General features: G+C 42.3%; 2 long non-coding RNA genes across 2 annotated transcripts; both read left to right on the top strand.

Annotated features, from left to right (window-relative positions):
• The first annotated feature begins 25,173 nt into the window (after positions 1-25,173).
• Positions 25,174-47,584, top strand: LOC146701802 (uncharacterized). The gene is made up of 3 exons (XR_014922391.1): positions 25,174-25,543; positions 28,621-28,702; positions 46,872-47,584. It is a non-coding gene; the product is annotated as an uncharacterized LOC146701802 (long non-coding RNA).
• Positions 47,585-59,224: 11,640 nt separating this feature from the next.
• On the top strand, positions 59,225-66,601 carry LOC146701801 (uncharacterized). Its single transcript, XR_014922237.1, has 4 exons — positions 59,225-59,686; positions 60,489-60,517; positions 64,842-65,087; positions 65,717-66,601. It is a non-coding gene; the product is annotated as an uncharacterized LOC146701801 (long non-coding RNA).
• The last annotated feature ends 5,488 nt before the right edge of the window (positions 66,602-72,089 follow it).

Genomic DNA, 72,089 nt, shown 5'->3' with positions numbered 1-72,089 from the left:
CGGCTTCAGCCGTGCTTCAGAGAAATGTGGGAGTGGTGCTGGTGGTGTGGGTGTTGTGGGTGTAGGAGGGGAGGGGGGGGGGGGCTCTTTGAGTGCTGTGAGTGCTGCTGTTGCAGCTGCTGAATTTCTCACAGTAGCAATTTCAAGGACGCCAAAATGAATTACACATAGGGAGACCACGCAGGGTAAAATCTCTAATCCACACAATCCTGGCCTCCTCAGCTAATTCCATATCTGCAGCAACCCCCCCCCCCCCCCAAAAAAAAGTGCAACACACCCGTGCATGCCGCTCGCCTGCATTCCCTTATCCTCTCGCCCTCTCAAAATATCTGTTGAGCCCCTGGTCTGCGATTTGCATGAGCAGTAATTAGGAGGTTTGGGATTAAAGGCACTACATTATGCTTGACTGAGAAGGCAGCACAGTGGGAGGCGTTATTTAGTCAACAAGTGCCATTCAGATAATAAAGCAATGAATAACAATTGCTCCACTACGCATTTTCCTGACACTTCGGAGAGGATATTTTACAAGCCAATAAAGGTGGGAACCACAAGACAAAAGGGGACGAGGCTTCTGCAGTTATCAGGGAGCCGGTTGGCACTGCGGCGGGATTTTTGATGTGTGTGAGGAGGCTGATACCAGAGCTCGACTGTTACGTGTGTGTGAACCAGCAGCCTGTCTGTATTTGCTCCATCCTTCACCCTCGCTCCTATCCCACAAGGCCTCGGCGCCTTTCCCTCGCGCTGGCGTCTTATCAGGGGACAGCTCGTCAGGGACACACGTGTCATCGTTCTGACACTGACCGTGGGTCATTGAAATGCAAACAGAGAACACAGTAAACCAAATGGGGTCGAAGAGCAGCAAATATTTGGCCAAGACTTTTTTTTTTCTTTCGCTGATGGAGCCGGTCTGTTTATGGTCGATGAAACAAGGTTAGAGCAGATGGCCATTCGGTGCGCCGAGCCTTCATTTGAACTGTCCGCAAATCAAATAAAAGCCGGCAGCGATACCTGTGGAAAGAAGAAAGGAAGGGCTGAGGCTGACTGTTCAATCTCCTCTCATTAAAAAAGTGAACAAAGGGAAGGCCAGAAGAAGAACGAGCACATGATTACTCATCTTCAAACCAATACAGTGAGAAATGAGTGAGTTTACAGGATAGCTTTCCACCGGTGAAGCCACATATTACTCAGTGAAACTCAGTGATGAGTGGAAGTGTGAGTGTGACTGACCCACTGAGAGTCGCTCAAGCTGAGCCAGGTTAACTACAGGGGAGTAGCTCCATCTACCTACCAAAACCAAAAGAGAAGCAGGAGTTCTCAGATTTATGTATTTATTCATTTGTTTCTGTTTAGACACGTTTCTCTGATGCAGCAAAGGCCACTTACTCGAGCTGCTAGTAGAGATTTTACAGTTCCTGTATCCAGCGATCTCAGTACAGTCTCAAATAACCTCTAAACAAATATTTGAATATGCCAATCTGTAGACGCGGGAAGCGCTCCGGCTTACGTTTGAATCCGAGCTCAGGTGACCAGTTGTGTCTAAGTACGGTTTGATGACATGCAGGTAAACAGTCTGTGTGGCGAGGAAAAGAGGGAACACGCTTGTCGAAACACAATCTCAGAACCATGGGCAGATATCTGCCAGCCGCACCAGAAACCTGAAAATGCTGGCAGTTGCGGGCGCAGGTTAAATCAGCAGACGTAGAGGCAGAGCTCCAGGATCAGTCAGCAAATAATTATGTCACCCGCGTTACACAAGCTGTACAATTATCTGCACATTTCACAGAAAACATCAAACAAACATTTTCAGGCATGCTTTCACAACACAGATCACCTGATCTTACTTCACACAGGATATAAAAATAGAGCAGCAGCTTTTGTAGGGTGGAGACAGTGTGCACATTATCCTTTGAAGTTGTAGCGCAAAAGGTGCAAAAGGCCTTTGTGCTGATACGTGGGGATACTGTATGTAAGCTAACCCAATCTCACTGTTAGCCTTCAGCTACGTGGCTGTAGCGCTGCTGAGGAACAAAAAGTAATCTGAGTACTGGTCACAATTCACTTTTTACATGCAGCACAGAAACGTACCGTCACAACTAACAACCTCTATGTTCCAGCTTCTGCAGAGTGAGAGAAAAATGAAAGAAGAACATGAACAATATAGCTCACTGGCCACTTTATTAGGTACACCTCTTTAACTCAAAAAACTAGTCAATCTCATAATGGAAATTCATTAAAGTGCGTTAAAGTATGTAGTCAAACCGAGCATCAGAACAGGGAAGAAAGTTGATTAAAGTGACTTTGAATGTCGCATAGTATTTCAGAAACTGCTTATCTGCATGGATTTTCCCACACAAGAAACATATATACTAGGGGTGCAACGATACACAAAATTCACGGTTCGGTTCGGTTCGATACTTTGGTGTCACGGTTCGATATTTTTTCAATACAAAAAAAATGTTCATGCCTTTTTAATTTGTCATTTATTAAAATTCTAAATATATATTTTAACTCAAAAGTACAGTTTTTAAATTTAATGTTGCTGAAACAACAAAGTAATAAAAAAAATAAATCTATCTGATCGAGAAATCACTCATCTTTGGAAAAGAGAGTTTATTACAGAGAAATGGCTCTTTCCAAAATAAAAGCTATACTATACGCTTCTTCTGGGGTATACTCCAGCCTGTTCTCACTCCCGAGGCGTAACATGTCGACGTTTTGTCACGTCCCGCGGCGTTCCTGAGGAACGCGAAAGGAGACCTTCGGCGTTCTTATGGTACGCGGCGGGTTATGGCTGGAATCCAGTGCAATGACGCTCCCGCGGTAATAGACGTTCCAGCCCTGTATTCCAGCCCTAAACCTAACCTTATCCCTAGCCCTAACCATAACCTTATTCCTGATGTTAACCAGGACTATAATGATGTTAAATAGCGTGTTTCTAAGCGATTTGAAGAAAAAGAGCGAACATGTGTAGATGGAGTCCAGGCGGTTCTCATATTTCCTCTTTTTTCCGAGGTCGTCATTTAGGAACGTGGTGGGTAGCCGAAAACGTAATATGTTGACGATTTGTCACCTAGCGTAAAATGTTACGCTTTGGGAGTGAGAACGTGTTGCATACTCTCAGCAGCATATTAAACCCCATAAGGAGAATCATGTGCTAACGGCTGCGGGTAAAGTTTGTAGCATGCGTGCTTGTTTGTCTGCTTCCACTGGTCTTTGCACTAGGATGATGTCCGGGTAAATGTGCAGTCATATTCATTGTGTTCCCACTAGTGCTGTCAGCGTTAATCTGAAATGATGTTAACGCCACAACACGGCAAATCTCCGTTAACGAGCTACCGCGGATCGCCCCGTGCGTGGGGCTGGACGGCCAACACGTTAACGAGCTAACTGCGCTAACGCACTAGTTCCCACCCATGTAATTGAGCATTGCGTGGCACATCCAACATACTGTTTTACTTTTGTCCATGACGCGCTTACCTTCAGGGTCATACTTCACATGAAAACCAAAATAGTTCCAAAGGCCAGATCTGAATGAGGGTGGGGGAGGTTCAGTTTGCCATGTTGCAAGGAGAGCTTAACTTCTGTCTGGCTAGCTTGCCCTGCGCTCAGTGAATCTGCGTTCGACTACTCCGCCTAGGCTGCACTGTCGAGCGCAGATCCACTGAGCGCTCAACACAGACAGCATCGTCAGAAGGAAAGTTGATAAAATAAATAAAAAAATTTGTATTGTTCGATACATATGCGTACCGAACCGAAAGCACTGTATCGAACGGTTCAATATCAATACGAATATCGTTGCACCCCTAATATATACATATATAAATAAATCCTGTGATATTCTTGAGCTAATGTTTGAGAAGCAGGATTAGATTTCAGGGTGAAATAGGGGGGATTTGTCCCTTTCCAAGTATTTAGAACACACGTGTTTAAGCGATGGCCTTTCTAACTCTCAAAACATGTACTGAAATTATGACTTCATACAAATCTCTGCACCTTTTGTAGTTAATATAAAATTCCCTTCCACACACAAGCACAGCAGCACAGCGTCTTCTCCTCACTGGAGCCAAAAGAAAAAGAGAGGATGAGAAGAGGATTAGGGCCAAAAATAAATATTTTGTGTTTTTATTTGTTTGTTTGTTTTATTCTGAATTTTGATTTAAAGAAAAAAAAACCTCCCCCCCCCCCTTTTTTTTTTTTAGTGGTCCTAATCCTCTTCTGTACAATAGGACAAAACTAAGCGAGTTACTCCCTGTCTAACAAATCCACATGATTCCTGAAAATCATGCCCAAACAAGGGTATAACTGTGTGACATCTCCTGACAGTAAGGCTAGTTATTTTTATTTTTTTTTTATTTAAATGGCTGATAAATTAAAATGTTTCATCCTGAAACAGCTGAACAGGTAACAGATTCACATTTGAGCAGGTTACCTCCTCGACTCTCTCATCTGGATCCAGGCAAACATTAGAGGACAGAAGGGTAAATTAGTTTTATATATGTGAGCTGACTCAACTGGGATAAAAAATAAATGAAGACAAGTTAATAATTATGTGAAAGAAGTTCAGAATTCCTTACTGATCCCTACTAAATAAAGACGTCTGTCTTAAACTGTTGCAGAAAAGGTAAAAATGGTACTTTTAATTCTCTAGAATGCAGGATATTGTCCTTATATAACACATTCATATTCTAATGAAGTCAGGGATCAAACCTCCAATCTTCCCATTAGTAGGTGACCTGACCCAGCCAAGCCTGTGACTGCCCCCAGTGGATGAGACTGAATGGTCTACAAGTCATAGTAAGTAAGCTTTAGTTATAACATTAAAGTCAGCTGGAGTACTTAACAGTGAATCAAACAGGCAGCTCATGCAAAGGAAGCACAAACAGCCCTTCTTCCTCCACTCACGTGTTTCCTTTGATTTAAACAACAAAGACTGTTTATATTTGTCTTATGATGCTTTTTACATACATCATTCTTGAAATTTCCCACATAAATAAATCACCGAGTATCATCATGGGGATTTTTTTTCTCTCTCTCTCTTTACGCCCACTGACTCCATCCTCCCACTGACTGATGCTACGTCGCTGTTTTCAGGAGAGACTGAATTCAGCTCCATTAACCGCGGAGATTTCTCTGCTATAGAAACTCACGGTTGAAGCGTGACTGCGGGCTGCTGTGGGGGGAAGAAAATGACATGAATGAACACAGGGTTTAAGATCGTTTCAGCGACGCTTCAACATCCACGTTTAAAAAACAGTACTTCAGATGAGGATCAAGGTGTGTTTTATGTAGTGCTGACAAAATGTAAGGTTATTCTGTTGATGTTTATTATTTTTTAAGCAGATGTTCAGGAAAACAAAAACAAAATCATCTGTGTAACACTTTTTAGATCAAACAAAATGCTCTTCCTAAGAATAAAAAATGCATAAACGCACGAAACACAGGCTACAGAAATAAAGAAAAAATATTAAACCTGTTCTTTTATTTCATTGAATCTTTAAATTATAGCATCTACATCACTGGCAGTGCATCTCAGCCCCCTCTGTAGACCTGTAATCAGCCGGTGTGCACAATTCCCCGGGCTGAGTTATTATGCTTTCTCTTATTTTCTATTCAAACAATACACACTGCTACAACGGTTGATGCTTCAACTCAGGGTCTCCTGTAGTGGTGGTGGGGCTGGAGTCTATCCCAGCTGTCAATAATCCCCGTGAGCCAAAGGCTCAGGCTTCAGACTGCTTTACATCACTGACAGTGAGAGGTTTTTTTTGTTTTTTCCCCTCATGGCTCTATGTGATGTCAGAGAGCTGGGATGTGGTCATCTCAAGAGAAGTTTATGGCTCAGTGATGGTAGCATGCTGGCAGTCTGTGCAGAGAGTGTCTGTGATTAGATCAGGGCATTGTCAAAAATATGCCAGCTTCTCTTGTTCTGTTGTTGGACGGGTGATGTGAAACCGAGAGTTAAAAACAATGAAAAGTAAACGTTTGAATGTTTTCACCCGTTTCGGACTCATTTGTGAGCCAATCAGCATTCAACTGCCACGCAGTGTCAAGCAATGTGTACGAGAGCACATTTGTGTAGGTTGACAACCTCTCTACACAATGAGCTCGGAAGCCCCGCCCAGCTGCTGTTGAAGTCTTCTGCTTGTGAGGGGCAGCCAATCAGAACTTGCCACAAAGGTAAAGGGGTTGAATTGGTGAATTGAGCTGCTGCACAGGAAAAGTTGAGTATAATATAAAAAAAGGAGTATTCTGAACTGTGAGTCATGCAAAGTCCAAGAATAAATTCTGAAGCTGGAAATGAGGGGAACGAGTTCTCTTTAAATTGCTCAGGAAACACTTTTCCATAAACAGTGGTCAAACTTCACCTGCTGAGGCGGGCAGTGTTTTGAATGAAAGCTCTGGGGCAGCTACTGAATGGACCTTATGCTTAGGTTTCCCATTAACTGTAACTTTCACCCCATAAACCTTTCTGTTTGTGGGCTATGCACATACAAACTGAAACCAGCCTGTTTTGTTTGTTTTAGGCAGGGAAAATGACCATGAGGTCATCGGGCTGTAACATATTCTCTGTCATAACATCCCGCCTGGAGAGATCTGCTGTGATTCGACTCCGCTCTCCTCGGGAAATGATGCTTTTGACATTTATAGCTGTGGCACATCCGTCCCTGACGCACTTGTTGTTTGCTCTTTGTTTTATTGAGCGTGATGAGTCAGTCTTTCCCATGTGCTGTCCGGCATGGCAGACTCTGTTACCACGGCGATTTATCCTCCAGACAGCACCCGCAGCACGATTGATCAAGCGGTCGATGTGACCTGACGGGGGCACAGACAACGGCACAGATTTTACAATTATTTTTTTATTTCACAGATCTGGATGAGGCGCTGCAGCAGAGTGAACGAGATGTGCAGAGACAAACGTTAGCGCTGCTTTTGACAGCGGCGCATCACCTGTGTCACGTTTTGTAAAGTGATGTCTCGACAAAGATCAGCATGGCTAAAAAGCGCATGACCTTTTCATACTTTAGACCGCAACAAATACAGGAAGTTAAAAGGCTTCCTCTTGACCTGACCTTTTAAATTCAGTAGAAACATTTACACTTAACCTCGATTGACCTCCACTTCTTTCCTTTCTGCGCCCAGTCAAACTTCTTGCTGTAATTTTCTTGAACAAACACGTCTGCATCACTAAGGAAATTTTCAGCCACTTGATTTCTGATTAGAAATCCAGCAAGTGCCTTCGTTGACGTGAAATTGTGACTAAGCCAAGCATGTAGGAGCTGCGACACTGATGTTAAATCACCGTAAGGTCATTTGTGATCCGCGCTCTGCTTCTTTCGAAGGTGCAAATCACTTCATAAATCTATCAGTTTGGTTTTTACATCAAAGCTGTTGTGAAATGTTATTTAACGCAGTTGCAAAGAAACTCAGTTCAGAGGGACAACCACGCTGTGTGGTGTCTTTCACACTACATGCCTGACTCTCCTCACATCACAGAGATTTGTACTCTCTGCTAATGCTGCCTCTGCCAGCCCTTGAGCAGCTTCCACCTGCACGCTGCAGTCCGATACCCCTTCATCACTCAGTTTCTTCATGTTTGTTTCTTCATGGAACATATTTGTGGGGCGTGACGAGCTCAGAGCCTAGCTGCCAAAGTCTAACTGTAGTCTGCTAATGAAGGAAATCATTTCAAATCTCAGGTGTCCTGCCGAGCTCACACGGTGATCGGAGTCCTGCTAAAAGTCACAAGGGGGAATCTCAGGAGTCCGGAGATGATTGATAAGAACAGAAAAGGGAAAACCGGTGCTTGTGCACATGTGTGTCTTATGACATTGCAGATATTTTAATGCATCAAGCCTCTAAAACTTAAGTAGTGAAACAATGAATCATGGCTACTAAGAACATCCGTTATGCTCAGCATGTGTTTGTTTTCCAGAATATGATTCATTAGCTGAACTGAGGTTTACTACGCAAACCTTAACCTTTACATGTCAGTTTGTAACTGTTTTGAAAGGCATTGCTTTTGCAAAATATTACAAAAAACCTCCAAAAAAGACAAACTTGCTGTTGTGCTGCCAGTAGAGGTGCATGAAGAAGTGGTAAATTTTCATTTTGCAGCGCAGTGCCAGAGTTTGGCAGGCATGTTTGTGGCAGCAGACAGCACTTCATTTTAAACCTGAGTTTTTGGCCACTTTGGAGGCGAATCTGCTGCGAACGTTACACTTGACTTTGCCGTTACTTTATAAAGTTGACGTCTGGTAGATATGGAGCAGCCCTGGTTTCCATTTGGATTCGTTTATCCTTTTATCCCTGCCCTCGGTTTGGACCACATGCAGAGGGAAATATCTGGCTTTTTGGCTGCTAAATGCACCATTTGGTTCACCATTTACTGTGTCTGTCTGGTAATTGCTGCTGAGCCTGCAGTGTACAGCTGTTTTTTAGAGCTTTTCGGCTGGAAACAGCTGTCTGGTGCAGGCATTACTTTGAAAGAAACAGTAAAGTAACAGGATGTGAAATCAAAACAACCACAGTGTGTATAAGATCGACATGGCCACCATGATTCATCTCTTACTCAGTTACGGACTACGGTTTTGAAGCCTGAAATTGGAATTTTGGTTTTTGAACTAAAACTGGGATATTTGCACAAGAGGGTCGAGCTGGGAGATCCATCATTCACTGTAATAATGAATGGCTCCCAAACTATCGGTCACAAAAAAAGGTTTAAAATAAAATGTCATGAACACTATAGTCAAAAGAAGATTGTTATTTCCATCTGTGGTTATTTTTATATGGTGGTGTGGCTCTATTCTGGGACCTCCCTACCCTTTCATACACATAACTGTAAAGCATGAGGCAGGGAAAGCATCAGCAAGGCCTGCTGAGGGTATCAGTCACAACCTGTGTTGGGTAAGTTACTTTAAATTAGTACTTAGTTACATTACTAGTTACTAGTAACTCAGTTACTTCAAGTTACTCGTTACTTTCAAAGTAACTAGTTACTAGGGAAATTTACTTTGGTTTTACTCAGAATTAACTGGACACCCAGCAAGATTGCCAGTCTTCTAGCTTGCTTACTTGCCACAAGTGCACTGTGCCACCTACCAGTAGAAAGGAAAAAATAATCTGCATATTTCCACGAGAGAAATCCAACGCCTAGACCGTCATTGACCGCCGCCATGATTCTAGCCTACGTCACAGCGTCGTGTGCGCTTTTTACATCCAACACAAAAACTGCGGTCATGGTGCTTTTGATTGTACTCAGAACTCGGAAATTCTGCCTTCTGAATAGGAAGATGTAGGCAACACCAGACTGCAGATGAGCTGCATACAGGGCTGGACTGGGACAAAAAATCGGCCCAGGCATTTTGACTGACCGGCCCACCATTATAGGAAAAATCATAAAGCCTTTGAATGAAAACATGTGATGTACACAGTCTTGATGGTATATATGTATCAATCTATCAATTATTTGTTGTAAGATTCAGATAATTATTTTTTAAAAGCTAGACATTTTAAATGAGAATAAGAAAGAAAAGTAAAAGTAAGTTACTTTGTGCCCCCCTCTCCCTGTTAATGCCCTACCTGGCCCCCTGGCAACACTTTGCTAGATCCGCCCCTGCACAGTTACCAGCTGTCAGCTACCTAAAAAAGGATCCTGGTGTTATTTGTCTCTCAGAAACAGTTCATAACTTCCCTTCAACTCATTCATGTCACCTTAAAGGTAAACCTGTTTCTCCATCACCTGTTCAGCTCTGATGATTCAGTAAGGACATCTCCTGGTTTCATCTTCATGTTTCCCTCTCACCAGATAACCAAATCATATCATGACCAGCAGCTTTTATGGCTGTGGCTCCAGCAAACATCAGCTGATATTAGAAATTAATATTAAATAAATTCTAACAACAGTTTATCATTCTTAAACGTGCTGCTGTTGTTTAACGCGACATCCGGCGGTTTCTTCTTTCTGGCGCAAAGTGGGCGATAAACAAACAAGAGGGAAAAGCCGATCAGCTGATCATTGATCAGTTTTATGATTGAAATAGCAACAGGAGAGGGAGGGGGAGAATGAGAGGAGAAGAGGCAGCTGTGCAGCTCCAGCTTGGTGTCTTTTTCATTGTACCTGAAATACGGGACAAACTGAGAAAATATTACGAAACCATAATATTTTCTCTGAATACGAGACGATTCTGTTTTTTATGGGATGGTTGGCAACTCTAATAATTAACCTTATGAACAAAATAAAGTTCAACATCAGTAACATCATAGCACCCACCCAGCTGTATAGAAACTCTGTAATGCTAGCTAGTACGCAGTACGGAAAAAGTCAGCATAACGAAAATAAACTCCACCTAAACTTGGTTTATATCTGACCCAGAGAGACTGCAGGTTATAACTTCTTACCTGAAGTTCAATTCACACTTGGACCGGCGGCCGCCTCAGCTCTCTCTTCCTCTTGCGTCCCTTTTCCCTCATCCACCTGCTGTGGAAGCTCCGCGATAGCCACCACACGAAGTAACGAATAACGAGCCTATCTAAACCCCAGTAACGACTAACGCGTTCCTGATTTTGACATAATAACTAGTTACTGTGCTCGTGCTTATCACAATAATAATGTAGTTACTGTAACGCGTTACTTAATAGCGCGTTAGTCCCAACACTGGTCACAACAGACATGACACTGAGTAAGTCCCTGCATGAGAAAAGGAGCTGCGGTGGAGCTGGGTTGCAAAGCAGCTTGCAAATGTAAAAGAAATGCTGCTTAGTTATATCAGATTTGCCAACTGGTCGTGTAGAAGGGTACCAACACAGGCATCAGCTGATGTGGGCTGGCACTAAGATCAGGCGATCTGCCAGGATTGTGGCATTGTCCATTTGCACCTGCTGTTGTCGCCCTCATAAAAATGTCATGCATGCTGGCGCGAGCCAACGGATCATGCACCTTTCAATTTTTGTGCACATGAGGTAGCCGACACAGCCAGGTAGAAGACACCGGAGTTTAGAGAGCACTGATGTGAAGGTTTTATCTGAGTGGTGACACCTCAGGAGAGTTCAGTAAAGTCTGTCTGGCCTTTTAAAATCAGACTGTGGGCATAGATTTGCTTTTGGATCCAGCTCAATGCACCGGTCACCACTCACATTAACCGTGATGTCAACATTGCCCAGTAAGCATTTATACTGGCACTTGAGACGTGTGCGACTTACTTGTCTCCTCCTAAATGATTGATAGTTTCTTTTTGTTGAGTTTTTGCTTTTTTTAAGTTTTTTGCAGAACATTTTATCGTTTTTAGCTGTTACTGCACGACCCTCCATATAATTTGGGGATTTCTTTGCTCCAGCATTGATGTATCATTGAATGTATCCACCTACACAGGCTGAGCTGCTTATGGCTGTCTACAAAAAAATCGCAAGGAGCTCAAACACCAAAGCGTATTCACAGGAGCGGCAATAATGGGGATAAACTGCCTGTCAAGCGTCCAGCTGAGGAGCTGTTTTTGGTATTTCTGTGATGATCTCATGTGTAACCTGTTGAGGATGCTGCTTGACTCTGATGCTGCCTGTTTGCCTAGCTATCAAATACACACTGAAAAGCATTGATTTTTGATCCTGATTTAAGTAATTAAGTAATTAAAGCTTATTATTATTTCAAAAAACAAAAGTCACAAAGTGCTGTACAATAGAACATGAGACACAGGCTCCTACTGTACGCTATCCTCCAATAAACCAGCTGTGGCTTTTGCTTGGCAATGATTCTGTGTGTAGGTCAAATGCTGATTGGTTGAAGAGAAAGAAGTGAGAACAAAGAAGGGAGCAAAAAATAAAACAGTATGCCACGATGGAGGACCAACAACAGCACAAACACAATCAACAGTAGCAGATGATAGATGAGAATGCAGCAGGTGTTTTTTGGATTCTGGATTCATCAGTAGTCTGTATGTAAAAACAATAACTAGTGGAACTTCAAAGTATTTATTTTGATGATCCAGCTGTAATTTCCCAAGCTCTAATTATAGTTTCTTTTTATACCGCCCAAAACAAGAGGGTCCTTTTCTTCCTGTCGTTCTTTGCTGTCTGTCTCCCTTTTTCTTTTTCTTTTTTGGCTGAAACATAGCGGTCTGAACTGACAAAAAGGAATCTGGCCTTTGTTTGGTTATCATCTGTAGCTTTAATGAGGATACCACACACGGGCAGCATTTTAACAGGCTGTTTTAAGGCCTAATGAAGGGAATGGTGGGTCAGACTGAACTTTAATGAGGCAGGCTGCTTAGGGACGCTGCCTTCGATCGCCCATTAATCAGCACATTCCTCTCAGCTTTCTATTTTGTCCCTATCTCGAGCTGTCTCTCTCATTTTCTCTCCTCTGTAATTACACAGCAAATTCTCCCCACAGGCAGCTGAGCTGTGGATGTTCGCCGGTTGCACACTCCCACACACATGCACGCTAACCGCACGTTTATGCACTTTCCCTCATCCTGTCAAGGTACATCAGGAAGAGGCCATTTCCTCATCAGTCTTTAAGTAGCGGTGCTGAGTGAGACGAGAAGGCAGCAGAGGCGGAGACGTTCAGAGAGACAGAAAAGGGAGCAGAGGTTGCCATTAGTGAAACATCTCAGGAGTAAGAGTGTCTCCACAAAGCAGAGGGGTGGTGGTGGTGTTTGAGTTTCCGTTTCACTCTAATCTCGCTTGTGGTTTGAGCGAGTGCCGGATGATAAGTGGCATCCATCCCTCCTGCATGGATGAAATTGTTATTTGTGCTTTGGTCATTTCACAGTTTATCCTGCACAAACAGAGCAACCGCTGAAACGACTGAAACAAAAGCGGGTGCATTTTGTGGTTGCAGAGCGATGAAAACTTGTGGCTCTGTTGTTAATAAGAAGTGAGGACATAACGTATAAGGAAAGAAGGAGAGATGTTTGCAGCTTGTAATGGAGTTATCTTATTATAGTGAAATTATTGCATATTTTAATCTGTTACAATTACAATTAGACATCAGTCTAACTACGTCTGTCTTTATGAAGGTCAAAGAAGATTCATAATGCATTCATTATTTTACATTTAAAAAAATCTCCTTCGCCCACATGAAGGGGTGGTTTCTGTGTGTTCCTCAAGTTCAGGTCCTCTATCTGTCTATCTATCCTTCCATCCATCCATCCTTCATGTGCCTGGGTGGGGTCTCTCTTGGTGCTCTGGCCCCTCCCACAGGTAAAGGCACACCTATTTGTGGCAGATGCATGTGCGTTATATTCAGCTAGTTTCCCTAGACAAAAAAAGTTAAACAGCTTCTCTAAGATGGCAATATTTGCCGTCTTCCTCTGGAAGACACTGATGTCCCAGATGAAGCTGAAACCATAAGACCAGGAGCCATCGCAGTTCTGTCAGATGATGAGAAATAAGTGATTAATTCCCTCTTTTATTAACCACTTTGCTCATAAGGAGTCTTAAAACTCTTCCCTTTCAACAACTTCACAAACTGAGGCAATAGACAGATTTCTCTGAAGGGTTTTAAATATTTTTATGTAATGTTTTTATTCAATGCGCTAAATTAGTTGGGTGCTTTGTAATGTTTTAGTGTTGTTCTACGTTTGCTTGTACCAGCCGACAGCAGTTCTTCAGTCTGATGCAATAGTAAATAACACATCAATAAAGGCTGACAGCACACATGCCGCAGAGAGACGCCTGCAGCACAAATCAATCGAACACACCGAGCTGTTAACAGCAAGCAGGTAGCACTCTTCTTACACCCCGATCTGACAGATGCACTACATAAAATTCAAACTTTAGACCCCCCTCCACCATCCTCGGCCCTTAAACCTGTCACAGCGGCCAGTTACGCAGCCATTCAGCTCCAGCACATAATTAGCCTGGACATCAAATCAATACCCCTCTGCTCAATTACCCCGTAACTAATGCTCAGACATGTATGGAGAAAATAATAAAGTCATGTTGGTAGCGACATCTGACCCCGCAGTTGATACTGTCTCGTTTTCTTCTTTCTTTGAGCCCGGCTGCTGCTTCTTCCGCGCGTGATAAAATGAAGATGAGCGGTGACAGCTTCCGAAGATCCAACTCTAATTTGACATTGTTCTCCCCATGGTGAGCCTTAGCAGTTTAATTGATTCTTTTCTGTGTGTCTTTTGCAGATAATAGGCGACTTTCTTGCCTGTTTAACCCACCGAGACTAAAGGGTTTTCTTTCAATGCCTTTATTACACTGAAAAAAAAGAGGACGGAAGATAATTTCACTTCATTTCATAGTTTAGGCTTTGAATTTTTCTATTTTGTGCTCCATTTATCTTTCTTTAAGTCAAAGAAAAGTAATCTGCCAAGGTTATTCTACATGTTATCGCAACACTTTTTTTTCCCCACATTGTTTTAGCTACGTGGTGTCGACAAAGCACACTTGAAGAATTTCACACATTATTCAACATAAAGCTGAAAAAGGAAACTGAAATGCAAAACGTGCTGAAAGCAATATGTTATTTTCACCAGATTCCATGACATCATGTTATTAAAGCCTTAATTTAAAAGGATAAATTACAATAAACAGGGGGACCACAACACATGGCCACTGAGGCCACTACACTTTACTCTTTAAGTTTAAAATTGTGCTGTATGAAGTCCACAGACACACATGGTGACCATTTACACCAGTAAAACAAGACGACTTTTTATGTTTTCTGAATTTCTTTAATTCAGAAATAAAAACCAAACCAGCTGAAAAGGGTTGAAAATATTAAGTTGTATAGGAGTATTATATAGAATTTATATCAATTTCATACACTCCCCTGCTGTTTCTACATCTGTAAATGCCTTCCTGCCCTGCGGGTTTGTTCTTGTTCCTGTGCCCCACCCTCCATCACTCTTTCTTGGTTCTCGCCTCCCCTTGGATGTTTCAGTGGATCTTCCAGGCCTGGGAGTCTTCGCTCTTCCTCAGTTTTTCTCACTGACTGCAGTTTGAGTTCTTCCACAGGCCGCAGTCTCCGCCTAGATCTGTGCTCTCTCCATACAGTAAACATCATCTAATCATATTTGAGGTGTGGTCTCTGTGTTCACATATCTCCTGCCTCCATAAAACCTCCATTAGTTAATGCGGCTGCCATGTAACAATATGGGGCAACACTGATGGTCGTTAAACTGGGAGGTAAAAGAGCTAATAAAATGCATCGTGATCACAACCACAGACAGTATAAAAGATAAACGTAGTTTCCAGATCCTAAAAGTAAAGCTAGCAAACATGTACATTAAACATGCAATCTTTTTGTGCAGTATCCCTGAATTTAGAAATCCCGTCTCAGAATGATGCTGAAAAACTAGTTTATGTATTTCTTACTTCTAGGCCGAACTATTGTAATTCATTATTATCAGGACATCCAAAAAACTCGCTGTAAAGTTGTTAATCCAAAATGCTGCAGCAAAAGTACTGAAAGGGACTAGAAAGAGAGACTATATTTTCCCATACTGCTTTCTCTTCATTGGTTTCCTGTTAAACCCAGGATCAAATTTAAAACCCTTCTCCTCATATACAAAGTTGTGAATAATCAGATCCCATCTTAAAGATCTTAAAGGCCTCACAATACCGTATCACTTATAATAGAGCAGCTCTCAGGCTGCCAGCTTATTTGTGGTTCCTAAAGTATTTAAAGGTAAAATGGGAGGTAGAGCCTTTCAGCCTTCAGGCCCCTCTTCTGTGGAACCAGCTCCCAGTTTGGATTTGGGAGACAGACACCATCTCTATTTTTAAGATTAGGCTCAAAACTTTCCTTTCTGACAAAGCGTATAGTTAGGGCTGGATCAGGTGAGCCTGAAACCCCAATAGGTTTAGGCTGCTGGGGGCTTCCCATGGTGCAATGCGTGTTTCTTTTTCACTCACCTCTTTTTACTGTTTATACACCACTCTGAATTTATTTATTTATTATTATTATGGAGACAGGGCTGCATCAGAAAGGGCATCCAGCATAGATGATCTGCCAAATCAAACATGTGAAGCTATCTGCTACAGTGACCCCTTGTGAATAAGGGAGCAACTGAAAACAGTTTCTGTCTTCTGCTATTGGATGAAGTCAAGAACAATTTCTCACTGATCCATTTTTATAAGCTTAGATGGTGAGACAATGATGTGTGATGTGTGGAGTTATAGCAAAAAGATTTAATAGAAAATAAGCTTTAATAAATAGCTGGCAACTCCAAAAACTCACTTAAGTCCAAAAATCAGAAGGAGAACTGAAGATCACTGAGAAACAATGAAGGAATATAAGGGACGAGGTTATATAGGCAAAAGACTGGACTAGTTATACACTTAGGGCTAAAAGGGGATTTGGAATAGGAGGGGTGGAGGATATGACAGGAAACATGGTGCAAAACAAAATAAGAAATAAATAAAAGTACTAATGTAACTGTAACTAATGTAGATATAAATACTAACTCATAACTAAACATCAAATCTGGGAACATGGGAAAACCACCAGCTGTTAATATTGAAATAAGAGAGAGGGAGGAACAGACAGGGACAAACACAGGACTAAAACCAATAGATTAACACTTAAGGAAACAAACTCAAGTTAAAAACAAAACAAAACAAACAAAAAAAAAACCAAATCAGAAGGTGAACTAAAGCTCACAGTAGGTTACACACAAGGAACAGCAAAGAAACATTGGATACAAAGCTATCAAGACAGGTGCAGGACTATCTATACACAATAAATGTAGATAAATGGGGATAGGAGAGATGGGGGATGAAAAGAAAGTTGTTACAAAACCAAAACAGGAAGAAACTACAACTGGAAACTAATACAGACATAAATATTAACATATAACAAGATGCACAGGAAATGTAACCGTTAATATGAATTGGATATAAGGAATGGAAGGTAGTAAGGAACAGGCGAGGAAAAACGTGACAAAAAACAGGAATCAAAGATTCAGTGATAACATCGGCAAAAATAAAAGTCACAATAGAAACTGAAAGCAAAACAAGAATTGAAAAGTTCAACAAACACAAAAAACAAACACCCTCCAAAAAAACAGTAAGTCCAGATATATTCAAATATATTCACTATCACAATATTTCAAAATAAAAGGGACAGTTGAATTTGAGAGGTTAGCTAGTTTGCCAGCACAGAAAAAAGTTCTGAATCACTCCCAAAACATCCAAATCTGTGTTCGGATTTTTGTTCCCTGCATGCTGAACGTACTATTTTTGACCCAGGTGCCTTTTCAGATAAAACATGAAATGCAAACTTATTTTCCTCATGCTTAAAGCTGTCTGACTCCTCATCAGTTATTCCCAATGAGAAGTTTGTCGCCAGCCATCATTCTACCGGTGACTGATGCTCAGTAACTGAGCTGAAGACAGTGGAGCAATTATTGGAGAATCCCTTGTTAGTGCCTCTCAATTATTAAGCCAATTTCCTCCAGTTATGAATTTTTCCTGCTTCAAATTAACCACGATAAAAGCTCTTAGTGAGGCTGTAAATCATTCCTAACAAGCCTGCTGTCCTTCCTCCATGCAATACAACTTAATCGAGCTTTAGAGGGATATCATGCCAATGTAAAAGGGTAACCAATCATGAGACAATTGGCCGTGCTAAAGAAACATAATTATGTCTTCATTAGTCATTTTTACTAATAGTTTATTGCTGTGTCTGTGGTCAGAGTTTAGCAGGAGCTGCGACAGGTGTGACCGTTGGTATTGATTCATCCATAGAGCTGAATGAATAGCCAATAGCTGATGCTGGAGCTCAGAAACACCCTCCGGACTGACTGCTGGGAAGCAGGTGGGCGTCAGCTGCCCTCATACATCACAGCACTAACAGCCTCTTCTGCAGACAGCGGGGGGAGAAAGAGCTCGAGGCGAGAGCTGGAAAAAAATGTCAATAGAAATGAGACAAAAAGAAAGAAAGAGAAAAAACAGAAAGAGAGGGAAGAGCGAGGCCTGAAAAACAGATCAAACTTAGAGGAGGGGGGAGAAAGAAAGGTGATGTAAGAAGAAAAAGCCGGCTGTAAGTAAAACAAAGGAGTCAGCTGCTGGAGTCGTGCATGAACAGCTGGTGCCAAAAACAGAGCTGAGGACAAAGTGGGTTCTGTTTAGACTGGAGTCGTGCCAGAGCTGGGCCAGGCTAGCAGGCAGGGAGCGCCGCCAACACCAGAAGAGGCCTACGGGAAGATCATTATATAACAGAGAGGGGAAACCTCACAGGCGCAACAGAGATGCTCTCGACTCCCTAATGATATGGCTTGGTTTAAACCCATGTCAGAGGGGAAGGCAGGGAGACGTGAAAAAGAAAGAAAGGCGTCTATAAAAAGACAAGGAAGAAGGAAAAGAGAGGGGAGAATGCAGCCTATTGTTTATCCATCAACTGCTGTTGGCTGCACTACTTCACTCTTCCCTGACATGTAGGGTTTCACACGAGCTACATGGAAAATCTGGCTCCAACAACATAGGTAGCTGGGATAAAGCTTTGAATCCCATCTTCAGCAGCATGTGTGCAAAGAATCACTTCACAGAAATGTGGCTTTGATTTCCTCCTCTCAAACAACAATTTTGTTTTGAACAAAGAGTGATAATACCCATTTTTTCCACCCAAGTGTCAGTAGGGGCTCAACATGTGCTGTTAACTGATGAAATGTGACTTTCAGATAAAATGAAAACAGCACCCCCCCCCCCCCCCCCCATCTCACCACCACCACTACAGGTTGTTTTTATGATTTAAGGACGGCCCTGAACTCCCGGTAAACTCTAGGAGAAGCTGTGTGCAGCTATGGCGTTTCCTTTTTTAGCAGATATTTGACCGAGTGCAAGTCTTCTTCATATCTTATCTCTCTTTATCGTCTTATCCATCACTGATATTCTCTCTTTGCATTTAAAATCAAAGCCATTGTTCCTGCTCCTCTGAGCTCCTCTGAAAGTTCAGAGGCCCTAATGTGCAGAACTGGCATATTTTTACATCAGGACCAAACTTGGCTGTAAGCTCTTTCGTTAGGTTTCAAGGCACCCGGATAATTTACAAGCTACAGAATTACGCAGGAGAGGCTTTTTTAAGAGACACTGGCTCCGTCTGCCAGAGTGTTTCCATGCCGTAAAAGTTTGATTTTACAGTTGTGTTTGATACATGAGCAGTGCTGTGCAGCGGAGTGTTGAAGCTTATGACATGAATGTCTTCATTGTCCACCCTGTCACGGGTGAATTACGAGATAATAGACACAGACCCCTGTGTCATGTTTGCGCCCCAGGGAAACTCCGACACAGGAGACGGACAGCCAAGAGATTCGAGGAGATGCAAAATGTCGTCTTGGGGTCTTTCTTAATGTCACACAACAAACTGAGATCTGATATGGGAAGAAGAAGAAGATCTTTTACTTAGGAAGGTTCCTAACTGACTCACATGATCCACATGATCTGCACAGCAGTGAGAGCAAACTCTATAAGTGCAAGGAAAGGTGCTTCCATCTCTGCTATCTATTACAGACCTGACCATCCTTTATGGAAGGAAAGATGATACTACATAATGACAGACTGTCAGATCCTTCAACAAAACAAACATGATTGACAAGTGGTGCAGATCTTGTTATTTAATTAGTGTGTTTTTCCTTTCATGCCATAATCTGCTTGAACCTCAAAAGACAGGCTGTCTAAACCTCCGAACTCTGAATGTTCTGCTTCTGTATTTAAATCTTATGGAGTTGTTTCCTTGCTTGAAGAACACAAGTGTATAGATTAAAAAGCTCTTAAAATCAAGATTATGAGCTATTGAAATGATCAAAGTGAGATTAGTCTTTAGGATTATCATTAATTAATTTCACTACAGGTCAACCAGGACCGGGTCCAAGAAAAGGCGACTAGGAAAAGGGAGGTGTTTGATTTGTACACACACACACACACACACACACACACACACACACACACACACACACACACACACACACACACACACACATGCATACGTAACGCACCCAGACATTAGAAGTCCACATGGTAACTTTTCAAAATAACACAGGAAATAACTGAACTGTCAGAACAGTCATCTGTCTGGGTTCTACTTCTGTCTGTGGAGCGTGCATGCTCTCCCAGTGTCTGCGTGGGTTCTCCCATACTCCAAAGACATGTGTGGGGTTAGGGGGCCGTAGGCATGAATGTTAGTCCTGTGACTGACTGACGATCTTCCAAAGCAGGAATGGGTTTCTCGAATGAGCAGCAGCAATAAATACAGATTCTTAGACACAACTTTACATGTTTATTTATATTTTGGATGCAAACAATTTTACAACAGGTTTGTTGTTCTGTACACATTGATATAAAATCTGGGACACTCATTTGTACTCACATGTAGGTTAAACTTTAAATTCTATTTTTGTATTTATTCTGTACTTGCTCTCAGACCATGAAACACCATCTGGGCTGCAGCTAAAATAATAATAATAAGCTAAACTGTCTAATGCAAATATTGAACAGCAATTTAGTGGAATACTCCGTTATAGCCTATCAGATCATCCCATGTCTAAATAAAGCTGTGATATTGATGAGCGAGGCAGTTAGCATCTTTGCCAGCCTTCCTTCCTGCCTTCAAATCAGACTTCTAGTCTGACTAAGCAGAATGTTTAAAGCGCACACGCAGTCATACAGTGCTTTAACACTAAAATATTGATCAGCGCATCTCACACGGCTGATTTATCTGCAGCAGCTGTGTTACTTTCACTCAGCGTTATGTGTAACCTCATCATATTTTTCTAACATTATAGTTTTATCTAAATTAGCTTCGTTACTGCTGATACACTCACATGTGCTGCCAAGCCACCCCTTTCAGCAGAAACCCCAGAATAACACTGCTTAAGTGGATTGAAATAGCAGATCAATATCAAGGCTGGTATTGGTATCGGATTGATACTAACGCGATATGATCAACACCTCAAACATTTTGACTGTCATTTCTATTTTATTTATAGCCTCCAGCACATTTACACAACAGAAGCTGAGTCAGACAAATTTACATTCCAGATCTCATATATCAGTATCGGTGTTGATATCGCCAACACTGGCCCTATATTTTGCTTGTATCGATTTGATACCAAGATTTGCAGTATCCCTTGCTCAGCTCCAGGATAGGCTCCAGCCCCCAGCGACCCTGAACTGGATAAGTGAAAGAAAATGGATGGATGAACAAAGAACACAAGGAAAGCACAGAAGATACAGGAAGGAAGCACTAAAAACAAACGGCTACCAAAGGGACTGCGCCAGCGTGACTGTTTCCCGAACTCATTTTTTTAAAAAGAGTTACCATTATGTCATTAAAAGGCATGTCTGTGGCATGTAGCGCAGTATGTTTCCAGCCACTAGGTTTTTAATGAATAAAGAATAAGCGCCACAGGTCTCTTTTTTTTCACCTGTTCTGATTTCGTGGTGAGTTTTGACCAGTTCTGCTGCATCTTTCACAAGCTGCATCCCTGGACAGCTGTGCAGGGCAGCTGCTGCTCTGCAGAAAGACTGCAATCTCCCAACAATCTGCGGATTCATGTCGCACTTGATGCTCAGCCACTGATGTGATGGCAGAGGGGCGCTCACCAGGACATGCCTCGGCTTGTCCCTGATTGTTCATTTGGAAGCTGAAATCCTGCATAATGTATTATTCTTCCTGTGTGTGTGTGTGTGTGTGTGTGTGTGTGTGTGTGTGTGTGTGTGTGTGTGTGTGTGTGTGTGTGTGTGTGTGATTATCTTTGATAAGCTGACACAAGGTCACGTTGCCATGTTGACACCAAGATATTGGGAGTAATAAAAAGTCCAGAATTTAAATACAGACTTAAATTGCACCCTAATCACTGGTTTAGTTGTTTGGTTATGCTCCCCTTTATCTGTTCAGTGAAGTGTTAACTTGATGAGCTCTGCAAAAAAGGGGGAGGCTTGTTAGCGAGGACTGATATTCCTGAGTCAGACTGGATTGGGAATAGTGCAGCAAGTCAAACTGAACTGAAAAAAGTGCAATCACCAATGGCACCCTGGGTCGTGATGGATGCTTTATGTTGCAGGGTTTTAAAATGAATACCAATCAAATTCAGTGTAATTTTGTCATAAAATAGGCTCTAATCATTCTTATGTGTGTTTGTTTTCATAAAATAAAGGGGAGAGAACAGCAGCACTCAAAATGATGTCTCTGCTGCTCATACGCTATCATTTTTTTGTCAGGGTGCAATAAAAGTCAGTAAATTGAAACAACAACAACAACAACAACATGCATAAAACACTCTAATGGACACCGACTCTTGTGAAACAGACTGACGTTAAATTTAAATCACTTGATGCCAGATTGAGGAATGTGATTGGGCATTTTCTTAAAAGTCATAAAAGCACGTGCATATGCAAAAAGGATATGAAACCAGAAGGGTGTGGACAGCTTACTGCTGCATTATAACATGTTAAAGCGTTGGCATTAATTAACTCAGCATATAAAACAGGTTTCGTTGCTTGAGGATGCAGCTGCAGTGGTTGAACTCATCACAAAGGTGACGAAGCAGTGCGTGAAGTATCTGTCTGTCGCATTATGTTCACATTTGACCTGAAAATATGCTGAACGCTGAAATAGACTCAATCACAGAGACTCTTCGATTTCCACTTGTTCCCTTTTTTAAAACGTGGACAGAAATGTGATGTACGAACCAGCTTATTTTAATGCTATGTCTCTTCAGCTGTTTTGTTAATGCAAACATCTAATCAGCCAGTCATGATTGGCATCAATTATGCATCTTTGCATGTAGAAATGGTGAAGACGACCTGCTAAAAACTGAGCATCAGAGAGAGGAAGAAAGGTGATACAAGTGACTTTGTTAAGGTTGCTGGTGTTAGACAGGCTGATCTGAGTATTTCAGAAACTGCTGATCTGCTGGGACTTTCCCCAAACAGCCATCTCTAGAGTTTACAGAAAATTGTCAGAAAAAGAGAAATTTTCCAGTGAACAACAGAAAATGCCTTCTTGATGCCAGAGATCAGAGGAGAATGACCAGAGCGCTTAAAGGTGATAAGAAGGCAAGAGTGAGTCAAATAACAATTTGCTACAACCAAGGTATGGCGAAGAGAGCATCTCTAAACACTCGACACAGTGAACCTGAAGCAGATGAGCTGTCAGATACAGACAGGAAACTGGGGTTAGAGATCAACATGGGCAAACCAAAAATTGGACATTAGAAGATTGAAGAAATATTGTCTGTATTGTTCTGATAATTTCTGCTTTGAGCTTTAGATGGTAGGGTCAAAAATGTGGAGTAAAAAACATGAAAGCATGGATCCATCATGTTTTGTATTTACAATTCAGGCTGCTGGTTGTGTAATGGTGTGGGGGATATTTTCTTGGCACACTTTGGACTCCGTTGTACCAACTGAGCATCATTTAAACACCACAGCCTAAAAGAGTGGTGTTGCTGACCATTTCCATCCCTTTATCACAGTGTACACATCTTCTGATGCTGCTTCCAGCAGGACAACCCATCATATCACAAAACTCAAATCATCTTAAACTGGTTTCTTGAACATGACGGTGAGTTCACTGTACTCAAATGGCCTCCACCGTCAGATTGGCAGTGGTGGAATGGGAGAACAGGGGATTCACATCATGGATGTGCAGCCAACAATTTGCAGCAACTGTGTGATGCTATCATGTCACAAAGGGCCAAAATCTCTGACGAATGTTTCCAGCATCTGTTTGAACTTGTGCCATGAAGAATGAAGACATTTCTGAAGGCAAAAAGGTTTCCAACAAAGTAGCAAAGTGTACCTAATAGAGTGTCCAGTCGGCGTGTATTTCATAATGTGCAGACCTGCAGATACTGTGATCATGGCTTGATACTTATAACTGAAGCTGAGGCTCACAGAAGCGTTGATTTAGCAGCTGTTTAACGAGGCTCTGATATGTGTATCCTTAACCTCTGTATCAGAGAGAGGAACACAGGAGCTCCACCCACCAGCTGTTCAAACCTTCTGTTTACGAGGGCCAGCCAATAAGCAGAAAGTTAGCTGAAATGGAGAGGAGCAAAAACTGCTTCTTTCAGAGTGTGAATGAACAGAGCTGCATGTATGAGACAAATAAGGATTATTTTGAACAGTAAATTATTCAAAGCTGCTCTACTAGAGCTCAAGAATAAGAATATAGAGGTGGAAATCAACACAACAGGATCTGAGGAACTTTCAGTAACTTTGTCCGTTTCCCATAGAATTCAGAACACTTTTATCTGAGGATTTCCGGTTCATGTCGGCTCGGATTTAGCTTTTGTTTATGACCATGAAACAGCAAGTAAGAAATGGTTGATATGGAAACCTTTCTGCAGCTTTTTCCATCCATCGCCTTGATCCTTCAAATAAACACAACAAATGTACAGATAACCGCGCTGGAGATGTGTAGAAGATGCAGAAAATGGGTAATTAACACCCCATGAGCTCCTCAGGCAGTAATTATGTGAAAAAAATGGAAGATCTCTTTTTCTGCTTTTAAACTACTAAAATGTGTTTTTAACAGCTTTGCATTGTTTTCTTTGTTCTTCTGCGTGCAGAAGGCAAATGCTATTAAATATACCACCAAATTGGCGCAAATTAAAACCCCAGAAAATCAAATAAACATGCCTGAGAGACTCTAGTAAATTAGAAATAAATCAACAGAGAGTAATAAATTGGTCTGAAATTCATTCCTCTCTGTATCAGATCTCACTTACTGAGTCTCAGCAGGGGGCATGCACACAGCCATGTATAATTTTCTCAGAAAGCCGGGGCTTCTTTTTGATCATTCGCTCCGAGCCACAAGCTCTTCACTTGCACTCAGCACCTCCAGTGTGCTGGCAGATCAGCTAGGAAAAGGTTTCTCCTCCTCTCAGTCAGTGGACTCACTCAGTCGCACTACAATCCCTCCTTTGTTTTGCTTCACTCTAATGGCTTCTTTATAATTTCTTCCTCTGTTCAAAGGGCATCCAGTACTTGACTGGCTGTAAATCTGTTCAGAGACTAATCTGCCACTACCTACCAGCTGCTCTCTTGGCACCCGCCAGGGCCAACATTCCCGTTGCCATGGAGATAACCAGCCATGCCAGTTACCCATAAGGCCTGGCGTTGCGCCGATCAGGCCGAGTGTAGTGAGCACGTGTGTGTGTGTTCGTGTGCGTGCACGAAGAGCGTGCCTGGATAATGCACATTTGTATTATTAGAAGTCAAACCGTGCCGTGTGTCGACCGCCAAGGAAAGAAAAAGGTTCTTGATTAACTGCCATCGCCAGCTGTTTGTCAGTCTGAGCCAGTTAAGTGGTTTAGCACAGTACTGTATTTCATTTTGTACACAATGTGGACGAGAGACTTGGCCAAAGGCAGCTGAACGTTGGCTTTTGTCTGACTGCAGAGGGTCCGTGCAGCACTGATTTGAGACAGGACATGGCTAAATACTCTGCAATGAGAAAGTCACCTGTAGCATTATGTCCTGGGAAACTTGGAAACAATAAGAAGAGTTTGACATTTGGAAAACCGGCAGATTCAAAGTCTAAAAAGTATATGAGAAGACTGATATCCTCAAATGTGCTGTTTGAAACCTGGTAAGATGCTGGTTGTGTAACATACAGCATGACTGCATGGCGGTTCATTTTACCTTTTTTTTATTTCACAAAACTGTGCACGCCTGCATGACTTTTTCTCACCATAAGCTATTGTTCAGAGGCACAAGCCAATAAAACAATCAGTGAGGCTGTTCTCCCAGGTGTCTCCAGGCATCCATGATAAACAGGATTTAAACGGTTTAGTGGAATTAGAAGTTAGCAGAGAGTAAGCAAGCAAGTGAACATCCAAAGATGACATGTTCTGAGCGATGTGTTACTAAAATATTTTAAAGTTTACAGCGTAATTAAAACTATAAAGACAGTTGAAAAACTAAAAATCTGAGACTTTAGAAAGGTTAGGGAAGTTGGGCAAGTATTGAGGTTTCTCACGTGATGTGCACGTTGCTCATGAGTTGCCCACCATACTGGATGCGATACCACCACCAGTCGCTTAGGAAATGTCTATTCCCTGACTGGTTGGCAGGGCTTTGGAGCGTGATGTCACGGGAGGGGGCGTGACCAGGATTTTTGGTTGAGGCGCCATATTTCTGGGCCAAACAAAGCGCTAGCAAAAGAGGAGCGAAAGCACACAGATAACACCAGCTAAGGTTCGTACTTCCTGTGTGGTTTGTTATAATGTTAGATCGCACAACCGGCAAGGGAATAAGCTTGAAAATGGTTTATCTTTTCATTCTTTCCTGCTGGCTTTCACTCTGAAGAAGGTGGTGCACCAAAGGCTTCCAAATGATTGCTTTGGTTCCAAGCAGATTACTGTGGTTTTCTTTAGTTTTGCAAACACTAGCTACTAGCCAAAGAGTAGTGCAACTCTATCAAATGTGAAACAAACCAGAAATGGAGAAGATTCGCTTGTGTGCAACCTTTTCTTTATTGGGAAATAGCATTCATCTGATTTGTATATTTTTGTATATTTTTTCAGTTCAGTTCAGAGAGTAGCTGGACAGTGTTTGTAGTCCAAGCTATCACTTCTATTAAAACTATGACTGCTACTCACCAGATCAATTACAAAGGGGTTTTTGTAAGTTTTTCAGAAATACACATTATTCCCTAGTGACAGTCGGTTGCTAGGGGGGCTCACTGACCAGCCTGTCGGCCTGTGTAACTGCCATCAACCTTCAGAAACCGCTCCAAGTCTGGGGTATAGAAATTTTTCTTTCACGACCAGTGATTGCCAGATGGTTATGAACCGGTGTCTAAGCCTGTGTGACCAAGGCCTTATTCACACAATCCTACAATGTTATACGTCCAAAATGGTGCAGACGTTAACGGTCACAGTTCTGCAAAACCTCAATAATGATGTGCTACCTAGTGACCAGCTAAAGAGCTATTGTTAGGCTGATATGAGTACATTATTAGCACAGGGAAGATGTAGGATGAGGGTTAAACTGTAGGTTAAATTAATATGAAACTGACAAGAAGAAGAAGACAATGAAAACTACAGCCAGGAGAATTTTTGACATGATCCCTTCCAGTTAGTCATCAATATCCTGATACGGGGTCTGACATTACCTGTTGAGACTAATGTAGACTTTTCCCTTCAAACAGCTCCTAAAATGAACTTGTTATAGTCAATCCATTGTTCCATTTTCTTCTACTTATCCAGTTTCAGGGTTGTGGAGTGACTTGAGCCTATACCAGCTGCCATAAGAGGAGATTCAGGGTACACTGTGGACAGGTCAGCAGTCTGTTGCAGGGTTTAAAAAGGTATCTTGTGTCTGCCACACATTAGGGACTTGTTGGATAAGCCTTTAGTGATTTGCAACACTTTTTTATGAAAAAGTCCTGATTCAAACTTTGTTTCCACTGAAAAAATTATTGTATGGGAATTCTGCATCTGTTTGCATGTGTGTTAGCCCACACAAAGGAGTTTGCGACCCATGCAAACATGCTGTCATCTGTTCCACTTGGATGACGCTGCATGTAGGTCAGAAGTGCAGCGATACAGATTTTCAGGAGTTGAGATATAAACATAAATTTTTATTGTACAAAATCAAAAGAGCACAACTGTAAAACGCAAACTGCACCCAGGACAGAAGCAACCACATTATACTGCAAACAGAACTTCGACTCCTTGCAAACATCTGCACAGACAGCATGCTAACTCAAAGCAAGCCAAGAACCAAGAGTGATTTCAAAGCTGAGTGTATGCAGACCCAAGCACAGCAGCCAGAGCTTGAACTTCAACAGGTAACAAAGGGAGTGATGAGCAATCAGGCTGTAGCCTCCATTTCTACTTGTTCGTGTTTCTACAGCGATTGGTATGAGGTCGCATTATGTTAAAAGTAAAAGAAAGATCACGTGTGTGTTGGGATTTGTGGTGGTGTGTGGGACCCTAACCTATAGCTTGATATTGTTGTGGCTGGTCGTTATGTGACTTTATTTACATTATGGTGCCTTTATGTGAATGTATTTCATGTTATTTTACAAAGTAACAAGTAGTGTAACAAATGACTTTCTTCAGTGAGTAATTAAATAATTTACTGCATAGTGTACTACATTACTTATAAACATCTGGTAATGACAGCTGCTCTGACCAAATGGGGAATAAAGAAATAAACTTACCTCTCACGCAACAAAGCTCAAATATATTCAGAGTTTTGTTCACTGCCTGAATGCGTTTTTAGGTTTGTCTAAATATAAATCAGTGGTCACTGTCATTAACCTGAGTGGCACAATTTTGGATATATTTTGATCACGCTGGAAACTTCAGCTGTTTCTTTGCTGCTGGTATGCTCTGAGGGGGTTGAAAGTGAAAGATAAAGCTCATCAGGATGTAAAATTGACTGCCAAGTCCTGGTTTTTGAGTTTGCAGCCGCAGCCAAAAAAGTGTGACACAAACTGAGCCTTTGATGTGCTGAGAAGCTGTTGGTGAAAGGTGCTGAATCTTAAGCCTCAGAACATTTAACTTTAGCTGCTGTGAGTCACACAGGCAGAAACAGGACTCGTTGGTTTGAGACAAAAAAAAGATAAAACCGAAGAAGAAGCTATTGTTGTCCATCGGAGCCCGGATGACACATGCAAACCTCCGCAGCGCTTTTTGATTCTCCTGTGTTTTCTAGGTATGCTGGGGGCCTTTCAGTGAACACATCTTGCGACATGAGTGGGAGGAAACTGCTGTGGTTTGGTTGCTGTGGAAACCAGGTGAGAGCATGTGCTGTGTGTGCGCTCAGGGGATGACATCATACATTCCATGACGTTGACAGCAGCGAATAGCAGCGAGATGAGGGAGGAGGAAATGAGACGCCTCAGGGCTCAGAAGCCCCTGTTAGGGAAAGAAAGCTTTTGTTTTCAGATGGTTCTCCACCGTCTGAAAGGATCACGTGATATCTATCAGAGGTTTTTAATCACCAATGCATAATTTTCACAGCTGCTCCTTTATATGAATGCAGGTTCTCCTTATTTTATAGCATTACAAATATAGTCACACTGTTGGTAGTATCTTGCAAGTAGACCTAATGCAATCATTCCAACTTAAAACTGCACTTGAAAAACCTTTTAATAAGAAAGATGTTATAGGAAACTGTACTTTAAATGAAAGTGTGCTATAATTAAATAGATAAATAACATTTATAAATATGTTGCTGCTTGCTGTATGATGTACATATTTAATGGAGTATATATAAACGGATCCATAAAGTTTTTTGGGTGAGTGTTTTGTTGGGTTAGCAACATTGCTATGGCCATGAAACACCAAGCGTACTGCAAAAAAGCGACCCGAAATTCAGAATTTTTCTGATCCAAACTTGTTGTATAACATATATACACACCAAACATGTTTTTTCTTTTTGTGGATAATTTATCCTCCACATATTCTGAACAAGAAAAGGAAGAAACGGAGAGTCTGCGATCATCCAATTCTGATGAGAAGACAGAAGCAGGAAGAATTTCATGGTTTGATCCGGGAGTTGAAGCTGGATCACGGCCGCTTTCGTACATATTTCAGGATGTCCGTGGGGCAGTTTGAGCTCTTGTTGTGCAGAGTTCGAACCACATCTAAGGAGGCAGAGAAATAATTTCAGAGAGCCGATTGACCCCGTGCAGCATCAAACTGTGTGTCTGAGGTAAAAAAAGTATTATTTTATGATTTCCATATCGTTCTATATTCAGTAGCAATGCGTGTTTTGAGCAACAAGTGTACATGTTGACAAAAAGCAGTGGTCAGATCTGTTTATTCGGATCAAAAAAATTGGAAACAATTGAGCTTGATTCACATGGATTTTACACGTCTGGTGTGTAAAAACGTTTAATATGTCAGTTCAGGAGTTTTCAGTCCCATTGCCACATGTATATGATATCAAGCATCTAACCATGCATTTGAGTATGGTACTATAACAGGATACCATCGCTGCAACAAGTCAGTTTTGAAGTTTCCTTCTCAACACTCCACAATCAACTGTCAGCAGTATTATTGCAAACTGGAAACATTTAGGAACCACCGTGTCTCAACCATGTAAAGCCACAGAGCAGAATCGCCAAGTGCTGAGGTGCATGGGGCGTAGAAGTCACCAGCATTCTGTAGGTGTAACATTCAGGTGGCCCAGTACTTATGTCCATATAATGTATGCACAAGATATCCGTTGGTGCTTGATTAAGCAGGCGTGCCAATCAATACAATACAAGACACTCAGAACAAAAGGCTCTCTTTGAAATAGCAGAGATGAGAAGGTGCCATGAATCCTCAGTCATAGTGTCTCCGTCAGCAGACCTTATTTTTGTGTCTTGTTTGAGAGCTCTGTGCATTTAGTTTTTCAGGTTAAAAGACCCACTAGAACAACAGAAAACACTTAATAATAAGCATGAATGCAAAAGCCCTCAAAACCCTGATACCAAAACCAACGACCACGAGCTTCGCTTTACTTTGCTTATTAGTTTCATTTTCACTCTGCTTGGTAAGGTTTCAGCACCAAATCTCCAAGGATAAGTGCAGTAAAAATCATACTTTGGATGCCCACTGGATCCAATTCTTCGGACTTGTCCAGAGTTGATTTGTGAAAATGGCTCTAAAGCACGAGCGTGCCTTATTTCAACTTGTATGTGTTCCCATTACTGTTGCTGCTGTGTGACTGTGGCTCATGCTAACTTTGCAGATGTGGAAAAACGAGATTCTGCACAAAAGAAAAATAACATCACGTCAAAGAGAAAAATAATAATTTGTACAGTTATTCATGTCTAACAGACATTTTTCTATCTGCATTAGGCATTTTTATCCAGGGATACCTCTTGGCTTACCCAATCAGCAGCACATTTATCCACACATGCTGCTTTGGCTCTGGATTGTGTGCATTTGTGCTGCAGAGGTAGCAACAAACAAGCATTCCAGCACATTAAATCACCGAGCGTTCGCTCCAGGCTGGCTCAGTCTTTTCTTCCTGTTGATTCTGGGAAGTGTAACACCATCTCCAGGACAGCAGCTGAGCAGCGAGAGCAGAAACACCAGCACAGGACATCCTGTTGTTTCCCTGCCTTCCATTGAATTAAGCTCTCCTCTTCGGTGCACTAGATATAGCCAACTATTCAACAGAAGTGCCCAGAGAGTAATCCAATGCTGGGTTTCCAAGAAGTTGGACTCATACGTGAAAGCAGACCAACATGCATGGATAAATATATCTTTGATTAGCTGAGCTGCCAAGCATCTCAAAGAAAAGAGTAGCCACCTAATGTCTGTGTTTAATTTTTGTCAGACTCAAATCTAAAAGTTAAAAATAATTCCTGTTAAATTTGGGTTTTAAAGTTGATGGAAGCTCTCTGGAGTTGTGTTGCAACAGTATTGGATTATTTTCCAAAAACCATAACATGTTGGAACATTATGGCCATTTTTACACCTGCACTGCAGCACTGAGCTGTCACAAACATGAAAACATTGAGCTGCATGCGAGAACACAAAGTTCAGATGCAGTTCAGAATGTGCGATTTTATGTAGGCAGCTAATCCACACCAATATTTCCAATAGTTTGAATATATCCAAGGCAATTTAAGTCTGCTTATGTATAAAACTACCTCAGACTTAACAAATGATGCATGCTGATCGATATAGATTTATTCGTAATTTTGAAGTTGCAGTGCCAGTTGCACAGATGCACATCAAGCTGCCTGAAAAAGAGCCAATCATCACTTACCTGGCGCTCAGATGTGGACTGTCAGCTTCCTGGTCTGTGGATGTGATTAGTCTTAGATTGGAAAGACTGAAAAGACTATTAGAGACCGTCCCATTCAGGTTCACACTCCCAGCAGGTTTTTGCTGAGGATGAACCCCTTAAGATGCTTTTCACAGGCCTAACAAAACAGCAATATGTCCTGTGATGAGGTGTTGAATGGGTGGTCAGTGGATCTACGGGAGGCTTTGGTGCTCTAATCTCACTACATTATCACTGGAGAAAAGATGAGAAAATGAGTTATAAGAAGCTGTGTCAGACAGGCGAATACGCTGCTGCGATGGGCTGTGAAAAGAGCCGACTGAGTCAAATTAATGTGCACATATTCGGAACATGCAGCATATTTTAAAGTGTGCAAAGCCTACCAAATGAATCTGTAATTTAATGAGCAAATGTGAGTTCAGTCACAGTCCTCTAAATGAATCCTTTCACCCTGATTTGCATGCATTCGAATGCACACTTTCATCAGAAAGGTGATTATATAAAATGTATGGAAATCATAGACTGTCTGTGACTTAAGTCCCCTCTTTAGTCTGCATTAATCCCCATTTCCTGGCCTCGGGCCATGGCGGGAATATGTATTGGAGGACGGCCACGTGCCCTCTCTCAGCTGCCCCCTAATCACACCCCCAGCCCCAGGCTTGCTCCGACCCCACGGCCCTGCCTGTGCGGTCCAGCCAGTCTTTTCTTCTGGTTCTCTCCTGCCCCCTAAAGCACAGAAAGCAGAATAAGCACAGTGTGGCAGGTCCTGGTGGATCAAAAACTAATTTCCTGAGGCATTTGTTTGAGCGAAGCAGGTGAGAACATTGCAGGGTATAGCTTCATATGGACATCTTCCTAATGCATTAAGGTCCTCTGCATATAAAAGTTTACATTACAATAAACTGTGTGAGTGTAATCTTCCTCATTGTTGCATAAAAGCCATCAGATGATAAAAGAGGCAGGAACAGCGCTTGGCAATCAAATATTCCCATGTCTTTGGTTCGCTGGCGTGCTTCTTTGAACCTTCTTGATTCACAGGCATTCCTCACGCAATAGGAGCTGTCACTTTGTGTGGACATTGTCCTGTCAGTGTGTGTGGCTATAGGGAGCGTCTGATGTACACTCCGGGCCACTTGATGTGAATGGGAAGACAATGAGACCCCCAGTGGCTCCCTCTCTCCGTGACCCGTTTGGGGTCTGATTTGCCTTGGCAAGGGGGACAGAGGCCCAAAACAAAGCTGAAGGAGTCTCCAGTGGAGGGGTTCAGAGGTCAGCCCCAACGCCCAGCTAACAGGCTCGTCTTCAAGTTTGCGCTTCTAAATGGGGAAGGGACACAGAGGTGCAGAGACAATGGGATAAAAGGAACCTCCAAAACCATTAAATTCTGAGGAAGTGATGGCCGTGAATGATGACAGAGACTGAATAGGGACTCTTGAGTTGGGAGGTACGCTCCATTAATGACCATGGATGCTCCATTATGGCAGCCCGAGGAGGTGGTGATGGGGTGGTACATTTTTTCCCATTAGGCCTCTCTTCTCCGAAAGAAGAGACAATTCCAGATTGATGCAGAAATCCTGGTCGGGGTTGTATAGATCCCCACTGGGAATCTAAACCCAGGGGGGGACAGCGTGACACACCCGTTAGAGGCAGGACGAGTCAAATTACTGTTTGCGTAACGTCAACCACCCCAAAGGACACTTTGATTGATGGACTTTCCCTTTTATACCAAGCGTACGAGAGGATGTGGTTGTGCAGTTCATGACTTCAAAGCATGAACGGTAACGGATCGGCTTCTGATCGGTAGCGGCTCAATACTGTCGAACTTTTCTGGAAACTAAAAAGGGATCTGTGATGTAAATGACGATTGATTAGTTGCGCTCTGTCATCACTAATTCAAAAGGACCTAAAAGTGCATGTAAATGACAAGACAGCTGAACATGCTGCTGACAATATTTTAAAAACAACTCCATAAACCAATCCCTGATGAATCAGATTTATTTAGGTGTCTACATTAAGAATATATCACCACCATATGTCGGTCGTTTATCCTGCGCATTAAGTGTACTTACTCTTCCCTCAGGGGTCTGCGTTCAATCCTTCTTATAGGGACAGATTTATCATTACCCCATTCATGCACCATTAAATGTACCCTTATGTCTTTGATAGATGCAATATATGCGCCATAAGCCTTAAATTGACATGTAAGCTCTTATGAAGTGTTTTACATGACTCTGAAATAACAGGATCTTTTATTTGTCTAGGAAATGTGTGTGAACGCGGTTCTGTTTTCGTAAGTATGTGGAAGAAATCTCGTAACACTTCTTTCCTTATCTGTGAAATACAATAATCTTCTCCCTGAAACACTTCCCCGTACACCTCCTACATCCATCACTTGGACCTGATCTTGGATCTGTGAGGCCAAAAATGCAACTTTTTTTTTACCCTGATGTTTTTCTCCTACATCAAGACTGTTTTAAAGATTTTGTAACACTTAATCTTAGTTTTATATGTATATAAATGTATAGTTATTTGGTGGATTGAATAGTTATGACTGGCAAGGTATTTTTAACTAATTACTGTGTACAGTAAAAATGACAACACTGTTGTTTGGTGTTCATTAAATGTGTTATATCTATATAGCACATATAGAATTTAGCAGCTCACAGACCCTGACACACTGCCCTCCACTACATAAGCTCCCTTTATAGGTTAAAAGTATCTGTATTGGTATCAGCAATACTTCCCCTAATTTGCTTGGTATTGGATCGATACACAGCCATAGTTTTTCAGTTTTCAAGGTTTTATTATTATTTTAAAGTTGCTGACTTTTTTCCCTGCTCCGTCCTGATTAGTATCCCGTTCATACAATTATCTAATGAGTCCATTCAGTGTCTATGCACTCACCGGCCACTTCATTAGTTATAAATGGCTGCTTTTCGGTTGCATTCCCTTTTGACTTCAGGAGTGTGTTCAAGAAAAGCCAAAATCTAAATACCACAGCAGATATCAGACTGGGTAATGTTTTTCCAGTCTTCTATGGTCTGATTTTGGTGAGGCCAGGTGAACCACGGCCTCGGTTACCCTATTTTTAGCTGACAGGAGTCAGCGTAGCTCATCTGCTACAAAAGTTGACATAAAGATGTTCTTCTGCAAACCTTGGTTGAAATAAGCTTGATTTTTCTGGGATCCGAAAAAACAGATCTGACCAATCAGACCACTGCATCTGGCAACAAGTGCACCTGTAGCACAAAAAGGTGCGCTGATACTGAATATACATAAAGTTAAATAGTACCGTTTTACCTCTGACAAACAGCTAGACGCTGCTCCGGATCGATCGGCTCTCTGAAATTATTTCTCTCCCTCATCAGATGTGTTACCAACTGCCCCACTGACATCCTGAAATATGTAGGAAAGTGACTACTATACAGCTTCAAACCATTAAATTATTGGATGAACACAGAATCTCCCTTTTTCTCTTTTCTTGTCAGAAACTACAATAAAAGTGAAGAGCTCAAATAAATGTTACAATAAAAGGGTTAAATGTAGAAATGAACATGCAGTTTATATGTTCTCCTCCAAGATTTCAATGAAAACTTAAAAAAACAAGAAACCTTCAAAAGTGAATTACTTCAGTGAGCTTTCTGCTCTGTTACACGACCTGAGTCAGTCATAACAAACAGCTGCTGATGTCGTACTGAGCACTTTACATTTGTTTCGTTTTCCCCTAATCTGACTGACAAGGCAGCAGACTCCATGTTTTTATTCCACCACGTCTGTGTATGAAATCTGTAGATTCGCATGTAAAGTAACTCCAGGTTCATGTTAAGGAAAAGACAGCGTGTCTAGACTGTAATTATATAGCCGCAAATAGCTTGATTGACTGCTCAGCAGTGCTGTCAAGAGTGTTTGACTCTTTTTTTTTTCTCTCATGCACAAAAATGCACCAGTCTGGCCAAAAATAGGCATTCCACAATGTGAGGAATTGCTTTCAGGATGATATTCTATAGCAGGTCTCCAGACCCACACGTGGCTCAAATCTTGGGAGGCAAACTCAGAGCAGAGATAAGGAATGTGGCCTAGTGGTCGCTAACGCAACACATTTAGCGCTAACTTGGGCATATCCAAAGATCGGGGTAAAAAGGAGCAACCAGGCACAAACTCCATGCATGTCAAAGCCACTTCTGCACACTCCTCCTTCTGATGGCACTTTCAACAGAAAGTGCACTCCAGTCTGTAGTGCACTTACGACATCTTTGAGGTTAAGTGCTTTGCATGTTGTTGCCTCTTCTGCACAGAAATTAGATGCTCTGATGCCGGAGCATTTCTAGATTTAAAGCCCAGGTTACCAAGAGTACATACGAATGGCTTTGTCTTCCAGCATTTGTTCAATAAGGAGCAGAAACAAAAGAAGGTGCAGCGCATCCATTGGCATGAGGATTTATCTGATCAAAGCAGGAGCGCTAAACCTTTCACCAAGGGAGCATTTGCTGTCTGCAGATGGAGATCCCGGCTGCTGACAAAGCTGAACAGGCTGCAGTGGGACTGACAGGAGGAATCAGCTAGACTGCTAACTAGCTGTAAGCATGCTAATACGGTGGTGTTGATATGCTAATCACAATCCACACTGGCGCAGGGATTCAAGTAATGAGCAATTGAACAAGGGTCAGGTTCCACCTTTGGGAAAGGCTTGAATGATAAATGTAACATTCATAGATTTAAAAACTACCAGGCATATTCACATGAAAACGTTACAATATATTTTGTAGAGTTACATTTACAGTACAGCAATTGTACCGCAAAACTCACAGGAATAAAAAGAGGCAAAAAAAAAATCTGGGGATAACTAAGAAGGATACCAGATGGACATCAACCATTTGTTTTTGGACTTTTTGAAGCCACGAGATCAGCGTTTTGGGCACCATCACCAGAAGTTATGGACGAATACATGCTTGGTTAGCAAGCTGCATTCATAAACTGTACAGGTGCAATGAACATGTATTGGTTAGTTAGTGCTAATAACGGACTAAAGAAAAATTTGAATTTCACTTCCCAAAGCTTACACATAAACATCCTGGACGACACATAATCTTTGTCAGATAATCCAATAAAAATGCTCAAAGATGCACAAACAGCAGCAGATGAAGCCTAGCAGACGCCAGTCAGCCTGTTGGGACACGAGCCACGCCCATAACTCAAATATCCAGGTGAATTCAAAACAAAAGAAATACTATATGTATTACTATATTATTTGTATCATAATTTATTCATGTTTGTACATCCTAGAGTTAAATGAAAAAGCTGCATAGCATAAGATTTGAAATACAGTGAAACAGGAAGGTCAAAGTCCATCTACCAGAAGGCAGACTCATTCACATGCTTTAGTTCCCGTTTGCATCCCTCGGGTATATTGATTTTTCTCTCTCTGTCTTGGGGAAAAGAGCAAACCTATTTCTCATAATTTAAAATTATAGGCTTCCTGTAAATACACTTTGGAGTTAGAGTGATCCATTTTTATTGTTCATTGGTAAGATTTTTCTACTTTATTTTATTTTTTTTAAGAAAAATCTGTTTCAAAACATTGCAGCCCACTATAGCGGATGCTTCATGTTTGAGGGCCTTTGTTTGTTAATTAAATTGGGAATTTGCTTTTGTGTCCAGTGCACCGCAGCATGCATAATCTAATTTTCCTTCCATACTAACCCCCATCCATGACTGGTGTCACGGGCCTGGAACGGGTTAACTAGACTCTCCTTTGATTCGGCTGTAATTAAAATGGACTTATGGACAATTACTTTGGTGTAATTTCCACGACAGAGCTGGTCTTACATTCACCTTTGAACCTCAAGGCTTGACACCAGTCTGACCTGCTCGGCTCAATCCATAGACGGACGTGTCGGGGTCAGCAGGGTGGAGAGGTCGTCCATACTTTCATAGGTCTTTGATTCCTGGAAGATTTGTTTGCAATGATTTGACAGACGGGCATTCACTGATTTTTTGCTGTCACATTAAATGTGTAACGTCGCATCAGTGACACATCACAACCTTTAACCCTCCAGTGAATCATAAAGCTGACCTTCTGTAAGTTAACATTGAATTGTGTGTCACTGTCTTTAATCGCCCCTGCCTGCTAAAAAAAAAAATAATACATAAATTAAAGGAACGTTTAAGCAGAAATTATCCTTAAATTGCTCAATATTCATTTTCTTTTTAATTATGCAAAGACCCCGATTAGATCCTTTGCCTGTCTGCGGTATTAACCTCCAGCCTACAGATGTTAAACTCCTGAGTAGAGACTCCAGAGCGGGAAGCTTTTCTCAGTGTGAGCAGTGAATTATTTAAGACACTTCCTTTATTTTAAAAGCACCAAGTTTACATGTGAGACCAGCGTTTATTTCAACTCTGCAGTCAGTAATCCTCAGCTACAATCCTTGAGACTGCTTTGAAAGGCATACTACTGTATATAAGTGAAATGTAAACAGGTTAAGCCAAATATCCACTGATGCACTGAAACTGCTCTGGCTCATAAAGGCGGTGCTTTGTCTTCTTTAACCTGACCTATTTGTGTTACCATTGTTTAAGATCGTCATGTCGGTAAGAGTCAGGCTTAAAGCTTTTCCTTTTTTAAATAATTTAATCTGGGATGGAGTAGGTACATACGGCATGTTTGCAACATAAAGCTATACATTACTGAAATATGTAGACTAATGTGCTCGTTAGAGGGGCTCTCCTTTCGTTTCCTTCTTCAAATCAAATCAAATCAAATCACTTTTTATTGTCACATCACATGTGCAGGCACACTGGCACAGCACATGCGAGTGAAATTCTTGTGTGCGAGCCCCACAAGCAACAGAGATGTGCAAACACAACAACACAAACGAGCAAAATACAAGAATGGCCAACCTGAAACTAATAAATATATGTACAATATATAATAGTGTATGCATTTCTGGATGTGTATACTAAATATTTTCCTACGTGTGTGTGTGTGTGTGTGTGTGTGTGTGTGTGTGTGTGTGTGTGTGTGTGTGTATACACATTTTTACAAATTAAATAGTAAAAAAAATAAATAAAATAATAATAATAATAATAAAATATATAAAATATACAGAGTTGAATATGTGCAAAACAAGTGGCATTTATATACAGTGTGGAGTGCATAATGTTGAAGTTCCAGTAGTGAAGGTGAGGTGTCTATGACGTGTTCAGCAGTCTGATGGCCTGATGGAAAAAGCTGTCTCTCAGTCTGCTGGTACGGGACCGGATGCTGCAGAACCTCCTTCCTGATGGAAGCAGTCTGAACAGTTTATGGCTGGGGTGACTGGAGTCCTTGATGATCCTCCCCGCTTTCCTCAGGCAGCGCTTCCTGTAGATGTCTTGGAGGGAGGGAAGCTCACCTCCAATTATCCGTTCAGAGCACCGCACTACTCGCTGGAGAGCTTTGCAGTTGTAGGCGGTGCTGTTGCCATACCAGGTGGTGATGCATCCCAGGTGGGATAAAGGAGATCACCTCATGTTATGCAAAAGGTTCTCAAGTCTGTACGATAATGTATGCACTTGTCATCAGATGCTCAGCATTTAAGGTCAGAGCACACAAACACAAAGCGAGTCGCCTGGATACAAATGAGCATTGAACAGCAATTGAGCCAATCAGCCTCCACCTTCACGCTGATTGTTAGAGGCGCTCGTTTAAAACTCTTTTGAGGTCGAAAATTTCAATTAAAAACAGCCCTGGGGAGGTTCGGGAACATGAGGCTTCTGCGCTTTATCTTGTATGTTTAAAAACAGGGGAGGAAAGAAAATGCTAATATCTTTTTGACAAGAATATCTGATAACAGTGTATTTTGAATCCTTTTACACCACTGTGCTCTTTTTCAGTTTTCGGCCAGACTTCAAGGCTTTCACACGGTGCTGTTTCTGTATTTCATCTGCTCTTGAATGTTGCACCACCCTCTTGCTCCGTGACTCTGTGAAGTCGAAGCTGGCAAACTTGAAATGTCACTCGATGGAGACAACATGAGCTTTAACGTGACGACCCGTCCTCGCAGCAGTTAGCTGAGAAAATGACTTCGCCAGAGCAAAGCTAAAAGCAGCTGCACAAACGCAAAACCTGACATAAGCTGTGAGTTACTGACATGTGCTGTTATATATAGAACGCAAAACTATTTACATTGATGTGCCTTTGTTGTTTTTTTGAGTTATGTCGTGTTCTGAGAAAATGCTGAGATACTATAGTACCACATCTGGACAACAGCAGCAAGAACAGATAGTCATCTGTTTCTGCAGATTAGCACAAGGTTTAAGTGTACGAGTACAGGGAAGAAATGTCTTTGAAATTAAAGACAATGAAGGATCCCACTTCATGGCCTTGATTTACGTGTACTCAGCAGCTCTCTAGGGTGCGGTGATGTAACAGGATGGATATTCACCTAAAGCAGCCCATGAGAACATAAAGCCAGTACAAACATGGCAGATACTTCAAACCACAACTGAAGAACATCAGAGAGGACAATAGACAAGTTTCTTTTTCTTTCTTTAATTTATTATGTAATAAATGCTGATTTCACGACGTAGCCGTGATAAAATCCTGACACTGTGTTTGGACCGATTGCCTGTTAGTCCTGGAGTTTTTGTTATCACAGGTAGAACATCTGAGAAAACCTGCTTCTTTAATGATAACATGCCCAACTTTACAACAGAAATAAGCCGGATAAATCAGCTGCTTTTTATAGCTAATAAACCACTGATGTCATGCTTTGGGATATGAAAGGTTAGGATCGGGATAATGAGGCAGAGTTCAAAGCAGAAGGTGAGACAACAGCAGTCACTTTAAGGTGCTTTATACTGTAAGGTAATCAGCCTTTAGGGGCAATCAGATGACCCCGAAGGGCAAGCACTTGGCAACAGTGGGAAGAAAAAACGTTGTTTTAACAGGAAGAAACATCTGGCAGGAAGAGGTTTAGGGAGGGGCAGCCATCTGCTGCAACTGGTTGGGGGTGAGAAGGGATGGCAGGTTAAAAAACACATTGTGGAAGAGAGCAAGAGATTAATAATAACTAATGATTAAATGCAGAGTGGTGAAAAAAAACACATGGTGAGTGAAAAGAGGTAAGGAGGGGTGAGAAATGCTTGGTGCATCATGGGAATCCCCCAGCAGCCTGGACATTTTGCAGCTTGACTGATGGAGGATTCAGGGTCACCTGATCCAACCCTAATTAAATGCTTTATCAAAAATGAAAGTTTTAAGTCTAATTTTAAAAGTAGAGAGGGTGACTGTCTCCCAAATCAAACTGGGAGCTGGTTCCACAGAAGAGTGGACTGAAAGCTGAAGGCTCCCATTCTATTTTTAAATACCGTAAGAACCACAGGTAAGCCTGTGATATGGTAGTATGAAGTCTTAAGAAAAGATGGGGCCTGGTCATTTAAGACCTTGTATGTGAGGAGCAGGATTTTAAATTTGATTCTGGGAGAGAGAGATGAGAAGCCAATATGGAAAAACATGCTGCTGCAATATGTTTCTAATTTTAGAGATATTGCACAAATGCAAGAAAGTATTCCTATATATTTGTTTAACATGCAGTTTGAGGACATATCCTGGTCATAAACAACTCCAAGATTCCTCCTTTTACTGGACGCCAAGCTAATTCATCCAGATCCAATCCATCCACAGTAAACATTTGGTTAGATTTTGAGGCCTTGGTAGAATAACCTTAGGCTTATCTGAATTTAGAAGCAGGAAATTAGAGGTCATCCAGATCTTTAAATGTTATTCTTGTAGTTTATGGATAGATGGAACTGGGTATCATCTCCATATCAACTGAAATGTATGTTTTGCCTTTGAATGATTCACCCTGATGCAGGATACACAGAGACAGACAAAAGGTGAGCTGTTGTTGGGCTGGTTAGCCCAAAACCCAGTGCCAGAAATCCAGGAAGCCCAGAGAAACATTTAGGTGTGACGTTCACAGCATTTACACACACTGAGGGGGAGTGAACACAGCTGGATGATGAGGGACTAGTGAACACAATCAGACAGTCAAGAGAGGAGGAAGTAAGACTAAAGCTCACTGTCAGAGTCAAAAGTAAACAACCGAGGTAAAACTCTGAGAGTTTAAATACTAAACTAATACTAGAAAGAAAAAAAAGAACTAAATAGTTACTTTAGACACAAAAGGAAACAATTCCAGCAACTTCCAGGAATCACTGCTAACTGGTCGGGAATACACACGTTTCCCTAGCAACCAGCGGTTGTATCACATCCAGTATGACGGATGACTCTCGAGCAATGTGCACATGAGCTCCACGTTTAACTCTTTGACTTTTATAAGCACACCATCTGGATACTCGTCATGCATTTCATGTAGCTGTACTTGTCAGTGTAAACTTAACTTAAGCACTCAAAATAGCAGGAGTAAGTATGGAAGTACTCCACTGGAGACGCAGATTAAAACCAAGCTAACCTGTTGTTATATCCGACTAGATTAGCAGACTATAAATTCATGTTTGACTTCATGTTAATATGTTTTCTTTAATTAAATAGATTTAGTTGATTGGATTTGAAATGGATATTTAGACAGCTGCAAAAGACTCGGTTCTCAAAATAGTTTAATGATAGTTTGAATGGAAATGTGAGAAAAAAACATGTCTGTAGGCTCTCGGTCTAAAGTGGCAGAGCATGAATGCCAGTCTGAAAGCATTTTTTCCCCAGTTACACTTCTTCTGTGAACTCTCTGGCTTTGTATAGCTGCATATCCTTCCACTCGTCCCACTTTAGATGTGGTTTTTGCATGTAGAGTTTGAACAGCAGGGCTTAGATGCTGTGTGAGTTCTGAGAAGCAGCTAGTGTGTGCGGACTGACAGCTGATTGCGCTATGGTTTAATCTTGTTAGGGATTTTCAAAAGTGCTGCGTCCACTCAGATGAGCAGATAGGAGCGCCACGCAGCCTTTGTGTGCAAAATTTCAACGCTCCCAAAAGGGGGGACAAAGGGCCCCCCTGGTGATGTCATTCCGCTGTCAGCAAGCAGGCCCTCGCCGGAGGAGAGGGGCCAGGACAGGATACGCTGTGACCACCATGGCCCTGACCCCCTCTGAACTAACGTAGCAACCCCTGCTGTGAAGTTCAAAACTGAAATGTGAGTTGGCTTTACGTAAATGCAAAACATCTTTGACCTTAAAAGGCCTGGATCTGCCCACAGATTGCCCACAATCCCCACAAATGATGCATATATGTCATGTTTCTTATGAAGTGTGTCACTCCACCAAACTTCCAGTCATATTCGATTACCATCAGTGTCACGAAAGCACAGCTGCCCGTTTGGATGCAATCCCAGAACTCCTATATTTATCAGAGCAGTGTCGTATCTGCACATGACTGACTGCCTATACACGTGTGACACATGCTGCAGGACGCTTGTTTAGCAGCGCCTACATCAGCATGTCAGCTGCACATCATACACAGCTTGTTGATGCATGAGTCATCGGTGCAGTATAGCTTTTAATTTCCATTCATATCAAACTTGTTATAGGCGCAATACTGAACTAAATGTTTATAGAAGCACTCACATGACCAGTAATTCATGTGACTGGTACCACTTACCCTTTTTATGACCTTTGACTCGACTTCTGACACGAGTTTGGGCGCTTTTTAGTCTTTTTTAACTTAACGTAATATGGGTTCTTTGAGGAATTGTTGAAGCAGCTTTACCTTCCACAAAAACAGCTTCATAAATCTCTTTATGTGCACATGTGAAAACAGACAGATGTGCCCTTACTTAGAAAGCAATGCTGCATGGCAGCTCTGTGTTTCCAAGAAACCGGGGCGCAGATCTCCCCATTTTTAGCGACGATCTGGAGATACACTGATAGCTTATGTTACAACCTACATGCAGACATCTTACACCGGGTTTCAGATTTACAGCAACATCCACATACACGTGATTTGGGTTATTTATGTGCATGAGTCATGTATGTGTGTATAAGAAGAGCCATTGATTCCCCACCGATCTGGCGTGCATACAAATGTCCCCTGAAACGTATCGTGCCCCGTGGCGTCCCGTTTAAGTGCAACTCTTCTCTTGCTGCTGTAAATCATATTCTGCTACAACATCAGCTGCTCCCACTGAGCAAAGACACTTACAGAGCAAAGGAAAAGCAGACAGTACTGTGAAAATACACCGTTTGACGGATGAAAGACAAACATCCTCTGGGGCCGAAGGGCTCGAGTTGTGAATGGAACTGGTGTGCTCAACAGGCAGCTTCTTCTGATGCAGGGGAAGTTTTCACTCACATGTTGACCTCCAGGCTGCCAGATATATTGGTTTTTAATAATTTAGCATATTCGTTTTCTTAAGTAGCTGATCTCTCATATTATATTGACCCATTAGTTTTATTTGGCCTAGTTTTCATTACTAGAACATTCAGTTCTTTATATTTTGCTTCCAAGGAGCCAGAATCTGTTTTTAAAGTGTTGTTGAGCAATAGTTGCCAGCTTTCTGAAGATACCTACGAATTATTCAAGCATGAAAACACCAAACTCAAGATGTGAAAAGTACTACAAAATTATATTGCTGCATCAACAAACATTTTTCGGAAAAGTAAGCAGTGTGTCCTTAAAAGTAATTGTGGAAATTGGAGGGTAAAAGCAGAAGAGTCAGGCCTAAAAACGATCTACAGCAGATGAACAGCATCTTAAAGTCACGTCTTTAAGAAACAGGGCCTGAGAAATGTATCTGACCCTTTAGTCAATCCATCTACTGTTCACTGAAGCCTCATCAGAAATGGTCTCAGTGGAACGGTGGCTATTAAGAAGTCATTTTTAAGGAAGGGAAACAGGGAGAAAAGGCTGAGGTCTGCCAAATTACACAAGAACCGGAGTGGAAATCAGTGGCTACAGGTCTGATGGAGTGATAAATCCAAATGCCTGTCAGTATGTACAGAAGAGGTCTGGACAGAGATGCAACAGGGATCATCTACGGTCATTGTGAAACAATATTTCAACCAGTGGTGTTGAAAGTTTATGGAAAAATGTATGAAATTATGAACATACAATCAGATTTTGCTTTTTAATTTTGAGTCTTCGATTCTAAAAGCATCTGATTGCATTTACTTTTAACCATGACAGTGATCCCAGTCACACTGCCAATGCAGTAAAAGCATACCTGAATTGAAAAACACACAATGGAGCACACTGACGACTCTCCTCCCCAGAGCCCAGACCTCAACATTACTGAAGCAGTGTGAGATCATCTTGACAGAAAAGGAACAAAAGCAAGGAGGAGCTCTAAATGTCCTTCAAGAAGTCCGGAGAACTATTCCTGAAGACTATTTGACTAAATGACAAGAACACTCAGGCTGTGCTGAAGAATAAAGGTTCTCGTACCAAATATCGACTTTCAAGCTTGTTAGAATTGTGCAAATTCTGTTTTGGCCTTATACACTGTATTCCTTGCAAAATACAAAGAAATGAAGAGCGGCTCCAAACCTTTGCACAGTGCTGTAGATCTCTGCAGATCTTCCACCTGTCATGAAAGTGTGACACTCATCTTCATCATCATCTCTTAAGAACATTAACCAATATTTGCAGTGACATTAAAGCGCCCTTAACCCAAACTACGTCAAAAAAATGAAACAAAGGCAGCCTGGTTATCTGTTAATCTGCTGCTACGTGAAGCTAATACATCAGCCCACATTACATAATGTTTCTGCGCTCGGCTTAAATACGGTTAACCAGTAAGGATGAGACTTCACAGCTGAGACATCCTCCACGTGGAAACTTCCCCCTGCTTGAGCTAAAAAGCTGTATGAAGACGGGGGCGGACAAACAGACACTTTGACCACCTGAAGCCACGTGTTGGCGGATGACTTCATGGCAGCTCTTCAAGTAAAGTCCATCGAGGGCTGGAAAACACTCCTTCAAACTTAGGCATAACATAGGAGTGTGGGAGAGAGTGTGGTGTTGAAACTGATCATTGGCGAAGAAGCAGGGAGGAAGCATCGTCTCAGGTTCAGCATAACAGGGAAGTGGTGGGTCTGTGGTGGGTGTTTGCATGCACTACCAGTCTGCAAGGTATGCTTTACTCCTTTCAAAATGAGAGTGATTTTTCATTAAGAAGCAGCTCTCTTGGACGTCTGGGCTAAATGGCTAAAGGACGCTGTAGTTGTGACTGATGTATTGAGACAAACATAACGCAGAAGCTTCTGTTTGCAATAAATGCCCTTCATTTATTTGAGAAATGAGCGGCTTTTGAAGTGGAGAAAAACATTTCCAGCCTTCATTAAAAAAAAAAAGTTATTAAACTTGTTCCCTGGAGTTCATCATCGGGGCACTGAGTCACTTCAGTTTTAAGCCAGACCCCTGCGCTGCCCGCTTACCCTCTACAAAGAGCTCCGATATTTTTCCATAAATACCTGAATTTGGCCACTTAATGATCCCTGCACAAATGGTCTCCAAACCAAACTATACGGCCTCGATTGCTGGTTAATTTATTGGAGACGAGTACCATACCGAGATCAAACGAGTCGGTCTCACTTGTAGCACCTTCACTGCAATGAATTTGCTGACCCCTCAACCTCGTGCGTTTTCCTATAAGGGGCATGAGAGGCTGAAAAAAGCTCACATGAGGTTTGGGTTTGCGCAACGCTCTTGTAGCCCACTAAATCAGCTTGTTAGGAAGTTTTCTCTACGCACACACAGTAGCTGAGAAAACATCAGCGTGAAAGCCAGATATCCTGAATGCAAAGTAGCTGCAGGGAGCAGAAACACACGTGAGCGACAGATGTGTGTGGACGACTGCTGCTGCATTAGAACGACGCCATCCTGAAATATTTCTACCTGAGGTGAAAATGCTGCACGCGTGCACGAGCGTCCGTTCTGACACTTCCTTAGCGTGTCCGGCTTGGCTTTGTTTTTTCAAGGTGAAGTTTGAGTTTCATTAAGAGGCAGCTTTAATGACCACACTAAGGGCTTGAAATTCCCACAACCTGAACATATGAGGAGGATTTAGTTTGGCTTTTTTGTTCCTGACATGAAACAGCATTGTTAACCATGGCCTGGAGGTACAGTGGGCCAGAGTGCACTACAGAAAGTTAGGCTCAGCAGCAGCAGCAGCAGAGGCAGCTCCTATTTGTGTAGTATTTCTTTTATTAGTATCCCTATTTTAACAATTTATTCTTTTTCTAGTTGGACATAACACAAAATGTTGAGGACACATGCTGTGGTGTGAGGATCACAGAGAAGAGGACACAAATGCAAGATACGCAAGAGGGATACGAAGAAGAAAATCCCAAATCAAAATCTAACTGGAAACAGGCAGCAGTCATACACGTGAAGGCCGGCAGCGAACCAGAAGGCAGAAGACAAAATCCCCAAAAAACACTCCAAAAGGTCACACAGGAGGAAAAGTACAAAGAAAACACAAGGAAGCTACTTTTTTATATGCCATACATTTACATCTCCTCCTCATTTTTATGGATTCTTGTTTTAAACATGCCCATATATGTTGCTGAGTTTATAAGAATCATAAGGAGCATGACAAAGAAGCCGGGGATGTTTTCTTTGTATTTGATCTTGTATTTAAGTGTGTATGGCTTCGCCACGAGATCTGATCTCAGTGGGACTTCCTGGTTAAATAAAGGTAACAACAACAATCTGGGAAGTGTTAGGCGAACAGCTTGAGGTACATATACTTAGGACAATGACAGGAAAACTGAATCCATGTGTGAAGGACAACATAGGTGAGAAAAATCAGGGCGGGGCTTAAAAACTCAAGAAATGAAGCTTCACCTGTTTCAACACCACAGTGAAAAATTACCTCTATGGTAAGTTTTAAATCTCATTAAATACCACACAACGTGTATTTTAAATTATGATTCAATTTAGAGTAAAACAGACGTTAAAACACTTTGACAAACTTAAATTCATCCATTTATTTGATTGGTTATAGATTTTAAGATTACGTCTTTTCTAGATTGCTATAAAATGTTAAAGTTTTTTTTCTCTAAGGGACAAGAGTCCGAACATCAGACAAAATGCTGTGACAGAATATTTGTCACCTGATTTATGGCCCCTCATAATTTACCAGTGTGGTATTTTGAGCTAACAGATCTGTGTCAGGCGTTGCCAAGTAAACACCGCAGAACGAAGCAGCATCCTTTGTTTGACCTCTGCCTGGTTTTAAAAAGAAGAAGACTCCATGGCCTGCGGTCTTTTCTCAGTGTCAATAAAGACAAACACTCTAAAACACACACACACACACACACACACACACGCACAAAAAGCGTCACGCGCATAACAACGGCAGTGTGTTTGTCTGCAGTTTGATTTGATGTGGGTGAATGTGTCAGGGTCACAGTCAGGAGGTCTCCACCCCGCTGGCGATGGAGCCCATTTTCTTGGAGGACCCCCTTCTGTGTTATTGAGACATGCTAGTCATCTCCATTATGAAGTGTAATTAGGTTGTTGTGCTTATTAACTCCCATTATCAGAGGAGCCCTGAGATGTCTACATGTGGCTGGTGCTACCGACGGGTTTGCAGATGGCTGTAAATTCGTGTTAGCATCTTCTTCCAGGATTCCTAGAGAGATGCAGATCAATGCGCAATCATCTCTTCTTGTGAAGCACCAGATCAGTGATTTTACTTGTTCTTTACTTATTGTGTTAAGAAACCAAACCACATTTTTTTAAAAACACTGGGTTAACTTTATCTGTGCATAGAATTTATTTTTCCCCGAGGCAATTTGAATTATTTCTTCAAGGATTTTAATGGGCTGAGTGGGTTTGTATTAGAAGATGCAAACCAGAAAACAGCAGATAAACTAAAGTCTGTGAGACATCCATTGCCAGATTGAGGAATTTAAGAGGGTGCTTAACTAATTCAGTGGTCCACCTCACAAAAAACAATAGATTTATAAGAATAAGAGGCGAAGTTTGGGTTAAGGATCAGGATTAGATTTAAATCAGAGTTTAAATGTTTGCAGTGTTGGGTGAAAATTTATCCACTGATGCCTCTGAGCCATTAAATGCTCATGTAGCAGTTAGATAGAAACACTTGATTTAATTAAAAGAAGCAAACATTAACAACTTGACTTTGGCTGATTTACTAAATGAGACTTTTTAATTAGCTAACTAACAGCTAATGAATCCAACTGCTCAATTAATGTACCGATTCAAGCGCGCGTTTTCTGAGGTACGCTCACACGCTGCCTCACTTGCATTATCACTGCACTGTCACTGGGCCGCCAAGATTGACATCAGATACGGTATAAAATCGAAACACATGTTCAATGGAAATTTTCTTCTTGCTTGGTCAAAGGTCACGGTCAGCTATAGCAGTGTAGGTGGGGAACAGGTGGAAATTTGAATGCCTGCCTCCCTCCTTGATGTGGGTACGCAGTGACACTGGGCAAAGGTCATGAGCCACATTCAGACCTGAAAGATACGATGTGCTCCAGATTACTCTCAGATGCAGGTTGTTCTTTTTGACTTTGTGTGGGGAGACCTCCACCGGATCCGCACACTGACCTCAGTGGAAGCTGAGGAATGAGGAGCTGGTTGGCAGGCGATGCGGGGAACATACTACATGGTGGCTCAGCCCGTCCTCTCTGGCTCCGAACCCAAACCTCCGAGGAGGGTAGTAACCTGAACCGTCCGCCTTATAGAAAACCATTGATTTATTTTTCCTGGAAACACTTTTTCAGATCTGATTCAGGACATTATATTTATTTTGTTTTGTTTCTTTATTTAACCTGAAAATGTGTTACAGGATTATATTGCACACAATATTTCACAACCTGGCTGCTGATGGACAAAATGTGAAACAAATATGAAAAATAATGATTTAGATATTAATGACAACTGCAAGCGCTCTAGTTTCTCACATCGAAGGTTGTCTGAGTGAAACGACTGTCTAGGACCTTTGTGGGATTGTATAATGGATTGCATTTATACAGCGCTTTTCAGGACCCCCAAAGCGCTTTACAATACCACTATTCATTCACTCTCACATTCATACACTGGTGTATGTACTAGGGGTGCAACGATATTCGTATCGATATTGAACCGTTCGATACAGTGCTTTCGGTTCGGTACGCGTATGTATCGAACAATACAACATTTGTAATTTATTTTATCAACTTTCCTTCTGACGATGCTGTCTGTGTTGAGCGCTCAGTGAATCTGCGTTCGACTACTCCGCCTAGGCTGCACTGTCGAGCGCAGATCCACTGAGCGCTCAACACAAACAGCATAGTCAGAAGGAAGAGCGCAGGGCAAGCTAGCGAGACAGAAGTTAAGCTCTCCTTGCAACATGGACCTCCCCCACCCTCATTCAGATCTGGCGTTTGGAATTATTTTGGTTTTCATGTGACGTATGACCCTGAAGGTAAGCGAGTCATGGACTAAAGTAAAACAGTATGTTGGATGTGCCATGCAATGCTCAATTACATGGGTGGGAACTAGTGTGTTAGCGCAGTTTGCTCTTTAACGTGTTGGCCGTCTAGCCCCACGCACGGGGCGATCGGCGGTAGCTCGTTAACGGAGATTTGCCGTGTTGTGGCGTTAAGGTCATTTCAACGAGATTAACCTGAAAGCACTAGTGGGAACACAACGAATATGACTGCACATTTACGCCGACATCATCCTAGTGCAAAGACAAAAACAACAAGCATGCTACTAACTTTAGCCGAGTCATTTAGACAGCTGTTAGCACATGATTCTCCTTATGCTGCTGAGAATATAGCCCAGAAGAAGCGGATAGTATAGCTTTTATTTTGGAAAGAGACATTTCTCTGTAATAAACTCTCTTTTCCAAAGATGAGTGATTCCTCAATCAGATACAGGGCTTGCAATATCGCTAGCCCGACGTCCCGGAGCTAGCGATTTTTTTCAGACGGGCTACTCTGCCTGTCGGGCTATTGTAGGAAGGAAAAATATATGTCAATGCTTTTGCATTCTTTCAGAAATGTAGCTGGGTAATTATGTCATTGGCATCGGTGAGCCACTGTCAATATGTGACATATTGATCGCGTTTGAATTTGCGCTTGTTTTTTTGCTTTCACTTTGCAATCTTGCGAACTGTGTATAGAGAGCGACAGCACTGATCTGTGAGTGATGATAATTTGTGCACCAATTCCTCTGACATCGTCTTATTAATCGTTAGCTTACTATGCAAACATGACAAGTGAAATCTCCTGCAGCTTAAACATGTGAGAGGTTGATCGCGCAGAGAATCGCTGAGCTTATGTGAGTCCGCGTGTAAAAGCAGCAGAATATATATTTTAGTTCTGCTGAGCCAAATAAGACAGGTCAGGGTGAAGAAGTGACAGCCAAAGAAAAGCTTACCACAAAACGGAAAAGTTATGACAAATGAGACTATAAGGCAAAAAGAAAGTGCAGCTTTATGGTTTCATGGACAAAATAATTTCTGTGGCTGCAATATGACGAGCTAAATAACCAGGGCTGCACATAAGTGGTCCGCAGGTGCGCATTTGCTGTCAAAATAAAAAACGCGCACAAGGGTTAGGGTTAAATTTAAAAACTGTACTTTTGAGTTAAAATATATATTTATAATTTTAATAAATGACAAATTAAAAAGGCATGAACATTTTTTTTGTATCGAAAAAATATCGAACCGTGACACCAAAGTATCGAACCGACCCGTGAATTTTGTGTATCGTTGCACCCCTAGTATGTACATGTATGTTTTCTTACACTGAGGATTTGTATAATAACAACAAGCTGACTTAAACAGAGAAGCCAGCAATATCAGATACTAGTAGTATAGTTAGAAGTTACAAATAATAAGCTAATGGTTCAAGGCTGGTCAGGGTGTTTTCTCTCTGTAGCCTCTCCTCCTTGTCCTCAGTTAGTTTGTGCTATGTGGAGCGATTAAATCAAAGTGGTATAAACAAAACAACCTGTATTTATGCGATTGACAGCGTGGGAAAGTAGCAGCCGAACACCCAGGAAAGCAGGCAGATGAGCGATTATAGATCTTCCTTTTTGAAATTATGCATAAGCTTTATTTTACGCCGCTTATCTGGCTAAGGTGAGACCTCCCGTCAGTTGAAACAGACTTTTAGGTCACTACAGATTTGCAAACCACCGTCAGCTAATTTCCAACTTGTTTTTATCTAAGAGGAATTTAAATCAGACAATATGAGCCGATTATAAACACCAGATTAAGACTGTCTGGGAACGGATCCAAGCTAGATCAGGAGAAGATGGTAGCCAAAAGAAAAATGAAGGTAGACCTTCACATCCACACAGAAGACCATCTCTAGAAATGACATACATACTCAGTGATTACAGGGTTTGGTATTCACATAAAATTCCAACATTAAAGCCAACACCAAGTAGCCGTATGTGTGCTGTAACTAGGAGCATGAAGGTTGGTGGGTCTGATTTTCATTTCCAATTAACCTTTTCCTTTTTTTCTGCATAATCGCAGTCATTGCTGCCGTTCTGAAGTTATAAACATATACATAGCCAGCTTTGGACATCATATATAGGTCATGAGGTCAAATAAGAAAAGCTGATTGCTTAATGAGGTGTGAATTTGAAATGTTTAATCAGGTGTAAAATGGGCAATAAAGGATGTCTGTGTCAAGGCTTCTTTTTTTGTAGTTTTTCTTCTCTTTTTTTCTCCCTCAAACCTCAAGTTCACCATTTGTAAAGCACTGAGAAAAACGTATTGTGCATCTCTGATTTAAGTTGAACCAACGTTCTTCGGGAGGGATTTATTAGGTTTTTCTGCAGGAAAACAAAACAAACATCCAGGATTGGTGAATACCAAGTGGGATGTTCAAACTGATTCAGGCTCTCAACACTTTGGGATCTTAGGTAGCTTTCTGATCTCCATGTGCTAACCGGCGAAAGCTCCCACTTGACTGGCAGAAGGCGATTGATTGCAACATCAATGCAAACCACTGAGGTATTTTAATGGAAATACTGTTTAGTGTGGAAGGAGTCGAGGTTAAAAGAGCCGCGCCACAGTGGGAGCAGAGGATGTGGGAGCGGTGCTTGTCGACGAGCCGTCTCCGTGTCTCTCAGACAGCAGATGACATCGCTTATCAGCGATTACCCCAGAGGTTCAAACCATGAATAGAAATATTAGGTACAAAGTTGGTGTGGACATGTTGGTGCTTTTGCTGGAGCTTTTATTCTCCTGATATTACTTCACAGCAAACACAACAGAATTTTAATGTGCCTGCAGGTTGACAGCGCCGTGATCCCGGTTGTATTCTTTCGTTTTCCCTGCTGTTATTTTCTTCCCAGTCCACCAGGAAGATCACCCTAATCCACCCCAATCCCTGTCATCACATTTAGACTAAAGGCCTTTACACAGCGGACAGGTAAAATCCGTACAAATATTTTGTGTTTTAAAAATATTTTTTAGACTCGTCTATTCCTGATGCAGCCATTCACACTGACTGTCTAATGTTTGCTGGACGAATCTGCTACATTTATTTTTTTCCAAACCAAGCTCAATTTTTTCCAAGTAAAAAGATCTGACCAATCAGATCAGTGCATTTGGCAGCAAGTGCACTCGTAGCTCAAAACAGGCACCAGCTCTGAATATACAAAAAGTCGAATCATACTATTCTGTCTGAGACGCTGCTCAACCGGTCAACCGGTTCTCAGTTTCCTCAGATGTGGTCACAACTCTGCTAACAAGAGCTCAAACTGCCCGACTGACATCCTGAAATATCGAGATCCAGCATCAACTCCTGGATCAATCCATGAAATTCTCTCTGCTGCTGCCTTCTCGTGATAATTGCATGAACCCAAAATCGCAGTTTACTCCATTTTTTTCAGGACCAGCTCATCACTTGATGCTGCATTTTGTGACAATGAATTTCCTGCAAAAACACATTCGGTGTGTAAATCGGTGTGTGTACGTTACACAACAAGTTCAGAGCCAGAAAATTCAGAATTTTCGTGTCACTTTTTTGCAACACGCTTGGTGTGTAATGGCCTTTAGTCTTCCTGTTTCACTAATGTCTTTTGATTACTTCCTGTTTTACTTCAATTTCTTGCTTCCCACCTTTGTCTTCTCCTCCATTGCGACTGTCTTAAGTGATGAAAGCCCAGCAACGCAGGTAGACGAGCAAATACAGATGTTTCTCTTTGCACTTACGGATGATCTTTGTTGTTATTTAAAGAAGAAATATTATGCTCATATCCAGCTCTAGGTTTTTGTCCTATACCTGAAACATGCCCTGCTTCTCTTCTGATTGGCTGAAGGTTTAAGCAGCAGGTGGGTGGGGCTAGAGGTGACCATTCACACTGACATCATACAGAGCCAAGAGTAGAAAAACTGTCTGAAGCGTATCGTTTAGAGCAGCTTTTGGGTCACAGGGATTATTTGTATAACTTCAGTGTGAACATCCAATAATGTGTCAGTATAAAGATATACACTGAAAAAAGTCTAATAGGGCCTGTTTAAGGTTCCTTAAAGTTATGGCCAGATAATAGGACCCATTTCTGACTAAAAACAATGATCTTCAGTGGTTTCGCAGCATGTTCTGCCAAGTATTTTTGAGAAGTGAACTCGTAAATTCTGCTTTTGATCATAGATTCAGGATCTTTTTCAACCTCTTGCTTCCGTCGCCCTTTGCACTATGGCAGAATGATTTTAGCAAAAACATCCTAGACTCTGAGCCAAAGATTTTCCTTTGTTAGAACACTGTGAAGAAGAACCAACTCCAGCAGGTAAAGTTGAACTATCACACTGTATTGGAAAAGTGCATCAGAAACAAAATGCATGTAGAAGATGTGAGAAATGCCTACTGGGGTCAGCGGGGGAGCTGGCCCCAGGGAGGGGTTACCTGCCCCCCCCTTCCTTCCCTCCCCATCTCCAGCTGCCTCCCTCTTCCCGCTCCTCCACAACCACCCACACATGCAGGGCCTTGGAGTGGGGGTATGTCACCAGGGTGCAGAGGAGGCTACCCCCCCCCCCCCCCCCCCTGTCCCCTTCTGGCTGCCTCTGCCTCAATTTTATCCCACAACTTAGACATTCACATTATTCACACTCTCATTACACATACATATAGGATCTTGGGGGTGGGCACAATCACGGAGTCCAAATCACCATCAGGGTGTATACCTCACCCCTGACGTCGTTGCCCACCTCTCAATTTTAAATACACTTAGTCATTGAGGGTTAGCAGGAGGGACTATGCGCTTACCTGCTGCTCTCTGGCAGGTAGCTCCAAGCCCTCCTGGGTTTTAATTGCACCTTAGAACACATATGCATCAACACTACAATGAGCGGGTGGAGGGAGGTTTGGAGTCTTCTCCCACCCCCATTCTCTGCGGCCTGCTGGAGCGGGAGGGCTAGTAGGAGGAGTTGGCCGTCCGACTGCGGTCTGGGGTGTGGGGCCTCCCTGCTGCTGCGGAGTCGGGGTGGTCTGCCTCTCCCCACCGCAGGGAAAAGGGTAACACCACCTGGGTCTGGGTGCAATTCCCCCCTCCAGGGGCAAGGGTACCTAGACCCGGTTTGTAGAGTACGCTTGGGGAGTGTGATCGTGTGTACAGCGTCTCTTTATGTCTGTCTCCACGTTGGTTGAGTGTGGAGTAAGTGCATATGAGAGCATGAGGGTGGGAATGGATGTTTGTGTCTGTGTGTGCCTGTATGTCTGTGTCTATATGTCAGGTTGGGTATCAGACGCCACCTCTCTGGGGACACCTCAGGCCCTCCAAGGTTTGGAGGCCTATCTCCACCCACCACCACTTCCCCTGCCGGTGGCGGACTCCCTCAGGTGTCGGTGTGTTGGTGGTTCTTTGTGTCTGGGGGTGGGCGTCCGGGTACACACCGGCTCACTCCTTGGCGGCCGCTTGTCGGGGCCTGGGGCCTGGGGCTCGCTCGGGCCCCTTTGGAGGTGGGGTGCCCCCAGCCTCTCGGCCTAGGGCTCGGTCACTCAGGCGCAGCTGGGGGCCGGCGGAGCTCACGGGCGCGTCACTGCAACTCCCCCTGACTTCTGCTCCGCGGCTGCTGGGCGAGCCCTCATCTGGGACTCTCCTCAGCTCTTACTGGGACAGTGGCGCGGCTGCCCCTCTGTTGGTCTTCCATGGTCTCTTGTGTTCTGGGGGCCTCTGGATGTCTGGAGTTTTGATCTCCTCCATACCCGCTTCACACCCTGGAGGACGGGGCTGTGGCCCCCCCACACTCCCTAGCAGATCATTACATGGAGAAACCTTTGGAATGCAAGCATGCTGATCCACACAGGTATGCACACATGGGTATTCACAGACGCGGACTAAAGCTTTCTTGGCTGCTGCCTCAAAGCACACTGTGCGCTGTCTATCTTGCGTGCTGCACAATATCGTTTATTACTTAGTAAATACTGATATCTATGACTAGCTAGTTTATTGTGATGGTGCTTTGTTTTCTCTATTATTATGTTGCTCTTTGTTGTTTGCTGTCTCCTCTGTTTGTTTTTGTTTGTTTGTTTTTTTTTTTTTTTCTCCATACAGGTGACCCAGGAGTTTTTTTTTTTATTTTTTCTCTCTCTTCCCCCCCCTTCTCACCGTCTCTTCTCCCCTTTGGTTTTCTTTCTTTCTCTCCCCCTCTCTCTCTCATTCATTCCCCCTGTCCTATTTATTAAAAAAAAAAAAAAAAAAAAAATGACAAAGGATGAACTGAAGCTCTGCCATCACGTAATGTCGCATACTGCTGTTTCTGATGTCATTTAGAAAAAAAAAAAAAAAAAAAAAAAAAAAAAAAGAACACTGTGAAGAAGAACCAACTCCAGCAGGTAAAGTTGAACTATCACACTGTATTGGAAAAGTGCATCAGAAACAAAATGCATGTAGAAGATGTGAGAAATCGGTTTTACGGAAGCATCAGACCTGCATGGAGCTATGAGGAGGGTGTAATGTTCTTGAAATACTTCAATCAAACAGGAATACCATAAATCTGTCTGCTTTTCTGTATTGTTTCTATTCACTAAAGCTTGGCTGGCGCTCGCTGAAACCTCTCCTTCTCTTGTGGTTTAAAGGCACCAGACTGGAGAGTTAGCAGTACCAGCTGGTTATCTTTTGAAGATCCAACTCTGAATGTTGGCACATAAATAGTGGGGGGGTTTTGGAAAATTTGGTTAAAATTGGCAGTCCCCGGAATGAGAACCTGGCTTCAGTCATTCTGCAAGTGTATATTTTTTCTCTTTCTGCTCTTTCTGATTAAAAATTGTACATACATTTTTGAAAAGATGATTAAAAACAAAGTTATAAGCACAATGCATTTTACCACCTTGCACAATCACCACCAGCAGAGCATTAGAGAAGCCCTAGATTGTGGTTGATAGAGTAAAATAGATCTAAAGCTTCAGGCTTTTCTCCATCTTTTACTTTAATACTCGTCCACTCCTGTAGCCCCACTGAGCAAATAGGCATTAACCAAAAACACACAAAAACAACAGAGCACCTAAAAACAGGAAAAATAAACCACCAGCGGGCTCTACCACCCATCAACCACACCATATCATCTACGTCGGCCCAGTCAGCCACATCAAATGAGTGGAGTGGATGATTCCTGCCCTCTCCAGAGTCGTAGTCTTTCCCGGTCTGCCTCACTGAGCATCGTAAATGGAGCTGCCCATTGACCTGAGTAAGCCTGTAAATAACTGTGATGGCTTCCAGAGGTGGGTCCTCCAAAAGATAAAAGGGTCATAAAGCTCACCTCTTCCTCTATTTGGGGGAAAAAAGTTTTGGGACATTTAAAAACACAAATGAAAAGGTCTGGTGTTGCTGAGGCCTCGGTCACACAGGCCTAGAAAACAGTTGGTGTCGTCCTGTCAGGCTTTGGCTGCTAAGAAAAAACATGCATTTCCCGACTGGATGGCGACTGGTTGCTGGAGGTTGCTGCAAAGAGGTTGTTGCAACAAAAACCTCTTTATGATTGCTTTGGTCATTAGCAGATTGCCGTGGTCGCCTGTGGTTTTCGTGAAAGCTGCCGACTTGCCTGCAAACACCCCTGACTTCCTCTCTTTGTGACGCAGACCAGAGTCTGAGAATATTTGCTTTCAAAGTAAAAATTTGTGCCTTTCTGCTGCAACCAACACATTTCAAAAGGCGCAACTTTTACTTTGAAAGCGAGTGGTCTGCGGTTCCAGTTTGTGCTGCACTTTTCACAGTTTCACTATTACTTGGTGAAACTGGTGGTTGGCAAGTGTTGTAGACGAGTTGGCGTCTTCCCTGCAAGTTAAGGCTTGATTTAGATTACTGCCGGTAATTTTTGCAGAGCCTACGACGCAACCTACGTAAGTGGACCAAGCCGTCACCGGCATTTATGCTTGCGCTGGTGCGTTATGTGTTGATTGTATTGTGTGCAGTGCTAGCCGACAGAAAAAAAATGTAATGTAGTTACATTTCTCAGGAGATTGTACATCAGATTACGACGTTGTCACGGCGGGGTGCGCCGGTGTGTGTGGAAACAGGACCCAAAAGCAGATGACGATGAGGAGTAGTAAGGTTTAACAGAAAGGTGAGGCTTTATTTAAATGACGGCAGGGTTAAACCAGGAAACCAAAACAAACTGGCAAAACACTAAGAAACAAAACACTAAACTGGCAAAACACTAAGAAACAAAACACTAAAGGTACTAAGACCAATAACTATAACTGAGGTGGAAAATAACAGGCAAAGACTAAGACTATAACTGTAACTCTGGTGAGATAAACAGACTAAGACTAACGTGGAATTAACAGACGAAAACTAGAACTATGGCTGAGGTAAACAGACGAACCGACAATGGCATGAAGAAAACAAAAGGCTTAAATACAGACATGAGGTGATCAGGGGAAGTGGGGACACATGGGGGAACAGCTGACAGACATAAACCTAATGACAGGACCAGGAGAGGAAAGCTAAATACAATGAACAAAGAACACATGACATTGTCAAAATAAAACAGGAAATACTATAACTAAACATGACAACACAACTTAACAGACCTAATACGTGATGAATAAATACAAAACCCCAAAACATAGAAAACCCAGGAACAATAACTGCCTAAACTAAAGGCAGATAGGAAATAACACAAACTAAATCACATAACAAAATGAGACAAATACAAACATGAACTCAGAGCGCTGGGTCAGAGACCCAGCCTGTGACAGACGTAGATTATAACGTCAGGTTTAGAGGGGTTTGCAGTCAAGTCGTAGGTTGCGACGTAGATTTCCCGTTGGGCATGCGAGTGACCGCAGCAATCTAGCAGCTAAAAGAATCACAAGGAAGTCATTTATGTAGCATGTTATAGCTCTTTGAGACCTTTTTTTTTTTGTTAGCAACTGCCAGCAACCTCCAGCAACCACTCCCCAACTGGCTGTTAAAATACTCTGGTTTCCATAGCAACTGCTGGTTGCCAAGGGATCACTGACCGGTCTTTAGCCGTGACTGAGACCCTAACAGTTATCATTAAAGCTAAATTACTAAAATCTATATCACTTTGATCATTTTGATGTTGTCGTAGATGGTGAGGTGCATGTGTCGCACTCTCCACTCAAAACAAAGACAAAACCCAAAAAACAAATAACTTATGAGCAAAAACAAAATGATTTTGCACCAGCTCATTAGAGAGTGAGAGCAGTGAATAGCATCTGTCTCCTCGATTATGTCTAACAAAGGTCACGGAGGAGCAAGCAATGAGATTGCATCTCAGCGTCTGTCACCCTCCAAGCCGCATGCAGACACTACATCAAGAAACATCGAGTTAAGAATACAGATGAACTGCAGATTCTGGTTTACAGATGGGCGAGTTGATGTGCTTGTCAGAAAGGTGCTGAAATGTTCCTGCAAATGTGTTTTGCTGCTCTTCGGGTGAATTATAGTCGGCAAAAGTACGCCTGCCAACTGCAGATGGAACAAACTGTTCACATGACTGAGCTTCTCTTCCGTTTGTCAGTCGCTTAGCTTCATTACCGAGTGCCTAAGGTGAACTGCGACAGGTGCTTCTAAACCGCTCTCGTCTGGATTGGTTCATTATAATTTGGGTAAGAGGAAGGAATCGTTTTCATTTTATTCTGATAAAAGCTGGGATTCAAACCCACTTCAGTTGTGTTACTTTTAATTGATTGCTTTAAAGTGTTTTTCTACCTGAATTTAGCTGTCGTGTTTGAAAAGTACTCTCCAGTATTCTTGTTTTTTGGGGGTTTTTTGGACTACATTAAACTAGTGATCCGAGAACAACTACAGCAGATTAAGGCTAACAGGGCTCACGTCCTGAGAAATAATAACTATTCCCATTGTTATAGTGATTTTTATGCTTTGAAGAGAGCCTCTCTTCCAGCTTCATCTGAGCGTAGCCTCAAGCCTCGATTGTCCTTTTGTCATATTTGCAAGATTCAAGGGACTTAAACGCTAAATCCAGGTGATCAATGCTAATTTTAACTCAAGCAAAAATGAACTTAGGACTCAGGTGTGTTTCACTTGGGCGAGCAGGGATGAACTGCCAGTGAGAGAGGGAGAGAGAGGGTTAATGCTGTGGAATCAAGGCTATTCTTTCAGATTTGATTTGATTCGTTACTTACAAGTGAGCGAGGCAGGCCAGGTTTCCAGGTAACAGTGACAGAGGAGGGTGGACAGTGGACAGACTGGGAATTGACATGTACTTCATATAGCACTTTTCACTCACATACATTCATCCAAGACCTTTATAATATACATTTAAATGCTTTCTATCTAAAATTCATACTCAGATGAACAGATCAGGAGCAATTCAGGCTTTAGTATCTTGCCCAAGGATACTTTAGCATGCATTTTTTAATTGATGAGTGATTTTTCTGTGTGATACAGCCGTCCATGAGATTAGTGCTTCGGTTATGGTGAGTAAACTTTTAGTATTTTAATAATCTGTTGTTTTTTTTTGGCTCAAATTAGACTGCTTGCCTGTCTGTGCATTTCACTCATAGTCTTTAGGCAGGCAGCTTACTAACCAAGCTACCACCTCATTCAAATTTTGTGTATTCTGGCTCCTTCACCATTTATCACCAAGTATCATACAGGCTGCTTGGGCTTATTATGTAATATTAGCTGTAAAATTCTAAATAAAATTATTCTCATAAATCAGGAACTATTTGAATTTTCTCTGTAGCCTGAAATTGTTGAGTTATGGTAATGTGAAGGACCCATGGTAAAATGTTTTTTTGTGTCCATGTTCATACAACAGTACCTCGTCAATGCTTTTTGCTGCCACGATGCACCGAATGTCCTTGTAAAGCTCATCTTCTCTTCTTTCCGAAACTGTTTGAATGTTATCTCTCGCATAAATGATAATGGAGTTACGGTCATTTAAAGAGTGCTTGAAAAAAATAGGTCTGCTGCTGGCCAGTGGTTACAAAAACAAGGTTATTACTAATGGGGCGGTGGCCAGAAAGGTAAAGCTGAAGCTTCAAGGTGAGTCTCAAACCTGTAGGTAACTTTATAATGTCTATGTCTATGTTTTATGCAGTCTTTGGCTACAATAAACAAAGTTCAACATCTGTCTGCCTTACCGAATTTATGGATAAGTTTTATTTTAATTGTGCTTTTTTTCCAGCTCCATATTCTTACATCCTTTGGATTGTGCTAGGGTAGTTTTTCACAGTTCAGAGTTTAAGATCAACCTTATTTATACAAACCCATCCTCTGTCTTTCTGATTGGCTGCAAACAGAAGGCTTAAAAAGCAGGTGGGTGGGACCAACAAGCCAAAAATAGAGGAAACACCTGAAACTGAGTAATCAGAGCAGACCTGAAGCTGGAGGCTCTGGGTTGTAGGGATTCCTTAGAACCATGTTTTTGGAAATATTGTTTGATATGAGTATCACAGAAAATAATAAAAAACGAGCAGGACAAAAATAAAATCATACAGAGCAATTTAGACGTCCAACACTATTATAACAATTACTCTAGAAACTATCGCAGCAATATAGTCGGCATGCACTCAGTCTTTCATCAGACAGACACCCCCACCCAACACACAGACATCCCCGTGTTGGTCTCCTGTCTCCATTTATTTTACTAAGAAGGGTTGCAGAGCAGGTGTGCCTCAAGGAGCTGTGGATAGGAAGTCTCACAAAAACCAATTTTCAAAATAAAAGCTTTCAAACAACAAAGTTTACTAATAAAAGTACAAAAAGTACTAAAATTACTACACGACATTTGCAAATTTTGTCACTTCATGAGGTTTTTGTTCTTCTTTTTTCCAAAATAAAGGCTCATCTTTTTTAGGAATATATAATGTGTTTATATACGTGTTTATATTTATATCTGGTCTTACTGACCACTTAAACCACTTTAGACTAGTGGTTTGATCACATTTCTAACCATATGTTAATGCAGCACTTTGTTCTATGCACTTCAAGCACTTTAACTTCCTCATATCCATGGCTGATTTAGAATAGAATAGAATAGAATAGAATAGAATAGAATAGAATAGAATAGAATAGAATTCAACTTTATTGTCATTGCACATGCACAGGTACAGGGCAACGAAATGCAGTTTGCATCCATCCAGAAGTGCTTTAGTGATATAGATATATTACAATATATATTAGCAATAATATAGATATGTGAGTATATTACAGAAATGGGTCTATTATGGTATGTTATAATGTACACGGTATGAAGTATGTTGTGAATATTCTATAACTATAAGTATGTACAGGCTGTAGTGAGTACAAGCTATGTACAGGATATGAACAGGATATAAATATGAAAAACTATACAGAATATGAAATAAATAACTTTACAGAATCTGGGATATACAGCTATACAGAAATGGGAACTATGCAAGTTGTAAACAGTTGTAGGATTAAAGATTATCGAATGTACAGAATGATTATTTACACAGAGCTATACAGTAGTGCAGTTAAGATAAGTGAGGGTGTAGATAGTTTCTACAGAGGCTATATAAAGTGCTAGTGGTTGTGAGTGGTGGTTCAGTCCATGTTATTATTGTGTGTTTGAGGGTACAGTTGTCCATTGTGGGTGTGTGTATGTTCAGTCCATGAGTTTAACGTGGGTCAGATGTCAGGAGGCAGAGTTCAGGAGTCTGACAGCTGTGGGGAAGAAGCTGTTCCGGTACCTGGTGGTCTTAGTCCGGAGGCTCCTGTGGCGCCTCCCAGAGGGCAGGAGGGTGAAGAGTCCATGTGATGGGTGACTGGGGTCTTTGATGATTTTCCCAGCCCTTTTCAGACACCGCTTCCTGTAGATGTCTTTTATGGTAGGAAGTGGTGCTCCGGCGATGCGCTGGGCAGTTTTCACGACCCTCTGCAACGCCTTCCGGTCCGAGGCAGAGCAGTTCCCGTACCAGACTGTTATACAGTTGGTCAGGATGCTCTCGATGGTGCAGCGATAGAAGTTCACCAGGATGTCTGAGGACAGGTAGTTCTTCCTCAGAGTCCTCAAGAAGAAGAGGCGCTGGTGAGCCTTCTTGACCAGCTTGGAGCAGTTGGTCGTCCAGGTGAGATCCTCGGAGATGTGGACTCCCAGGAACTTGAAGCTGCTCACACGCTCCACAGCCGTCCCCTTAATGTGGATGGGTGGATGTGGGTCAGCATTCCTCCTGTAGTCCACGATGAGCTCCTTGGTCTTCTCGGTGTTAAGCAGCAGGTTGTTTCTGTCGCACCACTCAGCCAGACGATCCACCTCCTCCCTGTAGGCGGCCTCATCGTTGTCACTGATGAGGGCAATCACCGTGGTGTCATCTGCAAACTTAATGATGGTGTTGGAACCATCAGCAGGTCTGCAGTCGTGGGTGAAGAGGGAGTAGAGGAAAGGGCTCATCACACAGCCTTGTGGTACACCGGTGTTCATTGTGATGGTAGATGAGCAGCGGTTATCCAGCCGGACATGTTGGGGGCGGTTGGTCAGGAAGTCCAGTAACCATTTGCAGATGAGGGAACTGATGCCCAGGTCTGTCAGTTTCCTGATGAGTTGTGAGGGGTGGATTGTATTGAATGCTGAACTGAAGTCTATAAACAGCATTCTGGCGTAGGTGTTGTTGTTGTCCAGGTGTGAGAGGACAGAGTGCATTGCGATGGAGACTGCATCCTCTGTGCTCCTGTTCCGGCGGTATGCGAATTGGTGGGGGTCCAGGGTGGGGGGGAGACAGGATTTGAAGTGTGCTAGGACCAGTCGCTCTAAGCACTTAGTGATGATGGGGGTGAGTGCTACTGGGCGGTAATCATTGAGGCAAGATGGGTTGGAGTTTTTGGGTATCGGGACGATGGAGGTGGATTTGAAGCAGGCCGGTACCACAGCGTGGGCCAAGGACAGATTGAATATGTCTGTGAGCACTCCTGCAAGCTCCCCAGAACACGCTCTGAGAACACGCCCGGGGATGCCATCAGGGCCTGCAGCCTTGTGGACATTGATCCTGCTCAGCACCGCTCCTACATCGGTGGGGGAGAGAGTCATAGGTTGGTGGTCTGGCGTCATGTCTGCTTTAGTTGTGGTTGTGGGGTTCCCTCGCTCAAAACGAGCATAAAAGTTGTTGAGCTCGTTGAGGAAGGAGACATCAGAGGATGCGGGGGAGGGTTTGGTGGTCCTGTAGTCTGTGATGGTCTGGAGTCCTTGCCACATGCGTCGGGGGTTGGAGTTGGAGAAGTGTTCTTCTACCTTCTTCTACATTTAGGACCTAAACAGCTAATCTAACATCGATGGACTATCTGAAGAAGTACCTGAAGTACCTGAAGAAAAACCACAGAGAGCTGAGGAAAACATTCAGACTTCCCCCAGAAAAGCCCCAGCTAGGCTTACACCCAGGAACTTTCTTGGTGTGAGGCATAGGTGCTAACGACCTCGCTACTCTTATTGTATACCAGTTATTATCATTATTATTTTACAGATCACTAGTTGGATCACTAACAATAGCAAACAGATGCTGATGTTCTTGCAGCCTCTAGAAACAGAGAGAAAATCAAACTTATTACAGAAGTTTATGGAGCATATGTCTGATAACACGGCCACTAGGTCAGTTACCCTCATCATTATTAATGACGAAAGTGATAATTTTAGCTTGGGCTCACACCAGGCAGTTTGATGCTGGCGCCCACATACTGTACTACCCAGAGAGCCCAGCAGAAGGTCAAAGCCTGCTAAGAGGCCAGGTCTGAAATATGCCTGTGTTCAGCCTAATGACCCGCAGCACAATTAACACTCTGCAGCTCAGCAGCTCAGCGTGAGGATACGGAGGTGTTTATTGGCTGCTGGCCTTGGTTTCCTGGCAAACCCCGCCGCACCCAGCTGATCATCTTCCAGACTGGGAGCTGGAGGCGCTCCAGTCTGACACATGCACAGTACAGTGGAGTCCAGCAGCCACATGGAAGGAAGGAGGCTGACACACATAGCAGCACAGGGGGACCAATGAGACTCCAGGAAAGGGATGTCGCCGAGCTATTTTCATCCTCAAGGTGAATAGATTTTTCTTCTTCGCTTCTCCTGGCTTTGTGTTTGTAAAGAAAGTGAATGAAACCTGAATAAATTAAAGGGTGTGAGGACGTTAGAGTCACAGCTCTCCCATGTGATGGTGTGTACAGTAGATCCTCATCGTCACCAAATCTGAACCTCTAGTTTTATACTTTTATGACCCACACAAGAAGTCAGTCCCTTCTAATATGACTGACCTATTTTCATACTAAAAAGTTCTGTCTTTTGCCTCCTTATACACCAAACAGATGAGCTGGTAACCGGGTGTGACAGCTTTAGCAGCGGATGCTCCACTCTGCTTCAAAGTCACAGAAGCTGTGTGATTTTTAAATCCTTTTGTCCTTTATTGACTGAAGCTCATGGCGTGTTTACTGAGTCGCAAAAGGCATAGGAAGGACATTCTGCAGTTTTGGAAAAGCTGTTTAAGAACTATGTACAGTAGAGAGAGGGCACATGATGAGAAAACACCTGCGCCGCACGCACATCTGTCCCTGAAGATTTTACCCAGCTCATCTCGGTTATCTAATCACGAGATGCCGGACGGAGGGGGAAGCTCTCCTCAGATTAGCATGGCTCAGTTCAGTTTTTTTTCTCCCATGTGTTGATTGTGCAGACTCTGAATGTGGCAGACCCCGAGAAGCAGGTGCACCTCATCGAAGCCAGATTTCAGACCCACCGTCTCCTAGCAACAACACCAGAAGACGAGAGCACCACCAGCTCCACCAGGGCTACTGCTATTTACCAAAATGTCGTCTGGCTTTGTTTGGCTGTTTTGTCATTTTTTTAAAAAAATGACAAAGAAAGGGGGGGGAAAGTAGGCCACCAGTTCTTGTTAAACTGTTAAAAGCTAAACTGAACTGGTTTAAACACAGAAGACAAACTGGATTAAGCATATATATAAAATATGTTTTGCAGTGTCTGTAAAGTGCGATTGAGGGATGTTCCTCAGGTCACCCCTCAGAACTGTTAATGCAACAGGCCGCTGTAGGATTCATCACTACAGCACAGTATATTTATATTAATACCAAGGCTTCCACCTATGTCAGAGTCTTTTATTTGATTAAAGACGACCAACAGTGCAACAGCATGTCATTAATTATGAAGACAGATCTCCACAGATCTTTTATAGTTGATATTTGGCCTCAGGGAGGTATTTCTTTTCAAACAAACTGCTCTATGATTGGTTAATTGAACACTGTATTTCTATGTAGTAAAATGCAAAAACATTTCGTGGTGTTGATCTGTTTCTTCCTGATTAATTTTCTCAAAGTCAACAATACAACTTGGAAATACTTAAAGGGAATAAACAGGCCGTGTCTAATTAGTACAGCTTAAATCTATTAATCACAATAGCAGGATTTGCCGGCATAACCAGCAGCTGAATGTGCAAAATGCAAATGAAATTTGTTCACAGGAAGTAAATGAAGAATGGGTGTATACTTTAGTGTAAATGAAGCAGTTCCTTCAGTGTAAACCCAATTTTTCTTGTAATTAATACCAAAATACACTATACCTCAAAACTTGGTGGGAAGTTGTGAAATTACTGACCTTTATGGCTTGTGAAAACTCACGTATTCTTCAACCAACAGAACTCTTATGAAATGTGTCCTTCTAACAGGAAGCAGCATCACTCCTCTCAGGAAGGGGCAAGAGGTGCTTGCCCATAGAGGATCACAAGATCACTGGGGCATGTTGTGCAATCAGAGATACTATTCTGTACACCTTGTTTATGTAAGCAGATTTTTATGACTTTCTGTTCCTTTTCTATTGCCCAGTCTGGCCATTCTACTTTGACCTCTGACGTGACATCTGGATGTTTTGCCTTCTTTGGACCAACCTCTGTAAACCCTCAGATGGCTATGTGGGGAATCCCAGTAGATCAGAAGTTTCTGAAATACTCAGACCAGCTTACCTGGCACCAACAATCATGCCACATCCAAAATGACTTAAATCTCCTTTCTTCCTCATTTGTGTAGTTTCACACCAACCTGTCTGTGAACACTCACCAACTGCTAGTTTCACATAACTGGAGATTAAGTATCTGAATTTCAGGAGTGGGACCACGCCTCCAAACCCACTCCTTCCGGTTCTCATCTATATAGGTTCCCCCAGTTCTACAAGTTGTTCATTCTCGTTTACGTTTATGTAACTACATCCATTGTTTCTGCATGGTGTGTTATGGATACACTGTTTGTTGTAGCTTTGCAGTAATCCATCCATCCATCCATTTTCTGCTGCTTGTCTGGGTCTGGGTCACTGGGGCATCAGTCTAAGCGAGATACAAGACACCAAGATGTTCCCAATCCAGCCAGCGTGTCGTCGGTCTGCCTCATGGCCTCCTCCTCCTCGAAACATCTCCCCTTGGAATCATCCTAACCAGATTTTTGAACTGCCTAAATTGGCTCCTTTTGATGTGGAGGAATAGCAGTCCCAAATACCCATAGACAGGGAGACAGCTCAACTGTGCCACTTCTATCAGGATTTCATTCTGTCGCTCTCCACTCAGAGCTCATGACCATATGTGGTCTTGGCTTTAAATATTGACCTAGCTGCGTTAATGAAGATCATATTGAGCATAAAGGTGAAAAACAATATGCTAGCTGACTCATTGTTGATGTTTTGGAGGTGACGATCATGTGTGTTTTGTCCATGACCACACACACTTGAGCAGTAATATTATGGAAATAGCATCATATACGGGCAAAGCAAGCCCTTCTGTATATTGTGTTTATTAAGCGGTAACACAGATGGTTATCATAAACTAGACTGCCAAAAATGACACACAAGGTCATTAACATGATGTGGTTTGAAAACATCCTGGCTATTTGAAGCGTGTTAAGTTTCCAACAGCACACCCAGACGAAGCAGTCCACGTTAGGGCATGAAGTGTTATCCATTGTCATCATCGCAGATTCCAGTGCTTGATGTGAGTGCCAGCCTTTCTTTCTCATTGTGGGCCGTCCTAGCAGAGATTAGGGGCCCGGGCAGCTGAATGGAGGGGAGAGGCAGCTCTTCTGGGGGGGAGTTTTCCCCCTATGGATGACTCATTATGAATGAGTGTAATTCTGGGAAATGTGCCCCGTGAACAGCAGAGGAAACCCCTAAACCCAGCAGAGCTCCTGAGGGGATCTGTCTTTGACAAACGACTTCCCCCATGGAGCGCGAGTCTGCGAGTGCTTCTAATAAAACGGGTGAAGGCGCGATCTTGTCTGCAGACATCATGAAGTTCTGTTTTTGGTTTCCAGTGTTCACTGGGAAGTAGTTTATCTGCTCCTGCGCTCTCATATGTGATATATAGTTCCTCATTAAGTCTTCTATTGTACACAAAAGGCTACTTAAAGCCACGTTAAGCTGTTAAAGCACCTGAACAGCGGAGAATAATGACGATAAAACGCCGTGTTTATAGTTCTAGCACGTTCCCAACCTAAAAGGTCAAACATCAAAAAGCTGCTGAATGAATGACACTGACAGATGCTGTCAATCCTGAAGGGGTTACACAGCCTGTGGTGAGCAGAGCAGTGGGAGGGGGTTAGGACGGGAACAGGCAGCTGAGTGGGCTCGATGCTCTCCAGAGCCCGAACAGCTGAGACCACGAGGGCCGAGGCAGGCAGCACACGGCCGCTTCTGGGACTCGGCTTTTTGATGAGCAAAGCCTGTTGAGGAAAGGAGATGAAGTCTGTCTGCACACTGAGAGCTGTTCCTTATGCCATTACCCAAAACCTCCAAAGAATCGACAAAATGCAGAGAGCAAAAAAAAAAACTGGCTTGCAGGCACTCAGCTAAGAGACAGCTGTGCTCAAAATAGAAAAGACATGATGGCAGACTCACTACTGCATCTGGAGAAAACAATGCACAACTGTTATCACAAGCGAGCGGCTCCTGCATCCATTTTACCAGTTATGTTCAAGAACGGTTGCCCGACAGGCATCCAGCAGTTAGCCTATCTGCAGCAACAAGCATGCAGAGATTAAGCAGACTTCACATTTCAGTTCAACAGTCGAACGACATGCTTTCAATTCAGGGAAACCGTTCACCGTGAGGACCTCCTGCTCCCCGAGCCTTAAAAAAAAGGGGGAAAAAAGAAAAAACACATCTCTCCGAGTCAGGAATGCTAAAAGCCCTAAGACATACTTCATGGTTGGGCATCAAAGGATCTTGGGAGTACTCGAATGATCAGGCTTTCATCTCCACTCTGCTGGTTAAGTAAGCCTTGAGTGAATGATGGGAACACTTTGAACAGGGAGAAAGCGAAGAGCTCGGTGTACGGCGGTGCCGGTTTTCATGAATTCGGCAGGAGGAAAGCTATCTGACCTCGGCTCGGCAGAGGCGAAAAGCTTTCTCTGCCTCCATAACGTTATTAACACTTAAAGATGTTTCACCTACAAACAATAACGACCCTCTCAGGACAGTTTCTAGCACCACAGCGTGGGATGAAAGTGATCCAAGTGGGGCCTCCCTGCAGAGCAGACCACCTCTACACAATAACTCACCGAGGGTCAAGCTGAGCACTCAATGATGTGCTCAGTTACTCTCCCACCTCTGAACATGACCTCTGTCGGGCAGAATCGCTCCACTGGGCCTACTGTCCTTCCTCCTCTTAGCAGCGACATCTGTTTTCAGGCTGTATTTACTAAACTTGGACAGCAGCAGATTCAGACAATCCCAGGAGGCTCCTTGTTGAGTCTAAAGGGCATTTCAGCATCCACAAGCCATAAAATGAGGCATGTGAGCCATAAATGAGGGATTTAAATAGCCTCCTTTAAACCCCTGTCCCATTACTTCATATACAATGAGGAAGTATGCAATCTGTTTAAAAAGTCATATTTGTGTGACGCATTTAATAAAGATGCTCAAATGTCTGTGTGCCATAACGATGAGGATTTTTCTGCTTGTTTTGACATTTTTCTCTCTCGTCCATAGTTCTCGTCTGGTATTTAGTTTTAGTTTTCATTGTCTTTGAGTTTTGGTTTTGGTTTGGTTTTTTGGTTTTCTTCTCGACTTTGAGCATTACTTTACTCGTGTATCTTGTTTTGGGGTTTTTGTTGACTGTCCGACCCGCCCTCATTGTTTTTCACCTCTGGCTGGCTGCCCCCTCCTTTGGCTCACTCTCACCTTTGTCATGTTTCATGAAAAACTCCTTCATGTATATCAACCTGGTCTCATGTAAAAACATTAAGTACTTACAACAGGTCTGTTTGCTTCTGCTTTTTCAGGTTTCTCTGGGTTAGTCAGCACAATTTTGAAACTGAAGTGGTTCAAAAACCTGTCTGGGCTCCAAACAAAAAAGTTGTAAGACTTGGCACCAAATTGATTTATTTCCTAACATAACCCAGCAGTTTTCAATGATACGAATGTATTAAAATGATTTTTTTTTTAAATTAAAATTGCACAAATGACGTCTAAAAATAGTCTAATTGCGGTTTCTAATGTGGTGCACAGATTCCTTGTGGGAAGCAACTTGTCTCCAAACAGTCATTGTCCATTTCAGATTGGCTGCCAAAGTTTTGCAAATAATTGTCTAATTTATGAACACGTTGCAATCGATCTGAGTCCTTCTGCAGTGATGAACGTAACTAGTCTGAATGCTTCTCTTTGCAATAGATGACTCGACTGAACTGGTTTCTATTTATATTCCTGTACAGAAGCAAGGTTGGCAGGCGCCTTTGTCATTTTCAGTTAAATTGCAACACTTTATGTGCTGGGATTTCTGAATTCTTTTTTCAGATCTATGAAGTTCTGAACTCTGAATGCAAGAAGTTCATGTAGATTTTTGTGTATGTAGAAAACAGACCTCCTGTTTATCTGGTATTATCATAAACAGGATGGCGTGTAATTGCCAACCTGACTGGTCGCAGACTGATAGCAGACTGACTCCGTCTTGTTGCCGTTTTATCGCCGTCTGGATGCACCAGAGTTGCTTTGAACACAGCAGCTGATAGCAAGAGGCTGCAGATGTGGTCCTCGTTTCTAAAGCAACCATTAGAAAGGCGCGCACATCCTCAATAACTTTAATTGTGTCGTCTCCGATCACTCTTTTCACTAGTGTGACTGTAGCTGCTTCAAGTCTCTAAATCTGAACTTTTTCACCTTGTAACAAAAGAAAAACACATCTGAGAACGGAGAGACGAAAAATGAAGATAAGTGGGGGAAATTTGTGTTGATGGTGGATTAGAGGTTGTGACTATTTCTATTTCTACTACTGTGAATTGTCTGTTTTCCCTCCTGTGACCTGTCTTGTTTCCTGGTTTGTGTGTTTCACATTTTCTTCTTTAGTTTTGGACTCAGTAAATCTGCCTTTTTGTGGTTTTTGTTGCATTTGTTCCACCTGGTACAAAACCTTAGTAACGACAGCATGCGTCTGCTCAGGGTGTTTCATCCTCCAACAGCAGAGTTATTTTTTTAAACCAAGCTTAACACACTGACAGCATATTTACACCCATGATTTTGGGCAGTGTTTTTTTTTAAAAAAAAAGGATAAAAGGTACCAAAATAAAATGTTTAACTTTAAATATTGACATTGTTGACCTGTTGGAGAAGCTAATAATGCAGATAACCCTATTAAATAACTAATCAAAAGACCTAAATAGATTTCACACACCAGTTTAATAGTGAGTATAACTGTGACATTAGTACTTGTTATAAATGTCCAATTGTGTGGCAGTCTTAAAAGCCAGGAGCAAAAATAACAAATGTGTCACAGCACTGCTTTAGGAAATCATGACCAGAGGTACTGCTTGCCACCAGGCAAGCCAGGATACGGCTTCCCCGAGGACTGAATCCTTAAACTGCAAAGTGCAACGCTTGCTATGACATAAAAGTGAGCAGAGCCTCTACTGTATCCAATCACTCCTGCTGCAAGCAGAGAGTATGATTCTGTTTAAACAAAACTAAAAGCCACTCAGTGAAAATTAAGAGGAGTGAAAGAGGAGGGGAAAAAACAAGACAGTGGTGAGTGGAGCAGATAGGAGCGATTAATCTGAAAACTT

This window comes from Copadichromis virginalis, linkage group LG9 (genome assembly GCF_057382275.1).
Source record: "Copadichromis virginalis isolate Kocher_CV1m ecotype Utaka linkage group LG9, C_Virginalis_male_GT1.1, whole genome shotgun sequence".
In the NCBI taxonomy this organism is placed as follows: Eukaryota; Metazoa; Chordata; class Actinopteri; order Cichliformes; family Cichlidae; genus Copadichromis; species Copadichromis virginalis.
Note: the sequence above shows the minus strand (reverse complement) of the source record. Positions and strands in the feature narration are given on the sequence as shown.